Below are 72,089 nucleotides of genomic sequence, written 5' to 3'. Positions count from 1 at the left end.
TACTGTTATTCTTTTCTAGGCTGATGAAGGTTCAAATGGTTCAAATGGCTCTGAGCACTATGGGACTTAACATCTGAGGTCATCAGTCCCCTAGAACTTAGAACTACTTAAACCTAACTAACCTAAGGACATCACATACATCCATGCCCGAGGCAGGATTCGAACCTGCGACGTAGCAGTCGCGCGGTTCCGGACTGCAGCGCCTAGAACCACGTGGCCACCGCGGTCGGCGGCTGATGAAGGACAAATGCCTGAACACATCTGATGGAGAGCAAAGAATGTGTCCGGGGTAGTATTTCTGTCGAAAACCTCCATTGTGGAATTGGGTGCCAAGTTCTGAGTGTTGCTGCTTCATGACAACACACGTCCCCATATTGCAAATGTTGTACTGCGGAAGTTATGTCAACTCTAGTGGAAGACACTCTAGTACCCGCCCTATAGTTTTGACCTCTCCTCATGTGATTATCACGTCTTCGGTCCCTTTAAAAAGGCCTTGAAAAGTTAATGATTATTGTTGGACAAGGATGTGCAGCAGGCAGTTGTGGACTTCTTCACACAGACGGACACCATGTTTTACCAAATGGGTATCTTCAGCCTGGTGTGTCAGTGGATGATTGCCTCAATGCCGGCCGAAGTGGCCGTGCGGTTAAAGGCGCTGCAGTCTGGAACCGCAAGACCACTATGGTCGCAGGTTCGAATCCTGCATCGGGCATGGATGTTTGTGATGTCCTTAGGTCAGTTAGGTTTAATTAGTTCTAAGTTCTAGGGGACTAATGCCCTCAGAAGTTGAGTCCCATAGTTCTCAGAGCCATTTTTTTGATTGCCTCAATGCTCATGGTAATTTTGCCTGATTGGCGTACCGATTCTGGACTGTGCAGCCTCTGAACAGAAACTTTAGGACTGGCCCTTGTAGAACTTGATAAATAAAGATAATGGATTCCATTTCAGCAAAACTTGGGACGCAGCACTCGACACTGAAGTTGCAGTATGAAGTGGGGCATGCACCCAGTGACAGTGCAACAGCAACAGAGCTGCTAAAGCACCACTCCACTCCCTCCTATGCTATGGCAGCTGCTGCTGGGAGTATGCGGTACCCATAACAGACACCTTGCTGAACCAATCAGTCATCAGTAGTCACTTGTCCTGGCAGCAAGTTCCACTGCGAAACATTTGTGCAGTATGATTCAATATACCCAGCTGAACACCTGGAGGAACCGAAATAGTATATTAGGTTAATGCAACAATAGAACTGGCCTGGTTATTAATGCAAGACCACAACAAAGAAGAAAGAAGCAGCTCACTGCAGTTGCTGTATTGGAGGCAATCACAAAACAACCTTTCTTTCCTGCATCTAACCACCTTGAATACATGTCTTAAGCACACTATGCCTTGCCCAACAGGTACGTGAGTCTCGGCATAGATTTTCAGCAAAAGCCATGATGAATACTCGTGAGTGACAGTGAAGTCTAGCCATGTCAGCCACTAGGGAAAGCATTTTCCTCTGCTGCACAAATCAACAACATATTTAGAAGCACTGAGAATACTAACTCCTCAACCAATGTGTCTGTTGCACCTGGGAGTGCAATTGTGGTGGGCACACCACACCACTCCACTCACAGCACACCAGACTTTACGAGCAGAGACAGTTTTAGCCTATGGGTCACTCCGGTGATGAGTTTGTTGGGGAGTGAACACTACATTAACAGTCCCAGATGGTGTTGAAGTTTACTTGACTAGCTAACCCATCCCAAGTATTTGAAAGTCCTCACTGAAACTGGTGTTAATGACGATGAGGCATCTGTGAGAATAGTGATTACTATGCAAATGGCAATTAAAACAAGTAGAAAGCTGTACATAATAAGTACACTGGATAAAGAGGCAGAAGTGTCATATCTCAAGAACATTGAAACATTTAGCTCTGAACAGGAACATGTAGAGGTACTTAGATTTAGAAGAATAGTTCACTAGGCACTGAATATATTCAGTCTCTCCTAAGAGTCATGAAGCTCATTTTCTCTGTTATTTTGACAGGTATTTGCAATTTTGTTTTTGCAATCTGTAACTGGAGTCTGCCCAAACAAATACTGCACATCACATCTTTCAAGCAACCTCAGTATTGACAGGAATCATCAGTTCATTTCTCACGGCAAACAAAATGATTTTTAAAGCAACATTTTATGAGCAGTCCTAAATTAGTGTAATGTGATATTTAAGTTATTGATGTGCATGAACAACAAAAGTGAAACATGAAGAACAAACCAGTACATAAGTGATGACTGAGCAACACTGCCGCATGCCGGAAGCAGTCTGTTGAGTAAAGGGTGTTGCTGTTGTTGCTGGAGCACTGCTTATTCTTCTTGGTTCCCTGTTGCTGTTAATACACATGAATAAGACAAATTTTGCTTGAGACTAATTTGGAACTGATCTATTGAAAATGCATGGAAAATTACACTTCAAAAATGATTTTGTATGTAGCAGGGTCCAACGGCCTCGCCACAGTGGTAACATCGCTTTCTGTCAGATCACTGAAGTTAAGCACTGTCAGGATGGGCTAGCACTTGAATGTGTGAACATCTGGCCTGCCGAGTGCTGTTGGCAAGTGGGGTGCACTGAGCCCTTGTGAGACAAACTGAGGAGCTACTTGACTGAGTAGTAGCTGCTCCGGTATCATAAATTGGCATATGGCCAGGAGAGCAGTGTGCTGGCCAGATGCCCCTCCATATCCACATCCAATGATTCCTGTGGCCAGAGGATGACACACGGCTCGTTGGTATCATTGGGTCTTCATGGCCTGTTTGGGTGGAAATTTTTTTTATGTAGCTGGAAACAAGCCATTGCTTTCCATCGACACTGAATGTCACATGAAAGACATGTTGAGCAGTATTTGTTTATACAGACTTCAGTTACACACTGCAATAACAACATTAAAAATATCTTAAATTAAATGATCATGAGTGTAGTACACGTAACAGTACAAGTCATGAATCAACTGAATGAAAAAATTAAAGATCAATAGGTAGAAACTAGGTAGTTTTACCTACCAAATTTATAAAGATAAAATGCCATTAAGATACGTTCACATTTTGGGTGAACCGGACTGTCAAGTAGTGATTTTAAAAGTATCGCGGAAACAGAGACTTATTCAGGATTCCTCTGTCAGTGAATATATATGTATCTTAATGTGCGACCATCTGAGTTATTGTATGATCCAGACCAGTGTCAAAAATTCCAAAAAATGGTCTAATTGACCAGGAATATGCAACAGGAAGGTACTAATGGTACCAATACCTAATGTGAATTGTTATGGGTTATAATGTGAATACGAATACGTTGTCTATTTCGTCATTTAAGTAAAATGTTATAGTTTTCATGAATGATTTAATGTGCCATAAGAGACCGTGAGGTACAGTGACTGTGTGTGCACAGACCCAAATGAATGTTGTGTCAATAAACTGGATTCAGTGTGAGCAAAAGTAACGTCATTTATGGGAACTATCGTATAATAAATAGTGTTCATGAAACGTTATAAACAGTACATCGCCAGAGACGTTGGTTTTATTATAGTGTCTTAAGGTTAAAGGTAATTTCCAAGAATGATTGCCTATCGAAGTCGCGGTGTCCAAACGATACATATCAAATGCGCGATCATTAATCGATCATGCGACTTGGTGGCAGGCGTTGTGATCAGTTATTTGTGATCGTCATTTTTATCTGTTTTTCGTTGTTCCCTTAGTTGCTCTACATTACATACCTCCGCAAATTATTTGTGAGTTTCTAGGGAATCCCAGACAATTTATGTCTTTAGTGAGTGGGATGTCTGGTGTTCTTGACGTTTCTTCAGTGGATTCTCTCATACATGGAAAAATGTAATTTCATGTTTATCCAGCATAGAAAATTGTTCGACATTTTGTCACAAATATGGAGTACCACCAGACGAGGAAAGAAGGAATATGTAGACTGTGGTGGTGTGAAGTGTGTAAAACTTCGTAAGAACAATTTCGATGCTGAAATACCATTTACAACTTCATTGCAGACAGTGCGGAAAATGAACGAGTATCAGGAAGAATACATGGTTCGACTCTTCCAAATTATCCATCCTGACCATCGTAATGAACTTTCGCATGATGACAACACTGACGACGAGTAATCTCCTTTGCAATTACAAGTATTTTTGTAACGCTTTTCTTTTGTCATTGCTGTAGCGACCACAGTAAACATACTCACAACGCCCGCCACTAGAGTCGCTTGATCGATTTACGATCACACGTTCGATATGTATCGTTTGGACACCGCGACTTCGATAGGCAATTCTTAGAAATTACCAGGTTAAATGTAGTAGATTAATTACAGACCATGGCAAACTGATAAGTGTGTTTTTGACAATGACGTTACTTAACCCAGTCGAAGCACAGCTGATGTCAACGGACATCAGAAAATAAATATCTGGCCAATGACTGGAGTGGACTAAGTCAACAATGGGAATCTGCCTGCGCAAGCGAAAAGAAGAGCTGATATGTGCAAGCGTGTCTGGAGAAACCTATTCATGACGTTATAGACAGTGTGGTGTGTAACAGAAGTAGTGAGACTGCCTACTCTGGGGCACAGCTACTGTATCATGAAATTTGGCTGTGTAGCGGTGGCGGAGAACGCTGCCAGGAGGGTAGCAGACAACGTACCTCCAGTACGCAGTTGTGTGCAGCTTGTTGCTGTCGCGTGTCAGCTGATCGCTTGCCTCAGCGACGTCACGACCTTCATTCAGTACGTGCTGAGGGGGCCCAATCCGGCACTCACTCCCTCATCACTTCACTAACTTACCATGAAAGAAAAATAACAATGAACATTCTATTTTATGTAAAAACCTTAACGACACACCAAATTGAAGGTAACTATGTTTGTATTTATGTATTTAAATGTTTCATAAAAGTACAGTCTTTATAGCTCGGCCCTGGTTTTCCCTCGGTTTCCCAATGGTTTTTACCCAAATGGGGGAGCATAAAACAAATCATTCCGAGGAGAAATAGTAAAAAAGGCTGCACTCAACTTTTGAGTAAAATAATCCATGTGCAAAAATTGTAAGAAAGCACATGTATTATCGTAACTATTAAAATCACATGTGTCTGCAGTCACCTGTTTGGACACAGGCAAACTTAATACTTGTCAGGTTCAGCTAAACTGGTGGCTGTCCGACCTTTGCTTAACGTGATTCAGAAGAATAAAGACCTTCAGTTCAGCAACAATAACTTTATTGCGAGCGCGTATCTGACGACGCCCGGCATGCATGGACCGATCGGAGTTACAAAATTTGCTTCCGGCCTCTACAGAAGGATCCTTAATCCTGGGCAAACTTGCGTAGTTATTAGAGAGAAAACAGTACTTGTCCACACAAGCCAGGAGGCACTGAACTACTAATTAACTCAAAAAACAAGGAATAATAATAATAATAAACAGAATTATATAAAAGCTAGAAAACACAGCGCCTCTAGAGGCTGGGCGCGGAAGTACACAAATGTCGTGTACAGTAATTACGGCCACACAGCACTGCACTGACACACGCCACACACACACACACACACACAAGCTTGAAATAGCTCGCGGCTGCGTCGCTACAGACTTATTAATATAATAATTAAAAATAAAAACATGTATCTGTCATCACCTGCTTGGACGCAGACAATTTTAGTCAATAATCATAATAATAAAATAAATCACATCAATCTGTAGACACCTGTTCGGACGCAGATAAACGTAAAAATTAAATAATAAAGATTAAATCAAACACGTCTGTCGTCGCCTGTTTGGACGTAGACAAATGATAAAAGGAAATATGGTATCGTGGAATGCCATTTACAAGACTGTATGTGACTATGCAAATTGCATTCCAGAGGGAGTTTATAACATTGCCTCCAGTAAAAAATAGTAGAAATAAATTGCAGAGACTTAACAATGGAGAAGAGTTATCTGTCCTCACTGATGGCCATTAAATTTTCACGGTCTGTAACTGATACAATTATTTGCAGTAGGAATATAATTTTGTTGAGTAGATATGAGATTAATAATTGTAGTGTGTATTTTTGTGAGTTGCTAGTACCTATCCTGTATATGATTCAGTATATAATAATTAAATGTTGCCCTGGCTACTTCTGTGTAGGCTCATTGTTGTAGCGACGCCATTAATGACAAAAACTCTATAAGTTCATCCAACAGTCATATATTACTAAAAGTATAAAAAGAATAATTTTAATAATCTGAAAACGGCGTCCTGCAATATTTTTCAGTTCATATTAGGCCAGTGGTACAGTTTTTATTAATAACAATATCAATAAATGCTTACGCTGCCATTGCACATAGGCAGCGATCCTGAAATATCCAGCCCCTCAGAAAAAGTAATTAAGAATTGTTTAAATATATTATCGCATAATATTTAGAAAGGATTTTAATCCATGGTGAACAGGATGGATGTCTGCATGTTGGGATATATATGCTGTTGTTGGTGGTAGCACCATGAGAAAAATCAGCCGTGGCTTTTAACATACATAAAAGAAAAAAGATTCATTATTTCTATTTTCAAAATTATTTCATTCAATAAGAATAACGGTACAGTTATCGTTGCAGGAATTATTCAATCAATCATTTGTTATCATTTAAAATTACGTGATACTTTGATGTCCCCCTGTAGCTCGCACCCGAGTGCGATGCACCTCCTTGTACAAGTGCCTCTGCTTCTACGCCATCACGATCCTGAGGGAACTCTTGCCCTGCATGTGTTCTGCATCATCACATCCAGGGCCATTAACCACTATACATAATGGCACCTGCAAACATTTAATGGACATTAAGGTGCCACTTGTAACTGGTCACCATTATACCATTGGGGTTACTTGTGCAGATCCAAACACCCTCAATGATGTAAGCCAGATGGATTCACCAGAAGACGCCACTGAGTAGAAGACATCCTATGATGGACCAGTCACACAAGACAATCAATCACTACCTCATACAAGGCATTAATCAAGGTATTTCTGGCCATAAGCGTCTCTTTCAGGTATCTTGGATGCAATATTTTGGGATGTCATTTTAGGATTAATGTTCCATAGCTACAATTTACTTCTCTGTTTATTTATTCTCCCATTACCAGTTTCAAGAGTAAAGCCGTGTTACAAAATATTCTGAATAAAAAATAAATGGATTTCTGGATATTGGTGAAGAAAAACTAAACAGATTTCTGGATACAGATTATTATAATGCAAATCTGATAGTAACTACCCAACTTAACAGGACACAACTATACCATATTCAGTGTCGATGTATCACTAAACTATTCTCTGTATGACAATATCACTTTAGTCAGCGATTAGTTATTATTGTGTAAACTTGGTTGAACAATACTTGTGTTAAATAAACATTGGCATCAAAAAATGACTGATGATGTACTGTTCTCTTCCACTGAGTCTGTCCCAAATGGAATGCTATTAAACTGACATTAAGAGAACACGTTTCTTGAAAAAATTGTAGACCTTCCTGCAAACAAAATGTGAAATTGATGTTATATTTCCTGATGCGAAAAATTTTAAAAAGGAAGGAATCTTAACAAAATTGTGAATCCTATAGCATATGGAACAGACGATCATGCACTCGTGGAAACCTATTTCAAATGTGCCAAATTATTGAAGGAACGGAGATTTCATCCCAAGTACCTTATTAAATAATTAACACAGTGTCTCAAACCACCACTGTGCTCGAGTCTGTCAAATCAGCTCAGTACAAGTTAACAGACTATATACGAAACATCAACCCACATTACAGTGAAAGGGAATAAAAGGGACAGCCATTAAGAAAACAGTAAACTGTATGTGATGTTAAGAAATGTAATTGAATTTTGACTCATTTTAAGTTTGGTTTAGTTATTTCCATGTTCTACAGATCATCATTGTGACTTCTCATGATGATGTAAAATGAGTCATTTTTATAACTGTAATCTACTTTTTCAGCGAAAAAGATAGCAACACTCTTACCTTACATTATTATCTTAAGAATCTTCTTTTTTTCTTTCTTTCTTTCAAACAACACAAACTCTAGGTTGGAAAATCAACAGTATTAGGAAAAGGATAGACTGCTACTCACTGTAAAGACGACCTGCTGAGTTGCAGACAGGCACAACAAAAAGACTGTTTCACATTACAGATTTTGGTGAAAGTCCTCTTCAGCAAAGAAGAAGAAGGCTTTGGCCAAGAACTATAATGTGTAACAGTCTTTTCATTGTGCCTGTCTGTAAGTCAGTGGGTCATCTTTAGATATATGTCCTTTTGTGCTTACTTTTAAAGTTAATTTAACTTCTATTAAATTCTTTACATCAAATGGTAGGTAGTCAAAGCTTTTTGTGGCTGGATAGCTCACTCCTTCCTGTGACACCCTAGGATTGAATGATAGATAGTACAAGTCATTTCTCCTTCTGGTATCATATTTATGAATGATACTGTTGTGTGAACAGATTGAGTACTGGCAACTAACTTCAAACTTCATAAGGGAGTAAATAGTCTGCAAGGCTGTTCTCCGTATCCCAGCTGTTTACAAAGATGTCAGTAAGAGGCTGCAAAAGGTGGGCACCACATTTCTGTGCAATAATTTTTTTTTTTCACAATTACATGTTACCCCAGAATATGATGCATTATGCCATCACTGAATGAATACAAGAAAAGTAAGCCAACTTCCTGACTTTTTCATCTCCAAAATCTGATATTTGTGCACCATAAAAGCTGCAGATCTTAGACATTTGATTGTTAACATTTGACTTCCAGTTTAGGTTCATATCAGTATAAACACCTAAGAAATTAGAATATTCTGTTCCATTTACTCAGTTATCCTCATTCACTATTCCCAATGGTGTAATAAGGCTTTGTGCAGTACATATGTGTAAGTAAAATGTTTTGTCTAAGCTCGGTGACAGTCGATTTTTACAGAATCAGTTACTAATATTCAAGAGAAGTATTGTTTATATTTTCAGGTTTTGAAATTTTTCCATTACCCACGATTATAATACTTTGTCAGCAAAAAAACTCAGATTCTGATACAGTTAACTTTGTGCTTCTCCATGAGAATACTGTGAACAGTAACGTTCATAACGGGTGGCAAGGACAAAGAATCCAGCGAAACTTTTTTAAGTGCTTTATCTGAAAACTACCTTGAGCAGTTAAACAGAGAACCGACTCGTGGCGATAACATATTAGACCTTCTGGTGACAAGCAGGCCCGAACTATTTGAAACAATTAACGCAGAACAGGGAATCAGCGATCATAAAGCGGTTACTGCATCGATGATTTCAACCGTAAGTAGAAATATTTAAAAAGGTAGGAAGATTTTTCTGTTTAGCAAAAGTGACAAAAAGCAGATTACAGAGTACCTGACGGCTCAACACAAAAGTGTTGTCTCAAGTACAGATAGTGTTCAGGATCAGTGGACAAGGTTCAAAACATCGTACAACATGCATAAGATGAGTATGTGCCAAGCATGATGGTAAGAGGTGGAAAGGAGCCACCGTGGTACAACAACCGAGTTAGGAAACTGCTGCGGAAACAAAGGGAACTTCACAGCAAACATAAACATAGCCAAAGCCTTGCAGACAAACAAAAATTACGCGAAGCGAAATGTAGTGTGAGGAGGGCTATGCGAGAGGCGTTCAATGAATTCGAAAGTAAAGTTCTGTGTACTGACTTGGCAGAAAATCCTAAGAAATTTTGGTCTTATGTCAAAGCGATAGGTGGATCAAAGCAAAATGTCCAGACACTCTGTGACCAAAATGGTACTGAAACAGAGGATGACAGACTAAAGGCCGAAATACTAAATGTCTTCTTCAAAAGCTGTTTCATAGAGGAAGACTGCACTGTAGTTCCTTCTCTAGATTGTCGCACAGATGACAAAATGGTAGATATCGAAATAGACGACAGAGGGATAGAGAAACAATTAAAATCGCTCAAAAGAGGAAAGGCTGCTGGACCTGATGGGATACCAGTCGATTTTACACAGACTACGAGAAGGAACTTGCCCCCCTTCTTGCAGCGGTGTACCGTAGGTCTCTAGAAGAGCGTAGCGTTCCAAAGGATTGGAAAAGGGCACAGGTCATCCCCGTTTTCAAGAAGGGACGTCAAACCGATGTGCAGAACTATAGAACTATATCTCTAACGTGGATCAGTTGTAGAATTTTGGAACACGTATTATGTTCGAGTATAATGACTTTTCTGGAGACTAGAAATCTACTCTGTAGGAATAAGCATGGGTTTCGAAAAAGACGGTCGTGTGACACCCAGCTCGCGCTATTCGTCCACGAGACTCAGAGGGCCATAGACACGGGTTCACAGGTAGATGCCGTGTTTCTTGACTTCCGCAAGGCGTTCGATACAGTTCCCCACAGTCGTTTAATGAACAAAGTAAGAGCATATGGACTATCAGACCAATTGTGTGATTGGATTGAAGAGTTCCTAGATAACAGAATGCAGCATGTCATTCTCAATGGAGAGAAGTCTTCCGAAGTAAGAGTGATTTCAGGTGTGCCGCAGGGGAGTGTCATAGGACCGTTGCTATTCACAATATACATAAATGACCTTGTGGATGACATCGGAAGTTCACTGAGGCTTTTTGCAGATGATGCTGTGGTGTATCGAGAGGTTGTAACAATGGAAAATTGTACTGAAATGCAGGAGGATCTGCAGCGAATTGACGCATGGTGCAGGGAATGGCAATTGAATCTCAATGTAGACAAGTGTAATGTGCTGCGAATACATAGAAAGATAGTTCCCTTATCATTTAGCTACAAAATAGCAGGTCAGCAACTGGAAGCAGTTAAGTCCATAAATTATCTGGGAGTACGCATTAGGAGTGATTTAAAATGGAATGATAATATAAAGTTGATCGTCGGTAAAGCAGAGGCCAGACTAAGATTCATTGGAAGAATCCTAAGGAAATGCAATCCAAAAACAAAGGAAGTAGGTTACAGTACGCTTGTTCGCCCACAGCTTGAATACTACTCAGCAGTGTGGGATCCGAACCAGATAGGGTTGGCAGAAGAGATAGAGAAGATCCAACGGAGAGCAGCGCGCTTCGTTACAGGATCATTTAGTAATCGCGAAAGCGTTACGGAGATGATAGATGAACTCCAATGGAAGACTCTGCAGGAGAGACGCTCAGTAGCTCGGTACGGGCTTTTGTTAAAGTTTCGAGAACATACCTTCACCGAAGTCTCAAGCAGTATATTGCTCCCTCCTACGTATATCTCGCAAAGATACCATGAGGATAAAATCAGATAGATTAGAGCCCACACAGAAGCATACCGACAATCCTTTCCACGAACAATACGAGACTGGAATAGAAGGGAGAACCGATAGAGATACTCAGGATACCCTCTACCACACACCGTCAGGTGGCTTGCGGAGTATGGATGTAGATGTAGATGAACTGAACTATCAATGCTTTTGGAAAATCACAGATAATCCTAACTGGCAATATTTTGTCATTTAAATTTGTATAATCTGATTTGTGAATTTGCAGATAGCATTTTCGGTGGAAATATCCTTTTGAAATACAAACTGAGGCTGGCCATCTTATTTTGAGAAAGCGTGTTACAGTTCTTGCGTATGTAATCTTTTTCAGGTACCTTTGAGGAGGAGGTAAGCAGAGACACTTGTCGGTAGTTATTAATATCTTACCTTTACTACTTTGTAAGGGAGTCTGACTATGGAACTTACTCTGTCTGGAAATATCCCCCGTGACAGCATCATGTTGTATATGTGTATGAATGCAGTACATATATGTGCGGAACAAGATTTTAGTACTTAATTTAGAACCAGGTTGAGATATTTTCTATTATAGAGGAGGCAGTTAATTACATTCTTAATATCTTCGGCACAGCACAGAGTAATTGTGATTTGTCTTTGTTTGTGGGGCACTGAGATATAAAATACATACTGGTAACAGCAAGAAATGTGTTTCTGAAAACCAGAAATCTTTTAATATCTAATACAGGGCTGGCCAAACGCTGCACAGTGTGCAGACGTGCGGAAGTGCTGTACATGTGCGCACGTGTGCGACAGCGAGCGACAGCGACATCTGTTATTAGACATGTGTCCTAAATGAACGGCGCGGCTCCACTTCCTTGTTTATGTGGTACAAGCAAGAGGCAACGTACCCAGTCTCGTTTACCCCTGGTGACCGTAACCTTAACAGAGAAGTACTGAGAAATGGCAGGTACTGTGAAAAAGCAAAGGAAGGGAGTTTTCACCAACGGCTACAAAAAAGAATTGCAGTTCCCAGTCATGCAAATTGTTGTGCGTACTGTAAACTATCTGAAGACACGTGGGCTTACGCATCGCCAGTTTCGCTTGATTTCAAGAATACGTGTCAATAATTGTAAAAATTAAGGAACAATTTCGACCACGATTTGCAGATGTTACGAGTTTGTCTCCTGTCATTCGCCTCTTTGCTCGACCGTTCTCGTCGTCAGTTGAAGATGCTCCGAATGATCTACAAAATGGTTCAGATGGCTCTGAGCACTATGGGACTTAACATCTGAGGTCATCAGTCCCCTAGACTTAGAACTACTTAAACCTAAGGACATCACACACATCCATGCCCGAGGCAGGATTAGAACCTGCGACCGTAGCAGTAGCGCGGTTCCGGACTGAAGCGCCCAGAACCGCTAGGCCAGGTGGAACTGATCGCTCTACAGTGCAAATACAGAAGGACAAGTTCTTTGCAGTGCAAAGTACAAAAGAATTTTACGAAAGTTTTACACAACAAGAATTTCCACGCCTGCACCGAGAAGCCGCGAGTTATGTCCATGTTCGGGTCGGCATCTGTTTGTGAAAGATTTTTTCTCGGTGATGAAAATGAATAAATCAAGGTTTCCATCAAGCATAAGTGATGAAAATCTTCGCAACTGCTTGCGTTAGTCAATGAGCCGTGCTTTTGTGCCCGATATGAACTATATCATTTCTCATGACCAGCGATAAACGTGTTTGGATTTATTCCTTTTATAATTAAAAATTATTGTATACTAACTGCATTATTGCCTCATTATGCTCCATGTTACTTTATTATAATGAAAATTGGTCATTAAACCGATTGTTCCAACGTATACTTACATTCAGCTTTTTTTTATGTGTGAAGGGTTACGCTCAGCTGAAGTCGATAAAACATAACATTCATGTTGTCGGTTATTATGCATATTTCAGACGGAACTGATGAAAGATATAGCAATAATGGTATCGAAATAACAGGTGATCATCGAGAGGTCTGCGGTTATCATTCTGTTCAGAGGTCAGCGAGACAGAAATTATGTGGGTGTAACTAAGGAGGCCGAGAATTAGTTATAGAAAACCTTGCATTAGTTTAATGTTATTTGAAATCATTAATAAGGATCGATGGAAGTCGCTAAGTGCTCTCTTTCTTAAACACTAGATCAAAAACATTACGCGTATTTACGTGCCGTCAGTCAAGCTGCCTTAATAAAAACACACGATTGTTAACCGTATTACTTGTCTTACTGGGTTAAACTGTTAACATAAAAGTAGACGTCTCAATGAGTAGACTGTGACAATATTGTAAGTGTTTAATACGCGAAATACCTTCCCTTGGTTGGCTTGCAAGCTGTGGAAAGAGCACTAGAATGCGCCGGTACAGAGTATCCCAGCAAGTGGATAAAGCGACATCTGTGCGTAGAAACATGCGCTACATGAACGCAGACGGCTGCGGCTGCGGCGTGCACGCTGTGGCCCGGAAGTTGCACATGTGCAGGAGCATCGCACGCGTGCAGAATTTCTGGCCGGCCCTGATCTAATATGAATTTAAGTGACATAAAATATTTTCCAAAGGTGTTTGTCTTGAGTGTAGCCTTATATGGAAGTTAAACATGTACTATAAACAGCTCAGACTATAATACAATAGAAGCTTTTTGAAATGTGGTGCCATAGAACACTAGGCACATGGATTGGATAACTAATGAGGGTGACTTTATCGTGGCTTCTCAAGACTCCAGCATATCTTCTCATGCATTTTCAATTTTCTATATTGACACCACATGTCAATCTGTGTAATATAGTGTCAGCACCTTGTGATAGCTCTACATTACAATTATAGTGAAAACTTCAATGCCAGGAAACTATGTTGAAATGGTGGAACTAGTGGAAGAACTTGAAAATAAATTCACACTGCATCTGATTAGCACATCATGGCGCAGTGGTCAATGTTTGTTCACCAGAGATGCGGCTGGAAACAATTTTCTCAAAGCTAACAACCTCAAGTAGTATCACTAGGAGACTTTTCTCCCTAACTCAAGAAACAATCAACAATGGACATGAATTTTGTATGAGTTTTTATTCCAGGGAGAAACAACATCCCATTCCCAAGGACATAAAAACTACCCATATGTTGTCCATGTTGAACTGTGGTTAGGAAACTGCACCTGTTTATGATAATTAAAGTAAAATTAATCCACTTATCCCCCAGAAGATGAGGGTGTAAGCCCTCAAAACAAATCGTAGTTGTAAATAAAAAGTGACATACACAGTTAATTGTTTTAACTTTTCTTTTAAAGAAAAGTAGGCACATGGATTCTTGAGGCCTACAGCACTGTGCAAAGGATGAGTCAAATCCATCAATCAATCAATCTCTTTATTCATCTGTTAATTATATACATTGTATGGATGTAGTCAATTACAATATAGTTTCTTATCTTTAATTTGTTTCAAAAATTTGGATAACAAATACAAATATTTTATATCAATATATGTAAATAACATTACTTTTCCATATTCAGATATTCTTCAATGTTACAAAAACTGTGTGTTAGTAAAAACTGTTTAAGATCTATCTTCAATTTATGAAATTAATTTGGGCTGGTAGTTTACACTTATTTGGTGGAGTGTTCCTTTGTTGGTGTCTCTGTGAAAATCACCCCTGTTCCTTGTTTCATGGTTATGAACCTGATTATTTAATGTTGAAAATTCCTGGTGAATTTTCAGAAACCATACACATTCATAGATGTAAAAGCTAGGAAGAGTCATTATTTTAAATTCTTTAAATATTTCCCTGCATGACACTCTGCAGGAAACCCAGCATTGCAGCTGGCATGCGAACCTCGTTGACACTTGCGTTCCGTCAGCTGATCGCGGCTGCCAGCCTCACGACCACCTTTAGTTGCCACAACACTTTTAATGAAAATTCACTATTACAAACAAGAAAACTTAAATTGTGCATAAATTTTCCATGGGGGAAAAAAATATAATGATAACAGCATTCCAAGGAACGAGAGTTATTGATGAACATCCCTATGATTCAGAAGGATTCAGGATGTTTAAGGGCAAACTAGAAAAAGATTTGTGAAAAAGTACCTTAATCTGGAACAAGTTTCACTGTAAACAAAAACATATCAAACTCAATAATCCATTAATGGATGACTTTTCACATTAACCTTTCAATAATCAAAGTTTATACTATTGCAAACCGGCACATACACCAACAAAGAGGAAAACAGAACACAGAGCGAGCAAACAGAAAATGTTTGCTAAAATTTGTCAAAAACCCCAATTGCATTCGATCAAAAAACACAGTAATACTGCTTGAAGATTGTAATGTACAAATTCGCAAAGAATGTTGCCCGAGGCCCATAGTACATAAAAGAGCCAACACAAATGGAAAATTTATTTTAAGTCTCTGCAGGCAGTGAGTATTAAAATCTACATTCTTCAAAAAATGTCCTATAATATGAAATACAAGAGTATCATCAAATCTTTTGTTGTAAAACAATTTGACATTGCCGCTAATAGCAGATGCTGCAATGGAGAAGTGCTGGCTTGGATTAGAAAGGGTCTCAAAAAGATCAAGGTACAACATATAAAAGATCAATGTCAACTCTGTCAGATTTCACCCTCCCAACCTTGTAAAGAAGCAGATGTCCTGTGCCTTGTCTCTCCAGTCACTTACCATCCCAAACATTCCCATCTTCCAGCCACAAAGCACTACACTAGTTACTAAATACCACTCCAGACTGGAGCAATTAAATCACATTCTCTGCCAGGGTTTCGACTACCACTTGTCATGCCCTGAAATGAGGAGTATCTTACCCACTATCCTTCCCACCCCTCCCATAGTGGTGTTCCGCTGCCCATCAAACCTATACAATTTTCTTGTCCATCACTACTCCACTCTCCGCTCCCAACCTCTTGCCTCATGGCTCACATCCCTGCAATAGAACTAGTTGTAAGACCTGTCCCATAAATCCTCCCGTCACTATTATACTCCAGTCCGGCCACAGGGATCATCAGACCCATCAAAGGCAGGGCTAACAGGGAAAACAAGTCATGTGATCTACAAACAAAGCTGCAGCCACTGCACTGATTTTTATGTACGCATGACAACCAACAAGCTGTTTGTCTGTATGAAGGGCCAACAACAAACTGTGGCCGAGAGACAGCTGGACCATCCAGCTGCTGAATATGTTGCCCGATACAGCCGTTACATTTTGATAACTGCTTCACAAGCTGCACCATGTGGATCCTTTCTACCAACATCAGCTTTTTTTAATTGAGAAGTTGGGAATGCTCTCTGCACTATATCATACATCCCCACTGGCATCAACCTTCACTTGTTCCTGTCCTTCACCCACCTCCCTTCACTGCCTCCCCCCCCCCCCCCCCCCAGCACCACTGTCTTTTTGTTGTGCCTGTCTACGACTCAACATCTCCTCTATACAGAGAGTAGCTACCTATCCTTTTCATCATATTGTCATTATTCCAGCCTGGATTTTCAATTATTATTGACTCATAAAAAGTAAAGGGGATCAACGCTTACTAACTTGGTATCTGGACTAAGCTCTAACAAAATGTGCCTAACAATTTGTTGATTCAAAGCAGTGCTACAAGGTTTTTATATTTCAAAAGAATACTCTTAGATACCTCAATTCCTACAAATAATAGGGTTGGAAAACTGAAGCTATTTGCACAATATTTCAGTAGTAACTAATAAATATATTATCATCATATGGATATCCTGGTCTTTGTAATAAATATACATCAAACAGATGTGAAATTGTAAATGGTTGCATGAACGTACATAACCAAAATGTGTGCTGGAGTGGAGTAATATAAGCTTGAGACTAGCAGTACTTCTACTCACCATTTACACATGCAAATAACTGTCTATTCTTTACAAAAGTACTCACACAGTAATATATACAGAAGGTGTTCAGTTCATGACGTGTTGATTGTCAATCATGGTCAAGCTTTGTTTTAGCTATATAGGCCTTGAAGTACTTGTGTATTCTGCAGACTAACAATTACTTTGTGTACAATGGTATATAGAATTTTGACCACTGCGGCAATTTATAATAGTAGCACACCCATTGTAACACTGTTAACATTGTACCAAGTATTCTTATAGATGGATTACCTGCACTCCATGCAGCTTCAAATTATAAAACAGGGTCTCTTCTATCTTGTCCACCTTGTATTACTTCATGTAACAATGCTCAGTTAGCTTCAGATATCATGTACAAGTAACACTCTGTGTTCACTTACAGTACATCAAGTTATCAACCACATTATAAGTTGCAGAATCAGAGGAAAGCTAACCGACAGCAAAGAGACACATCCTATATAACATTAACTGTGCTCTCCATACTAATGTTTAATTACACAGCTGTGTTGTGTCTTCAGTTTGAAGACAGGTTTGGTGTATCTCTCTGAACTGCTCTACCCTGAAACTTTCACCCAGTTGGACCTCTCTACTGTATTCATCCCTCTGCAATTTTACCCCTACATTTACCTCCACAACCAAACTGATGATTCCTTGATGTCTCAGAAGAGGTCCTATCAATCAGTTCCCTCTTTTAGTCAAGTTGTTCCACAATTTCACTCCCTCGCCCAATCCACTTCAATGGCTCCTCATTAGTTATTCAATCTGCTTATCTATCTTCAGCATTCTTCCGTAGCATCACATTTCAGATGCTTCTATTCTCTTCTTGTCTGAACTGGTATTCATCTACATTTCACTATGCTTCTGTTCTCTTCTTGTCTGAACTGGTTATCGCCTACATTTCACTACAACTGCATGTTTGTTGCTGGTGTAAAAGTTGGCCACTATCTCTTTAAACGAAACCTAAACCCTTTTTTCCACAACATTCACTGTACTATCAGACAAATTGTCCTGCATTAAATTTCTGTTCTGCAGCTCCACAAAGATCCCTTCTTCAAGTTTCTCATGCGATACTTTTGTAAATCTTGTTGCCAAGTAGAGGAAGCAGTCACCGTTTGTCTTTGGCTCAGCTGTCCCACTCACAAATGAAGCACAGCATTTTTGTGTCGCTATATTGTTGATCAAGTAACTTGCCAACTACTTTCAAATCCCTACATATTATCCAACAATATTTTTCAACATTCACATATTTCAGCACAGTTTTGAGGTTTTCATATGTCTCATATTGACTCAATGGGCAACCGGTATTGAACCAAACAAATTTCCATTATGTAGAAATACACCTCTCAGGCTACATTTTGATGAGTCTATAAATAACCTCCACAGATTTTGATCATAAATTTCGTTAAAGAAAGTCAGTAAACACTCTCAATATCATAACAAATACCATATGGTCTTCTTCTTTAAATAATTCCATTAATCGCTTTTCACCATTCCAGCACTAAGATACTGAAAGCCCAGGTAGTAGAAAATGTTTTGCTTTTAGCCCTGGCCCAAGCAATACAACAGCATCTTCTGCCAGATTTAGCTCATGAGTTAAATCATTTATTTCATTTTGACTAAACAATTCTGGTGCAGAATCTTCTCCCCACTTGTGATCATCACTATCATCACATTCATTTTCTGAGCTGTTTTCCTGTTGCAAAGCTTTAAGAATGGTAGGTGGAGTTGGAATACGGAGAGATTCACTATGTGTAACTGGTCAGAAGACCAAAGAAATATTGGGATATTTTATATCCTCCTTAATTTTTGCATTATGACCTTCATTGTTAACCACACAAAAATAACAGCCGTATATGATTTGTGGCTCCCTCCAAAGCATGGGAATTGCAAAAGCCACTGATTTCCTCTTCCCTGTCTTCCATGGTCCCAATCCCTTAACACATGTACAGCCTACCTTGTATATTCAGTTGCTTAACAAATGTACAATGGCATGACTTTTATGGTGTCCAGTTTTTGTCTTGACCACCAGGTTTTTGGTATAAGACTTGGTGGTTAAGACAAAAGTTGGGCATACCAAAGTATCTTTCAGGAAACTATTAATGTCCTGTCTTTGCTTAGCAATTATATAGCTCTCACAAACATAAAAGAATACTTTTGGATTATTCAAACTCTTGTGGAAACTCATTTCTAAGAAACTGCAAATCTATATTTAATAGCACAAATATAACCTCACAAGACTACATCATGTCAACAATGAACTAAAATTTCCTGCCTAACAGCCAGGTGGGCATGAAAAGTGAAACCAACTGCTCCACCTTACTGAAATAAAAATCCCTAACGTGCGGAAAATTTTCTATCTGTGGTTTAAGTGAAAAATGAGTTTACTAAACTTGTGAAAATATGATAGAAAGAAATCAATAACAGATATGAGATTAGCACAAAAAAGTACTCCATGAAAGAAAAAATTACGCAAAAATCAAAACTCGTGTTGCTTGGTATTATCAAAAGCTGTAGCAGCAGACAGATGGACCACATTGCAGTGTATCACTTCACAGTTCAATGATGGACAATAACAACCACAACAATAATTCATGAGCTACCAACCAGGACTACCTCCACACTATTGGGTACAGAAGCCACCACCCCACACATATACCTCTGCTCACTACCCACCACAGGCCTCAAAGATTGGCACAGGGAAAGAAACACATCAATTGGATTCTCAAGGTACGGAAAAAAATCAGTTGGACTGTTGAGTCAGTGTACAGACTGGTACATGCTGAAGTGAGGTATCATCATGTGATGAGCACTGGTTTAGCAGACAGAGGTGGTATTCTCGCGTAAGAAATGAAACGGATGCATTTACTATTATCTCTCAACAACAAATAATACAGCACTCTGTTGTTTAATCAAATGCACCTGAGAGTTTGGTTACAGCAGCTCACAGATGATCCATACCTCCAGAAAAACAACACACCATACCTATCATTCCTAAACTGTGCCAGAATGATTAGAGGATATGAGAGTGATTATGTGGCTGCTCACAACACTGGTCCTTCATGCTACTGAGCACAACAGAGATGTCACTGAGCAAGATATGCAACTCTTGGAAGCATTTCTAATCACCTACCCTCAGTTGCAAGTGGTGTGTGTGGAGTCACAAATTAGGATGAATTATCAATATGTTTGTGTCTCGTGAACTCCGTGGCATGACACATCACCACTGTCATCACAGTGAAAATGGGTACTACACACTACAAGGTAGATGTGTCTACTTTAGTTGTACATGGGTGTAAACAAGAGTTATTTTCGAGTCAACAATGACCTGAACTATTAATGACGAAGACATTCCCTGAGACAGAAATCAATAAGAAATAAATCAATTCAATAAGATATGTAGAGGTCATCATCACAGGATATAAATGATATTTTATTGAAAAACAACAGTTAAATATGTTTTTACAACTTTGCTTTCCAAGCAGTTTCATGGAAAGTTACAGGTACTTTCATTGTATCTTCTACAGGCGTCTAGAAAGATATATTACTTCACATGATAGCCAACATAATTAAACTATACATAATTAAAAGTTCAAACGACACAAAAATATGCTTTCAACACACTAAGGTACTTTGTACACATAATTTGTACTAAAAAACCACAGAAACTGCTTCCCACTGGCCCAACAGCATGACTACTCAGTTGAGTAGTGTCAATATATGGTTTTCAATCACCTGCTGTGCTGTGGACAATGAAAATAAATTAAAAAAACAATTTAGTATACACTACCTCAGGCTCCAAATACAGCCAATGAATATACACTGAAGAGCCAAAGCAACAGGTACATCTGCCTAATATCATGTAGGGCCCCCACAAGCACACAGGAGCACTACAACAATACATGGCATGGACTCAACTAATGTCTGAAGTAGTGCTGGAGGGAACTGACACATGAATCCTGCAGGGCTGTCCATAAATCCATATGAGTACAAGGGGGTGTAGATCTCTTCCGAACAGCAAGTTGCAAGGCATCCCAGATATGCTCAATAAAGTTCATGTCTGGGGAGTTTGGCAGCCAGCAAAAGTGTTTAAACTCAGAAGAGTGTTCCTGGAGTCACTCTGTAGCAATTCTGAATGTGTGGGGTGTCACATTGTCCTGCTGAAATTGCCCAAGTCCGTTGGAAATCACAATGGACATGAATGGATGTAGGGCTTTAGTCAGAATGCTTCCATACGTGTCACCTGTCAGAGTCATATCTAGATGTATCAGGAGTCCCAAATCACCCCAATTGCACACGCCCCACACCATTACAGAGCCTCCACCAGCTTTAAAACTCCCTTGCTAACAAGCAGGGTCCATGGATTCATGAGGTTGTCTTCATACCCGTACACGTCCATCTGCTCGATGCAATTTGAAATGAGACTCGTCCGACCAGACAGCATGTTTCTAGTCATCAACAGCCCAATGTCGCTGTTGGCTCGCCCAGACAAGGTGTAAAGCTTTGTGTTGTGAGTCATCAAGGGTACACAAGTGGGCCTTCAACTCTGAAAGCCCATATTGTTGATATTTTGTTGAATGGTTCGCACACTGACACTTGTTGATGGCCCAGCACTGAAATCTGCAGCAATTTGTGGAAGGGTTGCACTTCTGTCAAACTGAACGATTCTCTTCAGTCGTCATTGGTCCCGTTCCTGCAGGATCTTTTTCTGGCTGCAGCGATGCTAGAGATCTGATGTTTTGCCGGGTTCCTGATATTCACAGTACACTCGTAAAATGGTTGTACGGAAAATTCCCCACTTCACTGCTACCTCAAGACGCTGTGTCCCATCACTCACTGCTGACTATAACCCCACATACAAGCTCACTTAAATCTTGATAACCTGCCATTGTAGCAGCAGTAACTGTGCCCTACACTTGTTGTCTTATACAGGTGTTGTTGACTGCAGTGCCCTATTCTGTCTGTTTACATATCCCTATAATTGAATACGCATGCCTATACCAGTTTCTTTGGAACTTCAGTGTATAATTATACACTATATAATTATGGTATATATATTTATATTATATATATAAATGAGAAATTACTGTTAGACCAAAAGGAACATATCATTTCCAAAGTTTTCTCAGCCTTACTGATTAATGGTGTACTTTGAAGTATACAGCCAAGTTGTTATTTCCATTTTTGCAAAATATTTTGACAATCATCCCAGTCATCGTCTTCAGATGCTGTTATGTATAGTCTCTGCCTAGAATCAACATAGACTGTCTGACTTGTGGAACTCCTGGGTCACGTCTTAATTACTCCACAATATTTTAGCAAACAGACTTATTGCCATTTCAGGTGGTCCCTAATGACTGCTCCTATGCTACTGTTGGCATCCTATATATGTCAGCTGTTAGTCTTTCCATCACTCTGCTCCTGTTGCTATCTCTGCGGCTGCTGTTGTAGGTTATGGTTGTGGTGGGGGGATAATGGTGCCAGGCTCTGGACACTGGTCTCCAGTGTCGCACTATCGCTGTCAGGTGTGGACCTTACTGCACGGAAACACTTTTCTTTCTGTAGGCTCAGTGCAGGGTTCCACATATGACTCATTTGTAGGCCACTGTTGTTGTTGTTGTGGTCTTCAGTCCTGAGACTGGTTCCATGCAGCTCTCCATGCTACTCTATCCTGTGCAAGCTTCTTCATCTCCCAGTTACTACTGCAACCTACATCCATCTGAATCTGCTTAGTGTATTCATCTCTTGGTCTCCCTCTACAATTTTTACCCTCCACACTGCCCTCCAATACTAAATTGGTGATCCCTTGATGCCTCAGAACATGTCCTACCGACCGATCCATTCTTCTAGTCAAGTTGTGCCACAAACTCCTCTTCTCCCCAATTCTATTCAATACCTCCTCATTAGTTATGTGATCTACCCATCTAATCTTCAGCATTCTTCTGTAACACCACATTTCAAAAGCTTCTATTCTCTTCTAGTACAAACTATTAATCATCCAGGTTTCACTTCCATACACGGCTACACTCCATACAAATACTTTCAGAAACAACTTCCTGACACTTAAATCTATACTCGATGTTAACAAATTTCTCTTCTTCAGAAATGCTTTCCTTGCCATTGCCAGTCTACATTTTATATCCTCTCTACTTCGACCATCGTCAGATATTTTGCTCCCCAAATAGCAAAACTCCTTTACTACTTTAAGTGTCTCATTTCCTAATCTAATTCCCTCAGCATTTGACTACATTCAATTATCCTCGTTTTGCTTTTGTTGATGTTCATCTTATATCCTCCTTTCAAGACACTATCCATTCCATTCAACTGCTCTTCCAAGTCCTTTGCTGTCTCTGACAGAATTACAACGTCATCGGCGAACCTCGAAGTTTTTATTTCTTCTCCATGAATTTTAATACCTACTCCGAAATGTTCTTTTGTTTCCTTCACCGCTTGCTCAATATACAGATTGAATAACATTGGGGAGAGGCTATAAGCCTGTCTCACTCCCTTCCCAACCACTGCTTCCCTTTCATGTCCCTCGACTCTCATAACTGCCATCTGCTTTCTGCACAACTTGTGTAAATAGCCTTCTGCTCCCTGTATTTGACCCCTGCCACCTTCAGAATTTGAAAAGGAGTATTCCAGTCAACATTGTCAAAAGCTTTCTCTAAATCTACAAATGCTAGAAACGCAGGTTTGCCTTTCCTTAATCTATTTTCTAAGATAAGTTGTAGGGTCAATATTGCCTCACATGTTCCAACATTTCTAAGGAATCCGAACTGATCTTTCCCAAGGTCGGCTTCTACCAGTTTTTCCATTCGTCTGTAAAGAATTCGCGTTAGTATTTGCAGCTGTGACTTATTAAACTGACAGTTCGGTAATTTTCGCATCTGTCAACACCTGCTTTCTTTGGGATTGGAATTATTATATTCTTCTTGAAGTCTGTGAGTATTTCGCCTGTCTTATATATCTTGCTCACCAGATGGTAGAGTTTTGTCAGGACTGGCTCTCCCAAGGCTGTTAATAAATCTAATGGAATGTTGTCTACTCCCGGGGCCTTGTTTCGACTTAAGTCTTTCAGTGCTCTGTCAAACTGTTCACGCAGATCATATCTCCCATTTCATATTCATCTACATCCTCTTCCATTTCCATAATATTGTCCTCAAGTACATCGCCCTTGTGTAGACCTTCTATATACTCCTTCCACCTTTCTGCTTTCCCTTCTTTGCTTAGAACTGGGTTTCCATCTGAGCTCTTGATATTCATACAAGTGGTTCTCTTTTCTCCAAAGGTCTCTCTAATTTTCCTGTAGGCAGTATCTATCTTACCCCTGGTGAGACAAGCCTCTACATCCTTACATTTGTCCTCTAGCCATCCCTGCTTAGCCATTTTGCACTTCCTGTCGATATCATTTTTGAGACGTTTGTATTCCTTTTTGCCTGCTTCATTTACTGCATTTTTATATTTTCTCCTTTCATCAATTAAGTTCAATATTTCTTCTGTTACCTAAGGACTTCTAGCAGCCCTCGTCTTTTTACCTACTTTATCCTCTGCTGCCTTCACTACTACATCCCTCAAAGCTACCCATTCTTCTTCTACTGTATTTCTTTCCCCCATTCCTCTCAATCGTTCCCTTATGCTCTCCTTGAAACTCTGTACAACCTCTGGTTCTTTCAGTTTATCCAGGTCCCATCTCCTTAAATTCCCACCTTTTTGCAGTTTCTTCAGTTTTAATCTACAGGTCATAACCAATAGATTGTGGTCAGAGTCCACATCTGCCCCTGGAAATGTCTTACAATTTAAAACCTGGTTCCTAAATCTCTGTCTTACCATTATATAATCTATCTGAAAGCTGTCAGTATCTCCAGGCTTCTTCCATGTATACAACCTTCTTTTATGATTGTTGAACCAAGTGTTAGCTATGATTAAGTTATGCTCTGTGCAAAATTCTACCAGGCGGCTTCCTCTTTCATTTCTTCCCCCCAATCCATATTCACCTACTACGTTTCCTTCTCTTCCTTTTCCTACTACCAAATTCCAGTCACCCATGAGTATTAAATTTTCATCTCCCTTCACTATCTGAATAATTTCATCATACATTTCTTCAATTTCTTCATCATCTGCAGAGCTAGTTGGCATATAAACTTGTATTACTGTGGTAGGCGTGGGCTTCGTGTCTATCTTGGCCAAAATAATGCGTTCACTATGCTGTTTGTAGTAGCTTACCCGCACTCCTATTTTTTTATTCATTATTAAACCTACTCCTGCATTACCCCTATTTGATTTTGTATTTATAACCCTGTATTCACCTGACCAAAAGTCTTGTTCCTCCAGCCACCAAACTTCACTAATTCCCACTATATCTAACTTCAACCTATCCATTTCCCTTTTTAAATTTTCTAACCTACCTGTTAGATTAAGGGATCTGACATTCCACGCTCCGATCCGTAGAACACCAGTTTTCTTTCTCCTGATAACGACGTTCTCCTCAGTAGCCCCTGCCTGGAGATCCGAATGGGGGACTATTTCACCTCCGGAATATTTTACCCAAGAGGACGCCATCATCATTTAACCATACAGTCAAGCTGCATGCCCTCGGGAAAAATTACGGCCGTAGTTTCCCCTTGCTTTCAGCCGTTCGCAGTACCAGCACAGCAAGGCCGTTTTGGTTAGTGTTAGAAGGCCACATCAGTCAATCATCCAGACTGTTGCCCCTGCAACTACTGAAAAGGCTGCTGCCCCTCTTCAGGAACCACACGTTTGTCTGGCCTCTCAACAGATACCCCTGCATTGTGGTTGCACCTACGGTACGGCTATCTGTATCGCTGAGGCACGCAAGCCTCCCCACCAACGGCAAGGTCCATGGTTCATGGGGGGGTGTAGGCCACTATCTATATTAATTAGACCATCTCAGACTCAATTTCTGTAGCCTCTCTAGTAACGCAATCCCAGAAAGAGGATAACTGCCCATGTATTTTGATTTTGCCATAATCAATGGAATGACCAGTTTTTATACTATGATTGGTGTTGTGGACTGGCAAGACAGCCAATCCACTAGGAGGAAGCCGAAAGGCACGCGTTTAAGCTGACGCAGGCTGGCGTGAGGTCTGGAACAGGACAAGGTAATGAGACTAGAAAAATGGTACGAAGCTGCTGGAATACTTAACTTTAATCCATAATTGGTGAACATCGCTCTTGACGGTACATGTTTTACAGCATCAATAGTAACTGGTAATGGCGCCTTGCTAGGTCGTAGCAAATGACGTAGCTGAAGGCTATGCTAACTATCGTCTCGGCAAATGAGAGCGTAATTTGTCAGTGGACCATCGCTAGCAAAGTCGGCTGTACAACTGGGGCGAGTGCTAGGAAGTCTCTCTAGACCTGCCGTGTGGCGGCGCTCGGTCTGCAATCACTGATAGTGGCGACACGCGGGTCCGACATATTCTAACGGACCGCGGCCGATTTAAAGGCTACCACCTAGCAAGTGTGATGTCTGGCGGTGACACCACATTTGGCCACGACTGATTTGGTGGACAGGTGTAATTTGGTATAGCATCTATATTCACAGCATGCGTACAGTTTTCCCATTGTATGCTTTGACACAGTGGCAGGGAATTTGGTAGACGCCTGGTTTGTGAAGGCCTCAATCGCCCTTCACTAAGCCTAATAGCATCCAGGTTTTAGGTGGTGGGCAACAAACACGTTTAATATTATGCCGCTCCAAGATCCTGCTGACATAATGTTAACTGTGTATTTCATCCACACCTTAAAACACTGACACTACTATGCTCAGTGAAGGATGATCTAAACCTTTGCAAACCAGGGGTCCGCCAAATCCCCTGCCAGTGCAGCAAATAATCCATTGGAGAAAATGTATGCACAATAAAAGGGAAATGCTGTGAACAAACAGGTCACACCAAATTACACCATATCACCAAATGAGCTGTGGCTGACCATGGTATGAAAACTGGCCATTCTATGGATTACAGCAACACCAAATCACTTTGGCAGTCTCCATCTTTTCTGGGATTGTGTGATTAAACAGGCCATTTAAATTAGGGTTCATGATGGTCTCATTAATAAAGATAGCGATCTGCGACTGAGTCATGTGTGGAACCCTACACAGAGCTTACAGAAAAAAAAAACATTCCTGTACAGTGACATCCACACCCAACAGTGATAGTGCAGATCATGGAGATCAGAGTTGGGAGCCGGGCACTGCTACCCCCATCACTGCCACCAGCCACACATATAGCAGTTGGCCTGGGTGATGGAGGAAGTAATGGCCATCATATATAAGACACCGACAGGAGCAGAGCAGCAGTCACTAGGTATCACCTAAGTTGGCCACAAGTCTGTTCGCCAAAATAATATGATATGACTGGGCCAGACACCCGAAAAACATCAGATGGGACTGCACAGTTGGAGTCCAGGCAGTGAGTACACATAACAGGACAACTTGAGGCATCTGAAGACATCATCTCTGCCGGTCATTGAAATAATGTGCAGAAATGGAAACAACAACTTAGCTCTACATGCTAAAATACACCATTAAAAGGAAAATATTTGCATCCTTGGACAATTAATTTTTATTAAAATGAAAACTTTCAAATGAAATACCATAATGGTTTAAAGTACAATCCATTAATCACCTGTGTGTGTGTGTGTGTGTGTGTGTGTGTGTGTGTGTGTGTGTCGGTGATCTGTCATCTCAAACACAGTTACAACACAGGAACATATTTCCATTCACATACAGCTGATCAACATGTGGCCCATAGGCACAAACATCTCACAGCACAGACACTAGATCAGCTTTTGAGCTACTATTCTTTTTATCATGTAAATCCTCAATCTCACAAACATAACCCCACAAACATCCGACAATGGGTGTGGCGCCAATGTTACCATGGTCACAAAGTGGGAATGTTTGGGTGTCCATATAGTTGTTTGTGTGTTTGCTTGCACCAGAAAAAGAGCAGTAGCTTGAAGCTGGTTAAGCCTCTGTGCTGTTATTTGTGTCTAGGCACCATACACGAATGATTACTTTTTCTCATTATTATTTATTTTTTCTATCCCTGAATTTCGGTTATTTTAGAGTTCAATATATTTCATCATTTAAGAACTGCCAATCACTATGCATATAACAATAAGCCCACAGATTCTTCTCTTAACAACACTGTAATTGATCTACTAGTTTAAGAGTGATGTCATATCCACAGTTCTCACATCATAGACATTGCAGGATATCTAGCAATGTGGTTCCACAAGGATGTGTTTATCAATGGAAATATGCAACATCCTTCCTAATTCAATTTTTTTACTAGCTGATTACAGAAAATATAATTTCAGCACACTTAAAAATGGACGAAATGTTTCCTCAGTTTTAGTGATCAACAGTGTTGTGAACGATTGAGATATATGGGAAACAGAGCAATAACGACAGATATAGGAATTTGCAACAACAGTGGAGATAGATTTGACACACAGATTAAGATTGCATTCAGCACAGTACAAGGCAAATGCCACCATTATGCTGCAACATTAATATACCTTAGAATTGTCTTATCAAAAACACAATACACAGCCTTAACACTTAAGAGCCAGTACATGTAAAAATACAAGGTTTGGCAACCTGCCTCAAAGTATCCTCTTGTTATCTCACCGGCTATATTCATGGGTCAAGGTCATTATGTGCTGTACAGAGTGATACAACCGCCAATGCAAGGTCTCATGAGTAAATGACAATAGCAGATTTACAGCCTGCCGTGGATCATCTCAGCTCACTTGTCCCAATTCACTGATGTGTAGTACATGCCCTCCAGTGGACTTATTCATGATGACCTTGCGATACTTAGTTACTTTTTGGATACTGATTACAGACAGGTCTATTTTCCTTCACTCTTCACTTTTTCATCTGACTGCATGTTGAGCTTACTGTCAGTGCCCTGATGGCGTAAGCATACACCAAGAGGGTGGTTCATATTAAACTGCTTCCCAGCATAACCAAGGTTTTGAGTTATTCAGTGAATCTCCAGAGTACTTTAATAGTCTGAGTACCAATTCTGAACACAATTAACTTTGCAGGCATGCTGCAAATACTCCATTTTTTAATATATTATTATTAATTAGTTAGTTAAAAATATTATTTATTTATTTATTTATTATTATAAACAAATATTCTTTATGTGTGTTTTTATTTTAATTACTGGTTTAGTTATTCATTTTCGTTGGTTTAGGTTAGTTCCTTATCTCCTTTTATCTTTACTCTCCTGAAAACCTGGAAAATATAAATATTTTGTTTTAATAACAACAGGAGCAAGAGATGTATTCCACCACAGGGGCAATCTCTCAGAAATTCCTCATCGTTATCTGCTCCACCTGAAATCTCTAAAACCTTTACTTGCTACGCATATCATTTGGCACAACTATGCTATGTTGTTTGATGAGTCTGGATGATAGGTCCAACAATTTAGCAAATTATTAATTCAGAGATAATCTCTCGACCAATTCTGACTGTGGAAAATGCAGGTCCACACTATCATTCCAAATTTCACCTCCGAGCGCATGTTGTAATATCTGTACCGTGATAGTTAACTAATTTCAGTATGGAGATATACAGACCTTGAATACTTTATGTTAATTACTGGATTTTTTTGTGCAAAAAACTATTTGAAGATTTACTACGAGGGTAATCCCAAAAGTAAGGTCTCCTATTTTTTTTATGTACGCAGACTTGTTTATTTCTACAACGGTTTACATCAGTTTACAGCTTGAATGTTTAGCTATTTTTTGACATAATCACCATTTCTGTCGGTGCATTTTTGTAGATGCTGTGGCAGTTTTTGTATGCCCATGTCATACCAGCTCGCTGCCAAGCTGTTCACAAAGTTATGAACATCTTCTTTCACCTCATCGTCGGAGCTGAGTTGCTGTGACCACAATTAATGCTGACAGGTACTGAGAGACTGAAAAAACTCAAACGGGCAATTCAGAACCAAAGAAGAGGAATGTTGAGTAAGGGCTTACACATTCTCCATGACAACACTCGCCCACACATTGCTCGGCCTACCGTTGCTCTCCTTCAGCAGTTCCAATGGAACATAATCACCCACCCACCCTATAATCCTGACTTGGCACCCAGTGACTGTTACCTGTTCCCTAGGTTAAAAGAACATTTGGCCAGAAAGCAATTCAGCTCTGACAACGAGGTGAAAGAAGAGGTTCATAACTTTCTGAACAGCATGGCGGTGAACTGGTATGACATGGGCATACAAAAACTGCCACGACATCTACAAAAATCCATTGACAGAAATGGTGATTATGTCGAAAAATAGCTAAATGTTCAAGCTGCGAACTGATGTAAACCATTGTAGAAATAAACAGGTCTATCTACTTATAAAAAAATAGGAGACCTTACTTTTGGGAGCAAGTTATTAATTCAGAGATAATCTCTCGACCAATTCTGACTGTGGAAAATGCAGGTTCACACTATCATTCCAAATTTCACCTCCGAGCGATCTACATTGATCTTAAAATAAAACCCGTGTGCTAAATTTTTAATAAATGTGCTACATTCTGTAATTAAATTAAAGAAGAAATGCATCCATATTTCTACATAACATTATAAGAATGAAATGGTAAGTACTTAAAGATTTGCCAAAAATGCCCGGGATTCTGTGTCACGCACGTTACAAAGGGCACCAGACTGGAAACTGTTAATTGCCAAGAGATATCCACCTCCAGAAGTCTTTTATTCTATTTGGTTCAAAAAGTGACAGGATTTATTATTTTCCATGATTTATATTTACTTAATTAGTGTCCAGTACAAACAGTGTTGTTGAACAAGCAGTTATGCAACATATACTGACTGTAATTTGACAGGTGTATTTTCTCAACATTCTCCTTAACTTGTTTACATATTGTTTTCTGACAGGAATCCTACAGTAGGAGGAAGAATAGATAAGAGAGTTACAGTAGATCGTGGGCTTAGTAGTGGAAATGAGACAGAAAAACAGACTAAATTCCACAATAAATTCCACCTAGTAACAGCCAAAACACTGTTAAAAAATCACAAGAGGTGGAAGTATACGCGGACAATGCCTGGAGTCAAGGGAAGATTCCAGATGGTCAGACATATTCTATATCAGGTATTGCATTGCAAGGTGTACCGGCAAGCACATTAGTACTGAATTTACAAATGATGGGAGTACACTGAAGCTTAAAAGAATCACTCAGAAGAATCAGTGTGGAAAGAAGTTGGATACTGAAGTACTGATGAATTATGAGTGAGTGAAATTCTCTAAAGCAGTAAATACTCAGATAATGAATACCACAAAAAGAAGAATGGACACCTCTAAATAAGGTAGTCACAGAAATCAGACAGCCAAATATAGGTGTAAGAAAGGTAACTGCCAAGAAACTTTGGGTAACAGAAGAAATCCTTCAACTGATTAATGAAAGGAGGACATACAAAAATGTTCAGAAAAAGACAGGAGTACAGCAGAATGAGACACTAACACTAAGCAATGAAATAAAAAAAGAGAGGGCAGGCAGGGAAACCAAGATGAAGAGTCTGCAAAAAAAAGTGAAGAGGGTGAAACAGAAATGATTTTTGGAAGGACTTATTAGCATGTTGAAACGTCACAATACCTTCAATGGAATCAAAATAAAAGATGTCAACATTATAAAACTGCAAGAGGAATTAATTGTTAAATGTAGGGGAGAGAGCAGATAGGTGGGAAGACTATGTTGAAGCCTCTACAAGGGGGAGGAACTGCCTGATAATGTGATAGAAGAAATGGAAGTCAATATGAAAGATGTAAGGGATCCACTATCGGAGTCAGAATTTTAACAGATGTTTGGAACACTTGCGATTAGATAAAGTAAAAGGCGCAGACAAATTTCTTTTGGAATTTCTAAATTCACTGGGTAAAATGGTAGCTAAATGCTATTTGGGTTGGTCTGTAGAATCTATGAGAATGCAGACAGATTTTCAGAAAAATATAATCCCACAGATAGAAAGAGCAAATAAATACAAGAGCTGTCACACAATCAGTTTAATGCCTCATGTATCAAGGTTGCTGACAAGAATAACATGCATAAGAATGGAAAATAATTGAGGACCTGTTAGGGGCAAACAGTATGGCTTAAAGAAAGGTAAACACAACAGAGAGACAGTTCTGACGTGCTTGATAATGAAAGCAAGACTTATGAAAAATCAAGACATGTTAATTGGATTTGTCAATCAGAAAAAACATTCAACAACGTGAAATGGTATAAGATGTTTGATATTCTCGTGAAAATAGATCGCAGAAATAGGGAAGCTGGACAGCATACAATATGTTCAAAAACTGGGACGGAAGAATATGAATGGAAGATCAAGAATGATGTGCTGATATTAGAACAGGTACAAAATAGGGCTGCACTGTTTTGTCTCTACTGTTCAATCTATATATCAAGAGAGCAATGATGGTAACAAAAAAAGTTCCAGAAATTGAATTAAAATTCAGGGTGAAAATAGTAAGATGAAATTGCTATCGCCAGTGAAAGTAAGAAAGAATTTAAGAGCTATTAAATGGGATGAATAGTCTAATGAGAACATGCTACTGATTGAAAGTAAACCAAAGAATGGGGAGTAATAGAAATCAGGTTAGCGATAAACTTAACATCAAAGTTGGGCACCATGAAGTATTTTAAGTGAAAGAAATCTCCTAACTTGGACACAAAAGAAAACTTGACAGACCAAGCAAAACATACACAGAAAGCAAACTAGCTCAAGAAAGAGAATTTTCCTGGCCAAAAGATGACAACTAATATCAAACTTCAGCCTTAACTTGAGGAAGAAATTTCTGAGACTGTACATTTGGAGCACAGGATTGTATGGAAGCGAATCATGGACTGTGGGAAAACCAAAAAATAAGAGAATCGAAGTGTTTGACATGTGGTGGTATGGAAAGATGCGGATCATTGGGTGGACCTTTAAGGTAAGAAATGAAGACTTTCCAGGAAAATCAGTGAGGAGAGGAACATGTGGAAACTCTGATGAGAAGACAGAACAGAATGATAGGATAACAAGAGTAACTTCTGGTACCAGAGTAAACTGCAAAGGGTTAAAACTATAGGGGAAAGATAGAGATTGGAGTATACAAATTGCTGCGAATGTTGGTGGAAGTGCTAAATGAAGACCAAAGAAAATCATTCCCCTTATATGTGTTACTCAAAGGAGAATGCTTTTGGCACTGTGGGTATGCTTCTTTGGTGGCCTCTGCAGCAGTAAATTTTTGATAGCTCATGACACTTTCCATGATAACGTTATACACACCAAGGAGTCAACAAATTAAAATAAAATTCTTAGGCATGAAGCATTTTCTGTAATTTCTCACCTCATATTAATGAAGTTAAAAATATCATGCTTTGAGAGGGACACAACATTGCATGCTGGTGAAAGTCAGTGAACTTGTAGAAGATATGTTGCTAGAAAAATGGAGAGTATATAGAATAGGTGGAAAATATTGTCTAGTAAAAGACATAAAGTAAAGTTACTGTTGGTGAGGCAAGATGGTGTACAAACATAACAGGGGTAATGTGAGAATAGTATTACGACATAAGGGTGCAATAATTAAATCAAATTATCCACCAGGGTTTTTATTATTTCTTTCTGTATCCCAAAATGGAAAAATTCTCCTGTCTCAATATGACATTTTCTGATTTTTAATCAACCTACCAATATCATTGTTCATCTTCACACCCCTCACGCTCACAAACCAGTGTGAGCTTACTGTTGTCCTACATTGCTGAATATTTGAACATTTAACTAGAACGCTGGCACTAGTAGTCTGGACTGGGACACTGTCACTGGAGACGGGCTGTGCTGATAGCAATGGTGTGAGGCATGCAGTATGTGTTGGACCTGTGTTCATGGCAAGATAGTGAAGCATCAGAATCTAAATTGTGTTACATGGAATGTCATAATAATTCTGTTGACATCATAAGGTTTGGTGTAACGTGGCTTGAATGTTGTGAAGAACTGGGTGGAAATATCTTATAGAAGTGTGCTGTATGCACTAGTAAGCAAAAAGTGCTTTCGCTGGTAGTGTTTATGTATGCATGGTTATTTGTTACAGAAGTATTTGTGGCTATATCATTGAGAAACTTCAGTAGCAATAGCAAACTGAACTGAGCCTCCTGTGTGGGAATGTGTTAGCTACAATATCAGTAGTTATAAACTTTACTGCAGTACTAGGTCAGAAAATAGTCTCTATTTACTTGTCCAATAATAAATAATCAAGAATTAGATTTGGCTAGACATATGTGATTAATGGTTTTCAAACGTTCACTGCAACTGGTTACGATATTAAAAGATTTTCAGAACACACTCAAGTGGATTTCTGCACTTGCAGTATGTTTTTCAAAACTCGCCTTACCACCTACATACTTAACAATTTCAACTGAGACCTGCTGTAATGTGGCCAACATCCAATTAAAAGGTGAGTGATTGAAATAAACCGTCATACTCTGGTTAGACATTAACAAACATACAATGAAACCATACACAGTTCATTTCATAATGCATCTTTTTCAAGCGGTGGAATATTCTAACAAAATGGGGCCAATACACTTCACACTGTGTACTGTGTAGTTAGAGAACTGGTAGAAGGTATGTTGATAGAAAAAGGGAGGATGGAAAACTGAGCATAAAAAAGTGATAGAGGAAGGTTGTCATGGGTGTGATAAGATGGATTAGAAATGTAACAAGGAGTCAGGCGATAGTATGGGGACCCAAGTGTATAACTAAATCACCTTCTCCACTATGACTCTGATTGTGTCTTTCTGTATCCCAAAATTAGGAACATTCTCTCTTTCCAAAGCAACATTTTCTGATAATCAGTTTACACAATATCATTGTCCTTCTTTGTGCCCCTTGTGGTCTCAAATCCTCGACCCATGTTTTAAACACCTGTGAAATTTAACTAGGGATTTTAACAAATAACTTACCGTTTTCCTTGATTTACTTTGCCCTGCCTGGAGGTCTATGTCAAATTTCTTCAGATATTGTGACTGCTAGCAAGCAGCAATATCTTCATTTCATGAATCACAATCCTTCCACATTAGCATTCTCCATCTTACAGTTTTGAACTTTGTGGAACACACACAACAGTTATGAAGTAAACTCCCCAAATAAGTATACTATCCACCTTTTATATGCTACTGCATCCCAAAGTTATCCTACCCTAGACCATTACTGTTTACGCCATACGAGGGTCCATAAAATTATATGTGATTTTGAATTAGGACCTATGAACTAGCCTTTTTTCAATGATATGACTTTAGAATAATGCTCTTAAAAAGATCAAGATTTTTTTTTTTTAGACCCAGTGCCATATGAGGGTCCATAAAATTATATGTCATTTTGAATTAGGACCTATGAACTAGCCTTTATTTCAATGATATGACTTTAGAATAATGCTCTTAAAAAGATCAAGATTTTTTTTTAAATTTTTTTTTTACATCCCCAATGGACTTGGAACCGAGTAATTATCTGTTGGCCACCAAACCATGTTAAAAAACTTTCCAGATCAACAAATCTCTAATCATGTCACTTTAACTGATGATTCTTTAGACCCAGTGTGTAACTTACTCCAGTCCTGTCATTTGCGGAACATACATTACTAATGGCACGGTAATTCTGCACGATCCCATGTGAGCTATAACAAATTAACTGAAAGTTTTGTGAAATTTTTGAACTGGTGACACTATGACTGAAGCATCAGTCGAATGAATTACCACAGACACACTGTCTACAGTAGCAATAAATGACATCCTACAGCTAAGCACATAATGGAATACAACAGATAATATCCGAGTTCCCATCAGACCACATAGATCTTTTTTATTCTTCTGCCAACATCTGTGTTTCTAAACTATGATCAATTCGGTCACAATCTGGTTATTCTTGTTCCAGGAGCTGCAAGGTGGATCTTTTACTGGTACTTGCCCAAAGCCTGAACCAAAAAATTGTGTGCCTTGTAATAAATCAAGTGAGTGGTAGAATGTTTACGACACTTGACTCTCACTTGGAAAGATTGAAGTTCAAGTGTCTGTCTTAGCAAACACATTTAAGTTTTCCATGATTTCCCTACATTCCTTACAGCAATTTTTTTTATGGTTCCTTTGATAAGGACATGGCCAGTTTCCTTTCTCACCCTCCTCTGAATCTAGCTTTGCTCCACCTCTCTTGTCCTTACCATGTACACAATGTTAAATTCTAATGTTCCTTGATTCTCTTCCTGCCAGTGACGACAGTACTGTACCAAGTTGCACTTCAAAGAGTAACAGACAGAGTTATTCACATTTGTATACTACAATAAAGTCAAAAACTACATTAAATCTTTTAAAGTAAAGATAAGATAAAAAGGTCTGCCTCCTTAGCTGAGTGGTTAGCATAGACAGTTCCCATGTGGAGAACCCAAGTTTGATTCCCAGTACTGCCACAGATTTTTTCCTCGGTGGGAGGACTGGTAGGGTGACACTCAGCCACGTGATGCCAGCTGAGGAGCTTCTTGACTGACTAGTAGTGGCTCCACAGTTTGGAAAGTCTGTGAAACAGCTGGGAGAGTGGTGTACTGATCACATGCCTCTCCATTCAGCATCCACATGACACCGCAAGGCAGAGGATGACAAGGCACCAGTAGACATCCTTGGGCCTTCATAGCCTGGCAAGGAGCTTGCTTATAAGATAAAAAGAACATGTTGCAATGTTTAGAATTGCACACACTTGGATTGGTCAACTACAGAAATAAAAAAAAATAAAAAAACAAGAAAATGAAGCAGGTCAGAGCATACACAAATGATAGCTACGGTTCTGGAACTTGTACAAAATCCAGCGGCTAATGCCAGTGGCTAATACCAGTATCTTTGCTGATTTATATATTATGTCCTCAAACAATGGCCAGAGCACAAGACAAAAACCCAGTGGTGGTTAAGCACCTACCACATCACCAAAGGTACAATGAAATTCACCAAGAATCTACATGCACCACATAAACCATCACAAGATTAAAAATGTGATATAGAGTCAAAGAAATGACAGTAACCTGTTGTGAACTTCAAGATTTGTGTTGTATGTGTTAGTGCAGCATAAGATAGCAATCTAAATAAATGTTGTATCAAAAGGGGCTTTACAATTGTGAAAATTCATGAAACTTCTTGGCAGATTAAAACTGTGTGCCGGACCGAGACATGAACTTGGGACCTGAAAACTCATATTGATTTATTCACTTAACTTACAGACATGGTTTTGGAATCAGTTTATAGCAAAATACAAGTTTTTTACCTTACACCATAACTTCCAGTGGTTATGTGGCACACACCCCATCGGAAGTTAATTTCCTGGCAAACTCACAGTAGTATGTCAGGTGTGACTTGTACAACTGCAAGGTAGAGCTTAGCTCTGAGCTCTGGTACGCACTGATAAGGGTAGAACAAACATGGTATCCTTAATGAATCCCCAAAAGAAAAAATCAAGGGGTGTAAAGTCATCAATGAATGTGTGGGCCACACAATTGGCACATCTTGGTCCATCCACTTACCTGGAAAGCAGACATTTAGGAAATTCCAGATGTCAGAGAGGTAGTGTTGCGGTGCAATATCTGCATGCTTGATCATCGATATCAATCTGGGACATTAAAAATTTTTCCAGCATATCTCAGTAAACTTTGACTCTTCAAAACAAAACACACAGTGAGCATAATTGGGACCAGTAAATGCAGCCATCTTCCCTGCAACTACTGCTAGCATTTGAGGTGGCATAACTCCGTACTAGGATACCACATGACTCAAAACTTGATCTATTTTCCTCCAAGATGACACCAAGAGCAAGTCTAAATCATATGAATATGTCTGTACAAATTTTCAAAGTTGCAAAGTCCTTCTTGGGACCCGTAGTGTTTGAGGATTTGGAAATTTGTTGAATTTCTGCTTCTGCTGGATGTTCTGATAAGCTCCCCCATTTTTTCAGCCGTTTTATAACTATTATATACTTATAGAGTATTGACTTTGGGATTATCTTATTTGTAATATTCTACTGTAACAGTAACAAACCTGAGTAGCTTTTGCCAAAGGCTAATTCAAGAATTTCATAGTATAGTGCGTATTTGAATCAATATATAAAATAGAAACCTTTTATGAGCTTCAGTGTACAATGTCACTAGTGCAACACATGAAGAGTAAAGAGCCGTAAACTGAAAGGTGAGTAAGGAAAAATCAAAGTGTGACACTGTTGGCATGGAAAGTTTGGATAGAAGGAGCATGACTAAATTTTCTTGTTATTACTTCAGATTGGGAACTCTTGTTTGATCAGCAAGTTATTGCTTAGCTTATATAAAACAGTGAAAGTTAATCACATAATCTTGTATCAGTTTAAAATCACAGGCTAAAAGATTAAAATATGACTGAAATACGTCAAGTACACTAAATTGATAAAATTCGTCACTAAGTGAGAAGAAACAATGCTTATAAACAGTATGGAACTTGTAAATTATCTACATCAGAAAGGCAGTCAAGCAAACCAAATGAAAGTGGAAATGAAGTATAACAGCTGAGGCTAGCAAAGCAGAATACTTTAACTATATGCAAACTTGTTTAACAAATATGAAGATATTTGCACTGAATACAATCTTTATAGAGACCTGTACAAGCAACTTTGTTGCAAAATTGTTAATGTACTTCCTTGTCACAATTCATTTTCTGTATTGCCCACATCAACAGAAAAGAAATTAGGCAAAAAGTTAAGCATTTAACTTATGAAAGTTGTGGAAATGTATCTTAAACATATGCAAGAAATAATTTGGTATATTGCGTTGGCTTTCAATTATACTCTGTTCCTTTTGTTAAAGATGACAAAAAGTAAAAAATCAGGACCCTTTTTCCATTCTTTGGTTGTGTATTCCAGAGGGAAGCATCGACTTGAGATCCCTTGTGTGACGAAACATATCTAACATTAACATAACCTTGCTATGGTGAAGATTACACACCTTCACACCCAGCCGTCATTACATTAATACCTTTCTGAAAATTTAGAAAGTCTGAGAGTTCCTTTTTGTACAACGGGGAGTCAGCAACATACTGCAACCAAGAAGTGCATTTCTTCTTGGCCATCCAAAAGTGCATCAAAATTTGAATCCTGCAAAGGACTTACGCTCCACACCTGCAACAGCACATCCACATGTGCATTGAAGTGTAGGAGCTACTGACAGAAATATCAACAACCAGTTTAAAGAACAAAGAGCAACTGTCACAGAGACAACAAAGACGAATTATGACAGATCTTATACTGGGAATAGGGGGCCAGCAATTTTGATTCTTGATTGTTACAACAGGATGTAAAGAGAAGCGACAGAAATCCAAAACACAGTAACAACTTTAATAGACAAGCAGGAGGGCAGGAATGAGACAAGTTGTGGTCCTTAGTGCTAAAAGATGATAACTCTTTTGCCATAAAAGTTCCATAACACGTTCCAGTGTGAGACTTTGATCTCTGGCAACATTCGGATGATTTATGACACAACTGTTATATGGTTACAAATAAACAGTTGGGCAGTTTGGATATCTGAGCGAGCTTGCAGTGGAAAATCAATATATCTCCATACCTTCTGTAGAAAGAAATTAAATGTCAGACATGAAAATATACTTCAGACTACCATCCAACCTGTGAAAGTTGATGTTGCAAAGGACATACGTACCAGATGTGAACATCATGACTGTGAGACTAGCACCAGTTTTTGTGTTGTTATGTGCCCACTCAAAACAGTAATAAACTGTGTGAAGCAGCTCAAATTTTATACCTACCAAGCTTGCTGCCTTCAGAAACTGCAACTCCATATGCTGTATCGTCATTCAGATTCATGATAGTGAGATCAGCACCCCTTATAAGAAGTTCATTTGTGCAATGAGGATGATCGCCATGAGCTGCATATATCAGGGCAGTATTTCCAACCTGCTCAAACATAATTAAATAACAATATATCAAGTATTGATTACTCACCTTACATGAATACCAAATAAAAACAAAAATTGAGTAATACATACATAAGTATATCACTGACAATAAATATGAGTCATATCAATAATTTTCCCACAGTTTACAAACAAAACAGAAATTTGCAGTCAAATATACAGTTGTGGCTGTACTGTCACTCTTTTCCTATACCTGAAAAAGAAACTGTCAGCCTGCTTCCCCCGAACACCTTGTCAACAGCAACAACAATGAAACACAAATCCAACACCATATTCTACGAAGCCATCAATACTAAATACAGTTCCAACTGATCAACAAGACACAGAAGTTACTGAAATGGCGTCAACTAGAAATTATTGCAACACAAAAAATTTGGCTGTGAGGTGACATGCTAAAATGATGAGCTAAAATGATATGCACTGGTAGTATGCAATGATGTGAGAATGATAAAGCATTGTTGACATCTCAATATTTGGATGATGCATTATACTCAGTCTCCCTCTTCAGCTAATTCTCAATGGCAGTGTGGTACATTTCAATAATATAAACACAAGAGACAAAATATTAGCCATTCCCAGCACACACCACGCCAATACCGGATAATGTTAAGTTCCAGCCTTGACAATGGCCTCAGTTCCATGAGAAAGAGTGTCCACACATTTATTTAGGTATACCATATCCAGATGAACCCATTTATTGATGAACGGATCCTTTAGAGTTTAGAGCTACCAAATCTTGGTTGCCTTGACTGCTTTTTTCCATGCACTGTTCCAAATAGTCGCAAGCATTTCGGTTAATCAAAGTGTAATATGAAGACCGAGCATTTGTGAAGTCAGGAGAGAATGCTTGTAACAGTGTGAATATGGCTGTTGTCAGCTTGAAAAACAAGTGTGTCCCCAACACACTCACCATACAGATATAGAAGAAAGGGCAACATTTGGTCATCAAGAATGCTGAAATAAACATCCAGACTCATCTTCACAGTAACCTGAATGAGTTGGCTCGAGTCATGGTATGAAAAACACCCTCAGAATATCAGAGCACCAGCTCCAGCCTGAACTAAACTGCCACACAATGCAGATTTCATGGCTCAATGAATCATCAGTGCACACTATACCTCACTTAATTTGTATAGAGCCAAAATTGCAACTTATCAGACCACAATAAAACCCTCCACTCAACTACTGTCAAGTTTCTCTGTCACTCAGCTCATTGAAGAAGTGCAGATTTAAATATCACTGTGGTTAAGTGCCACAGCATACACATTGCATGCAGTTCCCTTCCAAATGTTCACTCCAAAACTGGTTGAGATTGATCTGCATTCACTGACAACAAAAATTCCTGTGTTGGGTTTGAAACTGATTGTCATTGATAAGGTGTGACAGTTGTCTCTGTTCCCCATCAATTATGATCTTTTTATGACCACTTCCTTATGCTCTCTTACATGACTAAGTTTGAAACTACCATTCCTCGCAGAAACATTGGACAGTCCATGCTGCTACACGAACAAATTGAGCACCTTTACTCATAGTGTGGTCAAGGGTATGTCCAAACATGATACCTCCTTCTGCCATTCTGCCACATCAACCCATCTTACTGCGCTAATTCTGTACAACTGACTGGCACATACACACTTCTTCACTACCACGACTTAACATCAGTAGAGGCTGGTTCAGCTAACCATCTCGTACCCTTCCTGCTCCATCCACAGCAGTCCTAAGCAATCAGTGTGCTCTTTTATGTGGTGACTAATATTTTATCTATTCTTTTTCCATCAATGTCACAACAAGAAACTCATAATGCAAATATGTAATACTCACGCATCCTTGTCATTTCAATGTTCAATAACACAAATAACATAATTTGCAACAGTCAAGGGTGGAAAAGTAAACAACATCTACCTCCATTTTAACCAGCACAACAATGGAGATTATCTGCATTGCTATCCAATATTTATATTTTTTTAAATTTAGTTGTATCCATCCTGTTCAAATTACTTTGAATAAGAGGAAACAATGTGCAACACCTGTTAGAAAAATATGTGGGCTTTGGTGTCTGCTTTTGTGATAAGCAGTGAACTTTGTAGTTGCAGAATATACCAACTTTCACTTATATGAATGCGAATAATCTCTAGCAATAAGACATACTCTGGAAAATGCCTAAAGATAGTCTCACAGTAAGATTTGCCATAAGTTTGCTAGATGGCATATTTGATGGTCATCTAGCAGAGAGTGAGAACAGCTAGCTCACATGCTGAAGCAGTCACAGGGTGTAAGATCTGCTGCAAGGTGTACCGTGGCTAAAGGTCTGATTCACGAATGAGGTTTTTTACTGTAACTGGGAGTTTTCTCCAATTATATGAATGAATGATTCCTATATGCACCAATAAAAGTAATAACACATTCTTTTCTCTACTGTGCAGACATCCACAACAACTAAAACACACTCTGAGGCTATGTTATACATGAAAACCTCCCTGGCATGGCTGTGCCTTCAGTACCTGCATCCATAACATTCCTGTGCCTTCAGTCAAGTGCTCTTTCCAGGTTGTGACATCAGATGCCAACAGGCCTCCTGACTGGTCGATGTACATAGCAATCAGTTTGCCCTATAAGGGAAATAACGTAGGACTGCCACACTAAAACATGTGAAGCTACCTGCTTGGGAGACATCACATGAACCTGTAAGTACACTTTCAATGGATCTTACTTCACATGAGGTGGTTTTAGCATATACAAAATAAGAACAAGAAGTGGATGATAACAGCAAACTCAGGTATCACTTTCCATTCAACCACAACCTCAGAACATTGAGAATTTTAGTAAACTGCGTTTTCATTTTCAGTTTGTTAACACTGTTTGGAAAAAGAAAGAAAGAAAGAAAACATGAAAACTGTATGTGTGACAGAGATTGGGATTAGTGGATGACATGATGTATAGACAATGACACTATCAACATGGTAGACAAATGGGTCTGAAGAATCATCCATCTAATGGATGAATGATGACACACACACACACACACACACACACACACACACACACACCTGAAAAATTATTTAGCACAAATCAACAAATAATTTTATATGTTTCACCATACTAAACATACAATATGAGCCAAGCCACCACCATTCCCTCTTCCAGTCACCAACTGCTCACTATCTCCCATAATTCTTTACAGGTCCAGTAAACAATATGATCCAAGTAACCCCCTCACTGTGTCACCATTTCCATTAACCCCCATTTAATGTATTGCCATATCCACTAGACCTACATGCTTCCAATAAACAGCCTTATCGCACAAACCTTTCCCTCAAAATATCACCATCTTCAATAGATAATAAATAATACAATGCAAATCACAAATGCGCTCCACTAATGAATACCATCCCTAAAACTATAAAACAATTAACAACACTCACACTTTTCTGAGATATAATACATAGAAAAAGAGGCTCCAAAAACCAAAAAAATATGTGGTGTATCTGGAAAATCTGTCCCATTTTCCACAGTAATGCCCTGCCGTGTGGCAAAAATGCAACTGCAACACTAACTTCCTGCTCTTCCATTGTCTTGGAGAATAGTGCTGTAATTGTAGATCATAGTGAATGTTAAACCTGCGAATCTGCCCTTAGTGTAACCGATTTTCTTTAAGACTGTTTTCAGATATTTTAGCTCATGGCTGAAAGTCTTGAGGTCAGAGAGGGCAGCTCACCATCCACTTTGATCTCCATCATCAATTCAATGTTCAGGTGAAAAGAGCTGAGGACTGCGTAGAACTATACAGCTCAACTCTTTGAACAGATTGGGCTCCTCAATGCCAAAGAGCACGGTTTTTGAAAACATCGATCTTGTGAAACCCAACCCGCCCTTTTCTCACATGACATACTGAAAGCTGTGGGTCACGGTCAAACAGTCAGATGCAGCATTTGAGTCAGTACCACACCTATGCTTATTGACAAAAGTATGATCATATGGAAATCAAATGAAATGGATTGAGGACCTTTTGATAAGGAGGATGTACCATGCTATCTTGGATGGAGAGTCATCATCAGATGGAGAAGGAACTTTGGGTGTGCCCCAGGGAAGTGTGTTGGGACCCTTGCTGTTCATGTTGTATATTAATGACTTTGCAGACTATAGTAATAGTAAAATCAGGCTTTTTGCAGATGATGCAGTTATCTATAATAACGTACTATCTGACAGATGCTGCATAAATATACAGTCAGATCTTGATAAGATTTCAACATGGTGCAGAGACTGGCAACTTGCTTTAAATGTTCAGAAATGAAAAATTCTATATGTCACAAAATGAAAATTATATCAATGATTCACCGTTGGACATGGCTAACTCATACAAGTACTTAGGTGTAACATTCTGTAAAAATATGATATGGAATGATCACATAGGTTCAGTCGTGGGTAAAGCAGGTGGTAGACTTCAGTTTATTGGCAGAATACTGGGGAAGTGCGGTCAGTCTACAAAATTTGGCACTATCTTCAATTCTCAGAATATAGAGCCAAGTTTGTACAGAGCCCTCGGCACGACTCCTACTCACATCTGGCCAGTCCCCCCCGCCCCCCTCCCCCCCCCCCCGCCCCACCCCGTTTGTCTCATCTTCACTTGACTGCTGCTTACATAAAATATTCTACCAAGAACCAACAGAAGAGTCAAGCAACACAAATGAGGTATAATGGTACTCCTCCTTTGTGAACTTTGAGGAGCTCACAATTTCTTGGTGGACAAAATGAGTTGAGTACATAACTTTCCTATAAACGTATTAGACAGGTCTGAGCTTTAATGAAGAGCCACCATGTTCTTGGTGAAATCAGCTACAGTGTTGCAGCATGCCTTGTCCTCAAGCACGCTCCACATCTTCTCAGTGCAGTCCTTGCAGAAAACGATGAGTCTAGAGTTGCCTCTGGTTCCCAGTACCACCAAAATATCCAGATCTTTATCCCCAGGTCCAAGATTTCTGCACATGTTTCTCAGCGAACTTCTTCTGCCACCTCAGGGGGGGGGGGGGGGGGAAAAAAAAGAAAAAAGAAAAAAAACCCACACACAAACACACACACACACACACACACACACATTTAACCTTCTTCGGTACATCTGTCTGATGAGAGATATTGACTGGATACTTTCCTCTGTCTGGTTTGCACCTCTTCCTTAACTTCAACCATGGAAAATCCAGGATGGAATGTAACTATACCAGAGAAGGAAAGTTGCTACTCACCATATAGCGGAGATGCTGAGTCGTCATAGGCACAACAAAAAAGATTCACACAATTATAGCTTTCGGCCATTAAGGTCTTTGTCAGCAGTAGACACACATACACACACACTCCTGCAAATGCAACTAGCACACACATCTGCAGTCTTAGAGAGCTGAAATCACACTGCAGACATGTGACGTTTACCCGCATGAAACTTTTTGTGTATCATCATATCCCATTCCTTGGACAAAAAGACAGGCAGTACGAGGAGAAATCAATCGAATGATTAAGTCGGGCATCATTCAGCCTACCTTTTCACCTTACTGTAGCCCCATTTTTACTGTAAGTAAACCAAACAGATCAGTAAGGTTGGTTCTGGATGCTCGAGACTTTAATAAGATCCTAGAACCGGTTCGAATCAGGTCTGACAACCTGGATGAACAACTTTTGAAGTTCCATAATACCTGGTATTTTACCATATTGGACCTGAGACATCCTATTGGCAAATCAAACTCCATCCAGAAAGAAGAAAGTACACAGCTTATGTACATTGTGGTAGAAGCTTTGAATTCTACATCCTGATATTTGGTCTGAATGTAAGTACAGATGTATTCATTGCAGCATTAGATAAAGTAATAGGACCAGAGCTACTTAGCAAGGTTACGGTCTATGTTGGCGACTTGTTAATCACCACCCCCGCTTGTTCAGAGCACATTCATTTGATTGAGAAAGTTTTACAATGGTTTTTGTTTTTTTTTTCAGATTACAGGGTGACAGCAAATTTTAAAAAGTCTGATTTTGGAAGGGAGAAGGTAACATTTCTTGATCACATCATCCCCGAACAAGGTATCCTGCCTGATCCTAAGAAACTTTATGCCACACACAATTGTCCTGCACCTAGGAACAAGAAACAACTTAAAGCTTATTTAGGATTAGCATCATTCTTCCGTAAATGCATACCCAAATAACTGACAAACAGTGATGCCCTGTTTAATTTATTATGCAAAAACACACCTTGGCTTTGGGTTGACAAATGCCAATTGGATTACAATAATATTAAAAGAGACATTAGTGAGTGCAAATATACTTAGTCGCACCGATATGGAGGGTTTCTGTCTGTGCACAAGTGCCTCCCCACAGGATCTGGGGGCATGTCTGCTCCAGATGAGAGAGGAAGATGGTAAGATATTGACAAAGGTCATTCATTTTGCTAGCCGCACATTACCTGATGCAGAAACATAATACTATGTATCAGCATTAGAAAGTTTGGCAGTAGTCTGGGCAGTCAAAAAAATTTGAGTGGTTTTTATGGGGTAAGAGAACAAAAATATATTGTGATCACCAATCCCTTTCATTTTGTAACGTGTTATTTTGTAGGGCGAGCAATCACAGCCAAACTTCGACGTTTTTTTCAAAGTAAGTTCAGCACTGGCTGTATGAATGATTTTTATTAAATCTGCGACCAGTTTCGCACCAATTATCGGTGCATCCTCAGGCAATCTGAACAAAAAATAATATAATAAGAGCTCATATAAACCATTCGATCCCCCAATTCTGAGGTGTAAATTAAACTTTTAAATAACCAGTTTTTTGAATGAAACAAGAAAGTACTCACATACGCTATTTATAACATAGTAATGTTGAACAAAACATTTTAATGACAAATTTCATTAAGGAATAAATATATTGGGAAGCAGTAGTTAGTTACCTAAACAGGCTTCTGCAGGACGTTCTTGAGTTCACACCACATATAACTCTTAATGCACGTTTTTGTGCCCAGAAAACTTTAGCTTGGCTTGATGAATTACCCCAAAAAATAATCCCATATGACATTATGGAATGAAAGTAAGCATAGTATGCCAGCTTTTTCATTTTTATATCCCCTACGTCTGACACAATTCGCATTGCAAACAGAGATTTGTTAAGACGCTTCAGCAGTTCTGTGGTGTGCTCCTCCCAGTTGAATTTATTTTCAAGCTGTAATCCCAAGAACTTAACACTGTCTACTTCTTCTATCTGCTTGTCATTGTATGTTAGGCATATACTCGTGGGACACCCCTAAGAAGTTCTGAACTGCATGTAGCGTGTTTTTTCAAAGTTTATTGGCAAAGAATTGGCTAGGAACCAGTGATTAATGTCCACAAATATTTTATTAGCGGATCTTTCTAAGACTACACTTGATTTGCTATTTATTGGAATGTTTGTATCATTGGTAAACAAAACGAACTAGGCATCTGATAATATTACTCATGAAAGGTCATTGATATACACAAGAAAAAGTAAGGACCCTAAAATGGAACCTTGTGGGACCCCACATGTAATTAGTTGCCAGATGGATGATGCCTGATAGCTTAATACATGTCTCTTTCCTATACCGCCCTTTTTTCCTGCCAGAGATACAAGATTTGAACCATTTTGCAGCATTTCCTGTTACACCATAATATTCTAATTTACTTAAAAGGATATTGTGATTTACGTAGTCAAATGTCTTTTACAGATTGAAAAATATACCAGTTGCCTGCTATTTTTTTTCTAATGAATTAAGCACATTTTCACTGTAGGTGTCGGTAGCCTTCTCATTATCAGAACCCTTTAGAAATCCCAACTGCGACTTTGACAGTATGTTATTTGAGATAAGGTGGTTATAAAGCCAATTGTACATTACTTCTAAAATTTTTGACAGTGCTGGCAAAAGTGAAATTGGACAGAAATTCGATGCTATTTCTTTATCTCCCTTCTTAAACAGTGGCTTAACTTCAGCATATTTCAACTATTCAGCAAATATTCCATTGATAAGCAATTGGTACACAGATAGCTTAATATGTTTCTTAACACAGAATCACATTCTTTAACTAACTTTGTTGATATTTCATCACATCCACTAGATGTTTTTGATTTTAAAGATTTTATAATGGACATTATTTCTGCTGGGGTAGTGAGGGTCAAATTCATATTATGGAAGTTACTTGAAATGTCTGGCCTGAGGTATTCCATGGCAGCATCTACAGAACCTGACAACCCCATCTTTTCAGTGACAGTTATAAAATGTTTGTTGAAAAGTTCTGCAGCACAATACACATCTGTCACCAACGTATCATTTAGTCTTAATGCTATTTGTCCCTCTTCATGTATGGTTCTACTGGTCTCCTCCTTCACTATATCCCATATTGTCTTTATTTTGCTATCTGATATGACTATCTTTTCCTTTTAATATATTTGCTTTGATGTTCGTGTTACAGTCTTTAATATTTTGCAGTATTTCTTGTAATGTGCTATAGCATCAACATCAGAACTGTTTCGGATTGACAGATACATTTTTCTTTTTGTTTTACAAGATACCCCTATTCCTTGAGTAATCCAAGACTTCTTTGTATACTTTGCTCTAACCTTGGTTAGTTTTGGGGGAAAACAGTGTTCAAATAAGGTAAGCACTTTATTAGCAAAAGTGTTATATTTTTCTTTCATGCCATGAACACTGTAAACATCAGTCCAGTGAATGTCTCTGAGGAGTGTCCTAAAATAATCAATTTTTGGCTTATTGATTACCCTCTTGAGCTCAGATTTAACAGATTTTATGTCCTGTTCAGTATTAACATTTAACAGAAGGAACTGCACATCATGGTCTGAGAGGCCATTGACTATTGGTTTTGTAATATAATTTTGTTCATTGGACTTTTCTATAAAGATATTATCAATAGCTGTTTGTGAGCAATTGGCTACCCTAGTGGGGAACTTTACAGTGGGAATTAAGTTGAATGACAGTGTTACTAACTCAAATAAGTTCTTATTGGGAGAGTCTTTAAGGAAATCTACATTGAAATCACCAGCAACCACTATTTCTTTGTTTTTAGTTGTTAAATGGGACAGTACAGCTTCAAGGTGGTTTATGAACAGATTAAAGTTACCTGCAGGTGCTCCAATACACTTAATATTATGAAGGATTTTTTGTGAAATTCTACTTCTGTTGCACATGCTTCCATATGCTGTTCTAAGCAAAATTTATTAACGTCCATGTTCTTAAGTTTATGACTGTTCCTGATGAATGTGGCAACTCCTCCTTTCTCCACTTCTGCTCTACAAAAGTGAGATGCTAACCTAAGCCCTGTAACACTTAAAAGTTCTATACCATTGGTCACATGATGTTCAGAGAGGTAGATTATGTCAGCTCGGTTTGAGGACTTTAATTCATCTCTGTAGATAATTAATTCATTAATTTTATTTCTCAGTTCTTGAATATTTTAATGCAATCAAGATAGCTGACATTTCACACTGACTGAGTTAAAATTGGGTACAGCTGAAAAAAATCTGCTGATTGTTGAAAATTCTTAACCAATAGCTGTTTATGCTGATGTAATAAGCTAGAGTTATGTTTTATGGTTTCTTTCTCAAACTGAAGGTTTGTCTCAGTCATAACCTCTCTTAAAATTTGGTTTCTTTCTGTCCTCCCTACTCTAAAAAAGGGTCTTTTCTGAACCCTATAACCACTCGTATTTTATCACTCGTGACATTGCCTGCCCCCTTTAACTTTCCTGCTATTTTCCCAGCCAGTTTACCCTCCCCTTTCCTGTTGAGGTGATATAATCCCACCTATTGAGAGCACCAACAGGAACCACACCAATTCGTAACCCTGCACCCGACATAAGCAGCCGTTCCAATTCCAAATTAACTCTCTTGACAGCATAGGTGGGGGTGGTGGGATCACTCATGGGAAAATTCCGGTAGTTGTGGGTGTTAGAGCTGTACCTTTTTTAGATTGAAGTCAGCTGATAGGTATTCCTGCTTAAGGGAAGTCTCTCTAAGAAAGAAGCCACTTTCTACAAAGCTTGGGTATCCGATTAATGAGGGAATTAGTATATTTCATCAAAATATACAAGGTATTAGAGATAAAGTTAGTGAACTGCTTATAGATGTTGACTCTGAAATTATTGGTATATCTGAACACTTCTTAAATAAGGAGATAATTCAGAGGCTTCCTTTACCAGGATACAGGTTGGCTGGCAGCTTTTCTAGGAGCTCTTTGCGGTGTGGGGAGTAGCCATGTATGTGAAAAACGGTATCCCATTTGAGTCAATTGATGTTTCAAAGTACTGCACTGAAAAGGTGTTTGAATGTTGTGCAGGTGTGGTTAAATTTAGTGGAGCTAAACTTCTTACTGTTGTTAGTTATAGATCCCCAGACTCCGATTTCACAACATTTTTGCTAAAGCTAGAGGAGGTTCTTGGTTCACTTTATAGGAAATACAAAAAGTTAGTTATATGTGGTGACTTCAATATTAATTGTATAAGTGATTGTGCAAGGAAAAGGATACTGGTAGACCTCCTTAATTCATATAATCTTATGCAAACCGTATTCTTTCCAACGAGAGTGCAAGAGAACAGTAGAACAACCATAGACAATATTTTTGTTCATTCGTCATTATTAGAAGGGCATTCTGTTAGCAAAAAGGTGAATGGCCTTTCAGATCATGATGCACAAATTTTAAGTCTAAAAGATTTTTGTGCTGCAACACATGTTAAATATAGTTACCAACTTTTTAGGAAAGCTGATTCAGTTGCTGTACAGACTTTTGTAAACCTTATCAAGGAACAAGAGTGGCAAGATGTTTATAGTGCTGATACAGTAGACGATAAATATAATGCTTTCCTCAAGACTTTTCTCGTGCTCTTTGAAAGTTGTTTTCCGTTAGAACGTTCAAAACAGGGTACTAGCACAAACAGGCAGCCTGGGTGGGTGACTAAAGGGATAAGAATATCTTGTAGAACAAAGTGGCAATTATATCAAAACGTTAGAAACAGTCAAAATCTAAATACAGCAGCCCATTACAAACAGTATTGTAAGGTGCTTAAAAAAATTATTAGGAAGGCAAAAAGTATGTGGTATGCAGATAGAATAGCTAAGTCTCAGGATAAAATTAAAACCACATGGTCAGTCGTAAAGGAAGTGGCTGGTCTGCAGAGACAGGTCGAGAATATAGAATCAGTGCGTAGTGGGGATGTCCGTGTTACTGATAAGTCACATATATGTACAGTACTTAATAATCACTTTCTGAATATAGCAGGTGAACTAAATAGAAACCTAGTCCCAACAGGGAATCATATAGCGCTCTTAGAAAAAAGTGTTCCGAGACTGTTACCTGAAATGCTCCTCCATGATACTGACAAGAGGGAGATTGAGTTAATAATTAAATCACTAAAGACCAAGAACTCTCATGGATATGACGGGGTATCTAGCAGAATACTGAAGTATTGTTCCACGTATGTTAGCTCAGTACTTAGCCATATCTGTAACTTCTCCTTTAGGAGTGGTCGGTTTCCTGACCGATTAAAGTACTCGGTAGTGAAGCCACTTTATAAAAAGGGAGACAGGGATAATGTTGACAATTATAGACCTATTTCTATGCCATCGGTGTTTGCTAAAGTTATCGAGAGGGTTGTATATACAAGGTTACTGCAGCATTTAAATTCACATAATTTGCTGTCAAATGTACAGTTTGGTTTTAGAAATGGCTTAACAACTGAAAATGCTATAGTCTCTTTTCTCTGTGAGGTTTTGGACGGATTAAATAAAAGGTTGCGAACGTTAGGTGTTTTCTTTGATTTAACAAAGGCTTTTGACTGTGTTGACCACAAAATATTACTGCAGAAGTTGGAACATTATGGAGTAAGGGGAGTAGCTTACAATTGGTTCGCCTCCTACTTTAAGAACAGAAAGCAGAAGGTAATCCTCCGCAATAATGAGAGTGGTAATGATGTTCAGTCCCAATGGGGCACTGTTAAATGGGGCGTTCCCCAAGGGTCGGTGCTGGGGCCACTGCTGTTTCTTATTTATGTAAATGATATGCCTTCTAGTATTACAGGTGATTCAAAAATATTTCTGTTTGCTGATGACACCACCTTGGTAGTGAAGGATCTTGTGTGTAATATTGAAACATTATCAAATAATGTAGTTCATGATATAAGTTCGTGGCTTGTGGAAAATAATTTGATCCTAAATCACAGTAAGACTCAGTTTTTACAGTTTCTAACCCACAATTCAACAAGAACTGACATTTTAATCAGACAGAATGGGCATGTTATAAGCGAGACGGAACAGTTCAAGTTCCTAGGCGTACGGATAGATAGTAAGCTGTTGTGGAAAGTCCATGTTCAGGATCTTGTTCAGAAACTAAATGCCGCTTTATTTACCATTAGAACAGTATCTGAAATAAGTGACATTTCAACACGAAAAGTAGTATACTTCGCATATTTTCATACGCTTATGTCATATGGTATTATTTTTTGGGGTAATTCTTCTGATTCAAAAAGGGTATTTTTGGCTCAAAAACGGGCTGTTCGAGCTATGTATGGTGTAAGTTCAAAAACCTCTTGTCGACCCCTATTCAATAGTCTGGGAATTTTGACATTGCCCTCACAGTATGTATTTTCTTTAATGTCGTTTGTTGTTAGCAATGTTAGCTTATTCCCAAGAGTTAGCAGCTTTCACTCAGTTAATACTAGGCAGAAATCAAATCTGCATGTGGAATGCACTTCCTTGACTCTTGTGCAGAAAGGAGTGCAGTATTCTGCTGCATCCATTTTCAATATGCTACCACAAGAACTCAAAAATCTTAGCAGTAGCCCAAACACTTTTAAGTCTAAACTGAAGAGTTTCCTCATGGCTCACTCCTTCTATTCTGTCGAGGAGCTCCTGGAAGAGCTAAAAAATTAAGCAAATTCCAGTGTTACATTCTTGATTTTCTTTATTTAAACTAACGACTTGTCGCCTGAATATGTTTCTTATATGTCATTTTATCTGTTTCTACAATCGTGTTATAATTTCATGTATTGACTCATTCCATGACCATGGAGACTTCTCCTAAATGTGGTCCCACGCAACAATAAATAAATAAATAAAAAATAAAAAAAGAGTTCAAATGAGGTCGGTCATGGCGATCAAGAACAGATACAAACTCACAAACAGCATGCTTCGATGCTGATGCAATCTTTGCCAGGTCACACTCTATACTGTACCCTGGAACTCTGTCAATACTATCACCTGGCCCACCAACTATAACGACGGTGTCTTCCGTAGTGAAATCTTTGCAAAGTTGTCCTTAGCGTAAGTTAGTTAAAGTTAGATTAAGTAGTATGTAAGCCTAGTGACCAAAAATTATTCATCATGTCGAAGAGAAGGAATAACTCCCGCAATTTCTACACGTCGAATGACAACAACCTTCATGCCAATTAAAAGCATGTCATGAATACTGAAGTTACATGTCGTCTGGAGTAAACAATGTCTATTTCATGTAGTACGAACATAACAAGCTTGTACCATGAACAATGCTGATTGAGAGTCTTCTTGTAACACAATATGTGAGTTATACATCCTTTCCTTAGTAATCAGATGGGCTTGTAGTCAAATAGATTCCTTCCTTCATTCCTAGAGGCGATGCTAAGCATAGTTAGACAAGCAGTGCATAGTGTATTTGAAGTAGATGCCGATGCTTTTCCACCTGCTTCATAAATAAATAACAAGCTCCCATGAATAATGTGAAAGGAATTATGTATTATGTTTTATATGTAAGGATTTGTGGTAAACATATGGATGTACTATATGTATATAAGGACGATAGATGTAACTGAGGTTACACATGTTTATTCTATAATATGAATGTAAATGAATCTATTATTTACAAACTAAACTGTTATGACTGTTTATGAAAATAATCAAATCTAATGTAGAGTTTTAACTATTCCCAAAATGAAACTCAATATCAAGTAAGTGTGAGTGAAATGTCAGTAATAATATGAAATACATGAATGTACTAAAATTGTAACTACATAAATAACAATTTGTTTAAACAGTAACAGCATACAAAAGCAGATACTTTAAGCAAAATAAGTGATTAATAGAGTTGGATGAAAACTAGGCAAGTAACCTGTGTAAAACTGATTTAAAAAAAAAAAAAAAAAAAAAAAAAAAATGAAGTGTTTTGATGCTTAGTACACTTGTGCAAACCTACAAAAATTTTTACTAAACTACATTCAACTCTGAATAAATGGAGAAGTGTTTTATAAGGAACTTACCTTATCGGTTGGTGCTGATTGATGAATTTCCTCTCTGCTGAATAAGCACGTTATGACGGGTAAAAAATGGGTCTCGGACCGTAAAATTGGAGGTCTTCTGTCATAGCATCGAAATTACCACAAGCACGCACACAATTTCCAAGAAACGAACAAATATTTGCGGTGGAATCCAAAGTGCAATACAAAACGACTTTGCTGTCTCACTCCACATGAAATGGACATGCATGAGTTAAAGGTATTCAGCAAGGACACAACCGTTAAAGACCCAGTGCCAGGCCGCCAACTACCTACTGCGCATGTGGGCACAATGATGAAAGAGACTTGACTGTATCAAGTGTTGTTGAATACGCGCAGTATTTGATATTTGTACCACATTTTTATAATCTGTTTTGCTTTCAATTATTTGTATACGTATATGTAGATATAATAGGGTAAAGCTGACATCTCCACTTAACATGACATAAGTCTATCCAAAAGACTGAGAAATAAAGGGCTTTGATCCTCCCACCACCCACAACAGTAATAGATAGCAACCAATTAATCATATGATGCTGCCTAACACTGTCCACCTCCACATAATGTCACAGTGTACAGTGGGGGCAGTTGTGTAACACCTAAACAACTAGCACCCAATATCCTATCTCTTTTTCATCTTTTCTCATTATTAGTTTGTATGAATGTCTTCTTTTACTCATTAGTAATAAGAAATTTGTACATTGCCACAGAAGATGGCAAAGATAGGCTTTTAATATTATCTTTGTAACAGGAGAGCAATGTCGGGAGAAAATAGAGGGAAACATTCCACGTGGGAAAAATATATCTAAAAACAGAGATGATGTAACTTACCAAGTGAAAGCGTTGGCATTTTGATAGACACACAAACACACACACAAAATTCAAGCTTTTGCAACCAACCGTTGCTTCATCAGGAAAGAGGGAAGGAGAGGGAAAGACGAAAGGATGTGGGTTTTAAGGGAGAGGGTAAGGAGTCATCCCAATCCCAGGAGTGGAAATACTTACCTTAGGGGGAAAAAAGGACAGGTATACACTCGCACGCGCGCACACACACACACACACACACACACACACACACACACACACACACACACACACACACATATCTCCACACATACACAGACACAAGCAGACATTTGTAAAGGCTATGTGTTTGTTTGTGTGTCTATCGTTTGGTAAGTCACATCATCTTTGTTTTAGATATATTTCTCCCACGTGGAATGTTTCCCTATATATATCATTTCAATCTCACTTGAGAGCACTTATATTTAAGATCTCACATAAAAATGGCATGTAATTTTTACTCATGCATCAACAATGTGTGTAGTAGATGCTATGTGTGCATAAAAATGCAAAAAAAATGTATATTAAAAATCATCATAACCACAAGAATATTTTTATTTATTATGCCAAAATATTCCAAGATCCCTTCATAAGCATGACTTTTGCCTGCAATCAGTAAGGTCCTAGTACCAGTTCGAATCAGGTTTGACGAAGTCCAAGTTCAGCACACAGTTTTAATCTGACAGGAAGTTTCAATGAATCACTTTTTTTGCACAACTAGACCTCACACTAATCAGTTTGATACTTCATTTGTGACCCCCAGAGTATTTCACAACGGCATGTTTGAATAAGCTCTTCTTCATTTACAAGCTGTGTCATGGGTATTTTGGCTGACAATCGTTCGGCCACCGTCAGGTGAGTGATTTGCACTGGAGAGGTTGCTAGTCGACATCACTGACTTTATTCCAAAAATAGGAACAAAAACATTTTCGCAAAGGCAGCTGCTACATGAGCGAACTCTGTCGAATCATGCTCTCTTCAAATACTGCTCCATCTATGGCACGCAGGCGATGCGTGATGTGGTACTATACTGCTCTCTATAGCGATGTGCAATCGCAGAGTTAAAATTTAGTATGTCAAAATTAATAAAATTAAATGTCACTAGGAATGCCATCAGTCATAAAATGTTTTCTTTTTGAAGAAATTAAATAAATCACTGGGTCTCACGCCTTGTCCAGCTGAAGGCCGCTGTCATGATTAATAAGATCTTGTGTTAAACATATTTCCCCTGATTTCTTAATAATCAAATTCCAGACGGACCTCCGTGAGGCCAATATTTCCATGGCAGAGTAATCTATGGAATGTGCTGAGGAGATACGGTGTTCCATTATGGCTAACTTACTGGCCTGTGAAAGGCGAGTGTGGCAATCATGTTCAATGTATCTTTCATGCGCTGTGTGCAACGTCTGATCAATGTACGCTTTGCCACACTGACAAGGTATTTTGTAGATTCCAGCCTTCTCCAATACCACACCGCCTTTGCTGAACCGAGGAGAGTGCAAGTCTTAGTAGGCGGGCAAAAGATTACTTTGAAATGATGTTTTCTAAAGATTATGCTCAATTCCAACAAAAGGCAGAAATGTCTCGGACTTGAACCATTCCTTCTCCTCTTGCTCTAGTGGGTGGTCATGTTTCTTCTTCCTTAAAGATGTGCTGATATGATCTGATTATCTTTGAACACTGATTGTAGATGTTCCAGCTCATTTGCAAGGCTGTCTCATCAGACACAACATATGCCCATGCACCAACATTCAGAGGACGTCCATAGTTTGTAACGGGTGGTGGCAGCTACACGCTCGCAAATACACATCTGCAAGTGTGCACTTATGGTAGACAGAATGTCCCAATGATCTAGCCACTTTCCAGACGACCAAAATGTCCTGAAATGGCAACAATCCTCCTGCACTTCCATCATAAATCCAATATTCTCGTGGATAGAATTCAGATGGTGCAAAAAGCATGACAGCTATTTTTCACCGTTCTTCCGCACTGGTCAGATGACATGCAGGAAGATGCATAGAACGTGATCGCCACATTCACCTTTCTCAGCCCAGTAAGTCAGCCATAGAGGAGCATTGTATCTCCATAGGACATTCCATGAATTACTCTACCATGGAACTCTTGGCCTCTACGGAAATCTTCTGGGATTTGATTATTAACAAATCGGTGGAAATACATTTAGAGCAAGATCTTATCGATCATGATGGCAGCTTTCCACTGGATAAGGTGTGATACCCAGTGACTTCTTTAATTTCTTCACAAAAGAAAAAATTTTATGACTGATGACATGTACAGTGACATTTAATTTTCTTAATTTTGACATTTGAATTTCAACACCACAAGTGCGCATTCTGACAGAGACCGCTCATTTAGTATCACATTATGCATGCACCCATGCACCATAGATGGAGCAGTATTCAAAGAGAGCACAAAACTCCAACAGTGGTCACTCATATAGCAGCTACCATTGCACATGCATCTTTGTACCTATTTTTGGTATAAAGGTAGTGACAGTGAAAAATAATCACCTGAAGACGGCTTAATGGTTGTCAGTCAAAATATTGGGCAGGAAGTTGACTTTACACAGCTGCAATCCTGAAACTTAATGGAATAAAAATGTAAATGTTTTTTCGTTCAATATTGTGTACCTCCAAAAGTTCTCGGCCAATTGCTTTGAAATTTTGACACAATATTGGATTCTAATAAGGGCGTGTTTTTAGGTACCTAACCCTTTAAAATATATATGTGTGTGTGAGGGGGAGGAGGGAGGGGGCACATGCGTTACATGTAAAGGGAAAACAAAATTCTCAAAATCTATCTTTTTGATTTATTTCAAATTTTAACATTTTACAGTAAAACACATTTAAACACACACAGACTATATATTTTTATGTACACTGAAGAGCCAAAGAAACTGGTACACCTGCCTAATATTGTGTAGGGCCCCCGCGAGCATGTGGAAGTGTCACAACACATTGTGGCATGGACTCAACTTATGTCTCAAGTAGTGCTGGAGAGAACTGACACCTGAATCCTACAGGGCTGTCTATAAACCTGTAAGAGTACAAGGAGCTGGAGATCTCTCCTAAACAGCACGTTGCAAGGCATCCCAGATGTGATCAATAATGTTCATGTCTGGGGAGTTTGGTGGCCAATGGAAGTGTTTAAACTCAGAAGTGAGTTCCTGGAGCAACTCTGTAGCAATTCTGGACATGTGGAGTGTCGCATTGTCCTGCTGGAATTGCCCAAGTCCGTCGGAATGCGCAATGGATGTGAATGGATGCAGACGATCAGACAGGACACTTACGTACATGTCATCTGTCAAAGTTGTATCTAGACGTATCAGGGGGTCCCATATCACTCCAACTGCACACACCCCACATTACAGAGCCTCCACCAGCTTGAAATGTTCCCTGCTGACATGCAGGGTTCATGGATTCACGAGGTTGTCTCCATACCCATTAACGGCCATTTGCTCAATACAATCTGAAAGGAGACTCCTCCAACCAGGGTAACAGGTTTCTAGTCATCAACAGCCCAATGCCACTGTTGACACGCCCAGGCAAGGTGTAAAGCTTTATGTCGTACAGTCATAAAGGGTACATGAGTGGGCCTTCGGCTCCAAAAGCCGATATCAGTGATGTTTTATTGAATGGTTCACAGGCCAACACTTGATGGCCCAGCATTGAAATCTGCAGCAATTTGCAGAAGGGTTGCACTTCTGTCACACTGAACAATTCTCTCCAGTTATCATTTGCCCTCTTCTTCCAGGATCTTTTTCCGACTGCAGCGGTGTTGGAGATTTGATGTTTTACCGAATTCCTGATATTCACGGTACATTTGTGAAATGGTCATATGGGAACATCCGCACTTCATCACTACCTCAGAGAGGCTGTGTTTCATCGCTCATGTGCCAACTATCTAACAAATGCGCCACACACTTACCGTCTTATATAGGTGTTGCCGACCGCAGTGCCATATTCTGCCTGTTTACATACCTCTGCATTTGAATAGGCATGCCTATGCCAGTTTCTTTGGCACTTCTGTGTACAACACTACTACGGAATCTGAATTTGCAAGAACAACACACAAGGCTCAAGGTCATGGAGAGTGGGTAAGAGGAGATGGAGAGAGGGATGGGAGAAAATAGACATAGGAAATTGGAAGGAGGAGATGGACAGAGAGAGGGGGCAGGAGAAGATGGAGAGAAAGAGGGGGAGGGAAAGATGGACAGAAAATGGGGGGGGGGGGGGAGGAGGTAATGGACTGAAAAATTGGGGGTGGTGGATGTGAGCGGGGTAGGAGTAGATGGATAAAGAAAAGAGGAGGGAGAGATGGACAGAGGCAGGGCAGAGAGAAGGAGATTAGGACATATATCCGATTACCATACATATTAGAAACACATGCTTTCTCTTTTTTTTTCTTTCCTTTCCATTTAAGCAAACTGACCCACAGCAAAGCATGGCAGGGTACAGCTAGTTCAGAATAATACACTCAATCTTTCAACGGCTATCTCCACCATTGTCATCAGGAATAAAATACCTCATTTGTCCATTTCCCACTCTTCATCTGGCTATGCAGTTTCAAGCCAAAATTTTCTCTCAAGTCGCTAATTAATTTTTGTAATTACATGACTACTTTCAAGCAATTAAACTCTTTTTTGCAAAACTAGGTCTCATCATGGTAAATTTGATAGCCCATTTGTTCATTTGGCTATGAAAATTGGGACAAAAATCAATAGTATAATTTTGCCTAAAATCACCAGTTATGTTTTCCTTAATTGCCTGGATTACCTTCAAGAAAGCAAATACTTTTTCACAAAATTAGGCCTCACGCTGGTACATCTGATATCCCATCTGCTTATTTGCCTATGAAAATTTGGGCAAAAATCCATTGTGTAATTTACAGGTGTTCAAATCTAAAAAAAATATTACACAGTTGTTGGTTTTCGAAAACTGGGAAAGATGAAACACATTCTAAAAGCAAATAATCTTCACTTTCATTTCGACTCCAGTCCTCCTCATATATTGCCTTTCAATCTGTATACTAAACTGTCTTTAGTTTTTCTTCTCCTACAATTATGTCCCTTGCTTTTTCCAATACTTTGTCTGTTAGTTTCTCTGCATTAATAATGAAAAGTATTAGCATCAAACAACACCCTTGTCTAATACCTGTATTGTAAATTTCCTTATCATAAATCTTTACACTAACGTTACGTCTTGTATATGATTCCTTTACCAGTCTTCTGTCCTTCCAGTCTACACTAACGTATTTCATGTGTTTCTGGAGGATAATCCAGTCAAGTCTGACTAACAAAAAAATGACAATAATTTAGATCCTCCAACCCATCCACAAGTGGCTGAGTAGCATACCTTTTCTGTCTAAGCAAACAGTACCAAAGACCCAAACACAGACCAAAAGCTTTCCTACATGATATTAAATTCCCCCAAAGCAAGAATCTTCAACTGCTACCATTACCCTTCTGAGCTTCAATCCAATTTTGTTCCTTCTACTAATCATGGCACTACAAACCCTCCTACAAAAAGAAACCCAGACAAGCATGAAAAACAATTAACACAATTAATTACCACATTTTACACATCTCATCTTTTCCCCAATAAGTCTGTCGTTTAAATAACCTACCCATTCTTTTTTGTCGCTGCATAGCCTCTCCAGAAAAACAGCATTCATTAAAATGTTTCTCTGGAAGGAATGTGAACCAGCATGGGAAACACCACAATATTGCTAAGAAAGGACTCTACAACAACTCTTCTAAACAAATTTTGTAGATCAGCAGCCTTCATACAAAAGTAATATGCATAACTAATCGAATACAAAAAATAAATAAACCAAATGACAGCTATGGCACATACACAAAGCAGACATGCAAACAAAACATGCCCATGGCATCCACAACTGAAATATAAAACCACATCATCATTTCACACCGGAAATAATATATTAGTACTTTTCATCCTTTGAGATTCCGAAATGCTCCCCATAACATCATCCGATATGTTGCCTCTAGTTTCACAGGATGACATGTTGGTGTTACAGAAGTGTGTGATTCCACCCAGCTGCTTTGATCCATGACGCCATCAAGATGGTGGGCACACCTACTTCCAGCATACACAATATGGCAACCATAATGTCACTACATATATACGTGAACAAAATTAAAAACAGCACGAGAATATTTCACTCCAGCAATAAAATGAAACTAATGGGACAACCACTGGCAGTAAGGGGTTTAAGACAGGGACAAGCTAAATATACAACAATAAGAAAAACAAGACCACCCCAAAACAAGTATTATACAACTAAACACGAAAAATTCCCAACATTCAGCCTAATGCTACAAACATAAAAACTACAGGAATCATACATTTCACTTTACTAACATAGCTCAAAAATAGCTCTAAGTACCAAAAAACCAATATACACAACTCTAAAACATTGATTAGCAAATTTCTCTTGACCTATATAGCTCAAACAAAGCCACGGATGCCTAGAACCCAAACACAACTCAAAAATTCCAATGTCACAATTTTCACATAACCTACATAGCTCTAATGAAGCTAACAATACCAAAACCCCACACACAAATTGAACCCCCCCCCCCCCCCCCCGCACACACACACACACACACACACACACACACACACAAAAATCCACTTGACCAACTGAAATGCAAACAAAAAACTTTGACACTGAAACAACTATAAATAATGCACTAACATCCAAACAAAACAAAAATTACTTGTCAAATAAGCCACCAGTGACTACACCTACATTGTCCCTCGCTACACACATCCTACACTTCGCACAACCAGTATACACTTCCCTACAGAAAGAAAACCAATGCAACCCATCTCAAACACTCATTCCTGTCTTATGTGCACAAAAATGTAAACACTAACAAAAGTAATATGTAAGTAAAGCAATCTCTCTGTTGGCCAACTTAGATTTCTCGAAACAGGTCCCTCGTAGTATAGCTTGCCAAACATTGTCACAGTGACAACGCCACATGTACAGGACACTGATGTGAGAAGCCGGAGCCATAGTCAACTTCATAATCTCATTACCCACATGACACCTCATGAAGTCTGCAATCAAGCCAAACCCTTGCAAAAACCTTACGGTCATCGTCATACCATTGACCAGTGTGGAGTGGACACTAAATTTTTCCATCTTCCCCATGGCTAACAATAAACAAAACTCCTTTACATTTTGGATAGGAAAAAATCCACACTAATCATATCTAATGCAAAAATGAATGCATAAACCCACCAAACAATAAATTAACTCACTGGTGATACAGCACACTCTTCCAAAACGTCACGCAGCACAGCATACTCACGTCGCGGGTCAAAGCAGATAAGTGGCATCGAGCACTTCCCTTGACCTGACATGTTGCCAATATTTGATAAGTACCACTGTACTTGTGTCCCTTGTAAAGTTTAGGGCAGCTACCTACTAATAAGTAGGCCTTTAAGCTATTAAAAATCTCGGCAATAGTTATAAAATGGTCCTTCCTTAGATTTTTATCAAATTAAGTATGATATATGTACCTAATATGCACCAGGATACCCACTGGAGGCTTGTCTATTGTGTAATATATGTTCTCTGAATGTTTTTCAACTGCCTGGGACTTGTGTGCTGAAGATCAATACAAAAACTTTTACAATGAGATGAAAACCCAACAGATTTCACAGCAGTTAATGTGGACAAAACACGCAAGTTCATTTCAAATACCAGTAGCAACAGTATGCCTAACAAGGGACATTTCAAATCTGAGTACAGAAACTTTTAGCAAAACTTAATATGAAAACTGATATGTCTGAGCAGCAAGCTTTGAGTGCAGAGCATGTGTATGTTTTTGCTCCAGGTTATGAAAACATTTGATTAGCCGACAGTGCTGTGTCAAAACATATGATGTCACACAAAGAGTGATTCAACACATTTAAGCCAATTTCATCGGATGACTCGTTTCATCAAATTCGAGACAACTTGATCATCAAAGCAGAAGGCATTGGATCAACTGAAGTATTGTCATTAGTTGAACACAAACTGCAACCTCACACTTTGGAAAACATTTTATAGATTCCTAAGCTAAAGAAAAATTTATTTTCAGTGGGATCAGTCACAAAAAGAGGAATGAAAGTTATTTTCGATGACAACAGACTACCAGTTCGCAGTTCAGGTCTAATTGCAGCACGAATTAAGATGGACAATCAGTGTTATCACATGTTGTTTAAATGTCCAGGTGTATTACAGGCAAATCTTGCTTCCCTGAATTCCACCATGATCTGGAATGACAGACTTGGGCACATTCATTTTAGTGGTCTCAAGAATATGGCTGGTCTGAACTTAATACCTGGTTTCAATATGAAGAAAGTTGAAAATCTTCATTGTGAACCATGTCAGTATGGCAAGATGAAAAAAAATCTTTTAATTCAAACTTGGAATTAAGATCAAGTTCCTGGTGAATTTATTCGTGTAGATTTGAGTGGATGGATGAGAAAACGATTTCTTGGAGGTGCACAATTGAACACAGTTTTCAAGGATAATTGCACTTCATACAGGTTCATGTATTTCCTTAAAAGTGAGCACGATACTTTCCCTGTATTTTTGGAATTTCAGAGACTGATTGAAAGACAAACTGAAAACAAAATCAAAGTTCCAAGAAGTGACAATGGAACTGAATTCATAAATAAGCAATTTGAAGATTATTTCAAGCAAAATGGTATAATATATGAGAAAACAAGGCCCTATACACCACAGCAGAATGGCCAAATTGAACAAGAAAACAGGTCAATTTCTGTGTGCACGCACTATGTTATTAAGTGCTGACTTGTCTCACGAACTGTGGGCAGACGCAGTAAACTGTGCAGCATATATCTTAAATTGCCGACCATGTAAAGCAAACGACAATGTTACGACTCCTTCTTTAGGACACATGTGGAAGTTTGGATCAGCAGCATACATACACATTTCTGATAAATTGAGATCAAAATGGGATAGTAAATCAAAGAAATTGATCATGGTTGGCTATAATGGGTATAGTATCAATTATCGCCTCTACAATTCTAATTAAAAAGAAAAATTACAATCTCCTGCAATTTCTCTTTCAATGAAGAACAAACCTATAGCTTAAACATAGAACAGAGATATACTGGGAGACCATGCTGCAGAAGATGTGCAGGAGAAATCTGAAGAGGATGATAATGGTGAAAAAATGAAAGAAAATTAAAAAGATATTCGGGAGGAATCTGAAGAGGATGATACTGGTGAACAAATTAAAGAAAATCAAAGGATGAATCTGAGAGACCGCTCTAATCTGCGAGCACCTGCTCGTTTTCAGGACCAAGATACAGCTTGTTCTGCACTTATCTTTGAACCTCAAACTTTCAAAGAAGCAATGGCATTGAAAGAGTCATCAAAGAGAAAACAAGCAATGGAAGAGTAAACGACATCCTCGAAGAAGATCAGAACTTGGGATCTAGTCCCATTACCACACAACTGCAAGGCAGTTGGATGTAAGTGGGTCTATCGTATGAAGCAGAATTTTGAGGGAAAAACTGACCGCTTTAAAGCTAGATTATGGCAAAAGGTAATTCACAATGAAAAGGCATTGATTATGAAGATACATTCTCTCCTGTGGTCCGATATGATTCAATCAGGGTTTTATTAGCCATAGCAGCTTCACAAGATATGGAAATTAGGCAGTTTGATGTTAAGACTGCATTCAGCAACCAAAAGGTTTTGTAGTAGAAGGCTCAAATAATGTTCACATTGTAGGAATCAAAAATTTGTAGTTTCTGACAATGGTTGGATTTGTGCAACTGAATGTAGAAAAATGTGTTTTCCATGCTTTAACAGATGACACTGATGTTTACCTGGCACTATATATGGATGATAGCTTGCTTATTTGTAAGTCTCCAAAAATACTGGAAAATGTTTTGACAGCACAGTGATCAATGTTTGAAATTACTGTGGGCAATAGAAAATACTTCTGTGGATTTGAAATTGAACAAAACCCTTCTACAAAAGAAATCTATAGAGGTCAGCAAAGATACATCTTGTTTACTTCAGTAGATCAACATGGATGATTCAAAACCAAACTCCACTTCTTTTGATGTTGGAACCATGTTGCGCAGTGGGCAGTCTCCTGCAGACCAACATGAGGTAAAGGAGATGGGAAGCAAACCTTATTAGCAGGCAGTCGGCAGCTTAATGTTTGCAGCAACTGTCTCATGGCCAGACATCATGTTTGCTGCGAGCATGGTGAGTGGATTTTTACATAATCCAGGTCTTGATCATTGGCATGCTGTTAAAAGGATTATGAAGTATCTATAGGGGACCAGGCACCTGACCGTAAGGTACAAAGTTGGCTCTACTGGACTGGTGGTCTACTCAGATGTCAACTTTGCTGATGACTGTGACACTCGTCTGCAACAACAGGCTATGTGAGCTTGTTAGCAGGTGCGCCTGTGACATGGTGTTCATGTTGGCAGAAATGTGTCAGAAAATCAACAACAGATGCCGAATACATAGCAGCTTCAGTTTCTGCTCCTAAAGTTGTTTGATTGTGTGGTTTTCTCAGTGAACTTAGTTTTCAGTTAGACATAATTAAAGTTAGACATAATTAAAGACCCATCTCAAAAATGAGTTTCCTCCAGGCCTGAAAAATAGTTGTCAACTCCGGCTGTCAATTCCATGTTGACAATCAAAGTGCTGTTCACCTGACTAAAGGTACAGAACATCACAAACACACCAAGCGCATTGACATTAAAGCCATTATATACATGAACATATTGAAAATAATGAGATTGTAGTCTATTATGTTTATTCTGATAAACAATTGGCAGATTTCTTCACAAAATCTTTAACTATAGACAAATTGATACAAAACAGGAAAGCTCCGTCAATGAGGTCAAAACAAACTCAATAAAACAAGAGTGGGAGTTGGGAGTGTTGGCAAGAGTGGGCCTCTTGTATTGAGTTTTGTTTTATTGTTACAGTTACAGTGTTAACTTTTGGTTGCAATAAAGAAAGGAGCAATAAGTTACTCTTACTCCAATATACCGTATTTCGCTCTGAGACATAATTAAAGACCCATCTCAAAAATGAGTTTCCTCCAGGCCTGAAAAATAGTTGTCAACTCCGGCTGTCAATTCTTTGTTTGAAGTGAATCTTCATTCACAAATAAAAATTTACAGTTTTGGCAAGAGATGGAAGTCTGACGGAGCCATATCAGGTGAATAAGGTAGGTGTGGCCAAACCTTAGTTCATGTAATTTTGCCATGGCGACAGCACGTTTTTGATCCAGCATCAAGAGTCCTGGCACCCACCTTGCAGATAATTTTTTCATTTCTACTTCCTCAGTTAAAATGTAATACACCCTTTCAGATGACATCTGGCAAGCATGAGCAATTTCACACACTTTGAATCAGCAATCCTCATGACCATTTTGTGCACTTTTGCAATGATTTCTGGAGTAATGACACATCTTACCCGACCACTCTGCAGATCATCATCTGAGCTCTACTGACCAAATTCATTTGTCCACTCGACAACATCTGAATACGAAGGAGCAGAGGCCCCCAGTGTACTCTGGAAATTGGCATGAATGTCCTTTGCTTTCATACCTATCTTTACAAAGTACCTAATCACTGCTTGAATCTTGATTTTTTCCACCTTCGCAAATCACTATGCGGGAACAACAACACAGCCACGTCACCGTCACTGCTCTGTTCCAAGAACTCTGACGTGGCATGTGTCTACAGGCAACAGTCCAATGGATATCACTTGAACAACTGGTTGCGCTAGCACTGACCTCACGTGGTGATTCCGAGAACTTTTCAAACGACCCTCATACATTAAGTATGAGATATGTACCTAATATACACCATGATACCCATTGGAGACTATTCTATTGTGTAATATATGTTTTCTGAATTTATCTTCGTTTTAGTTTTTACCATCAAAAGTGTGTTAAATATGACAAAGCATATTAAATACGGCACAGACAGACATGTGATTACACTACAGGAAAATATGTACCAACAATCTTTGTTTCACATTCACTTTGAGTGGCTTCATCAAATCAGAACCAAACCATCACCTTCCAACCTAACTTTGATCTCTGGTTACACAACAGATCGGACTGCTACCACAACCTAGATTTTAGGGAGGTGGGGTGGGGGAGCACTATAAAATTTGATCTCCACATAACTGTTATATGCAGAAATATAGCCACAGCTGTCTCAGTTTACTCTGCTTAATGAACAAAATAAGATACTGTACATGAAATGAAATTTTGTATATGAGCTGCTGAAAGGAGAATGTGCTCCTCTTGGAACAATCTTATATAATACGCAGTAAACTGATATAAATTTAAATGTATAATACATTAATGTACAGTTCAATTCACAATTAAGTTACTTCACAATCCTTAATTAGCAGAGTTAGTAATATAGTATCAGGATGATATTGCAAATACACAGGAATGTTTTAATTGATAGTCACTGAAACATGAATACTGATGAACGCAGCAGTTATCCCAATGCTGCAATCAGTACCATTAAGTAACAGAAACGCACAAAGATTTCAAATAAAGTCAACCATCAAACTCACATCATCAGCATGATTAACAGATGCTCCTTCTGTCAGCAGGATTCGCACAACATCATGATGTCCACCAGCTGCTGCCAACAGCAGTGCTGTCTCACCCTCAGGCCCTTGCTTATTGACACTTGCTCCATGCTGCAGTAGTAACTGCACAGTTGGCACTTGGCCATAAGAACTTGCCCACATCAGGGCTGTTAGACCATTAGTATCTGCAGCATCCACATCTGCTTCTGTCAATAATATTGTGCGTTAGCATAATACAGAGAGTGCATTGAGCTTACTATGTTACCAGTCACAGATAATTATTTCATAACATGAATTTATCACAAAGCAAGTATCCTTTTCTACATGTGACTATGAAAAGGTTATATTCAAAGTAAATTACTAATACTTGTTCACAAACAGCATCACACTTTGGCAAAATCACAGTTGAGTACCACTTAGCGTCTTCCAATGGATATGTAAGTAATTTTCAAGACATGCAATAGACAAAGAACACATATTTTGAAAATTCTGCTCCCAAAAGATCTGGCAATGAGAAATGCCTGTTACTACTTTCTACGCTCTACTCTTTGAAATTTTTTCATTCACGACCGTTTACTAATTTTCAACACAACTACCATTAATATTTTTGTCATGATATGCATTTCTATAAAAACTATGGGTGCAGTTATACCTTGTCGTACATCGGCTTCATTTATTTCTCCAAGTCCTGCTCTGTGATGAAAACCGAGATCAACTTGTTCCGTCACTGGCGTTTCAGTCGGGATGTTCCCTCGTTGCAAGTTTGTCAGCACTGTAGTGGGCTAATTAGACCAATATCTATATCTTATACTGAACAATAATGGAACATATTTCATTATAATTAAAACATACCTTGTACGGCTGGAAAGCACTTTTACGAGTACCATCTTGCCAAGATCTTGGAGACCATCTCATTTTTGTTGAACCATGGTTAACTGAGCTATCTCCGCTGTCTACTGATTTCGTTGTTACTTCACAGCCTACATTCTGTTTTTTGTGGCTGAGATTTTCTGAAAATTCTTGGCTCACATCCATATCCCTAATACTCCTGTTATTTCTGTACTTATGTCATTCAGTGATAATAATGTCTCCCAATAAGCACTGACATGCTGTACAAAGTAGCAATACGACCTAATTCTGCTGATATGTCACAACCTCTTCATGAATTATCTTATCTTCGCAAATCCTATTCTTGAGAGTTGCTCGCATTTTGTACCACACTATTTTCTTTGTATTCACAAGCATCACAGTATTATTCTAGCACTAAACGTGGTTACATCGCAAACAGCAGCGTACAATAACAGACTGCTGTTGCGATACAGAATCCAAACTCTAGGGATGCTGTCACACGTCAACATCCCATGTTTACATTATACCAATAACACTTGCAAAGATTGTATGCTAAGTTACAGCGAATAATTGAATACTTTCGCAGTGTACTACGGAAAAAAGGAAACTCTTTGGGAGTTGTCTTCTTAATTTGACTGTAACGTGATTAATTCATCAAAATATTTATTATAAAGCAGTGACTTCCTTTGGAAAGTGGCGGTTGCTTGTTGGCTAACTCATTCATTCATTTGTAAATGCGGTACCTGGTATTCCACTTTTATTTTTCATTGGTATTTCATCACCCTCGTCTAATATGGGCTGGGATGGACTGACAGAGGGGCAACATACCGCTCTCCTGTAAAAAAGCTAAAAATTCTACATTAAGACATGATTAAAGGATGCAAAACTACAATCGTTTCTAAAATAAGACCTTGGATGTTTGGTCCCATTTACACGAAATTACACTGCTGGTTTTCTTTGCTTTTTATTAGACAGATTAAAATGTGAAAATAAAAATAATTATTTAAAAACAGTGAAAAGTAGTACTGCTCTTTCACTAAAAAGCTGAAGGACCTTCGTTGGAGAAAAATGGTTGTGACGAGTTGGGTATAAACATAAGGGTCGTTGAATAGTATCTATACAAATGATGGTAGGTGTTTGAATGGATGGTGAAAGGATGGAAAGCGAAGTGGTATGTGGGCAAGACCTAGTATAAATATGAGAAGCGATGTGGAAAGATAGAGAGAAACTGGGAAAGGGATAGGGTGATACGGAGTTGGATAGGCGAGAAGATATTATAGTTGATAGAATGGATAAATATAGCGATGGATTTCATCGTGTGAGAGGGGCAGTCGGTTGAAATTGCATGGGGATATGGTGTGGAGTGTGCATAGGTGTAGGGTCAGTGGGATGGATTATTAATGTGTGGCTACATTCCAGAATTTATGATAAAAGGGAAACCAGTGGAGTTGTCACAAACGAGTTTGCAGGTATGTGAAGATGTGCAGTGTTTGAGAGGAAAAGTAGGAACTAAATGAGATTGTAGAAGATACATAAGGGAGAAGGTAAACAGATGGGGAAAGTAGGATGGAGTGCATGCCATTCAAGGAGTTTGAGGTTAGAGCCTAATATCCAGGCAACACAGATGCAGGAGAGAATAGGGTGGATCTACAGTTTGTAGGTGTGAAGTACAGTGGAGGGCCACAATCCCCATGTGCAGCCAGTTAGTACTTTTAGTATATTGTGGGTTTTCTGTTGTATGGTTAGTGGGTAAGACACACATGTTAGTTACTGGTCGAGGATTGGTCCAAGATGTTTTAGTGTAATAGTTAACAGGACAGGACAGCTGTAAATGATTAGATAAAAGTCATGGATATGTAAGCTATGAATGATTTGTCCCATAATTATTGCCGGTCTTTTGGGGAGATTGATCTTCAAGAGCCACTGTTTTACACCAGCAGGAAAACTAGTTAAGATGGAGTTGAAGGGATTGCAAACTTTCTAGAGTGTTGGGTACACAGCTAGGAAAGCAGTATCATCAGCATCTTGGAGGAGGCGCACTTTAAGGGGTGGTTTCAGCGTATGAGCTGTGTAGAGGATACAAAGAAGAGGAGAGAGAACAGAGGAGTTCACAGGAGATTGGAAGACTGTGGTTACCTGCCCTATACATAAGAAAGGTGACAAAATTGTCTGCTATAAAATCTTGTCCAACTATATACTGCATAAAATCCAGCCATTTGAAGATGAAGTGACTGGTGAATATAATGGAGGTTTCGAATAGGGGCGTTCGACAGTGGACAACATCTATGTATTCCAACAGCTCACCAAGAAGATGTGGAAATATGGCGAAATAAGGAAGAAAGATTAGAGTTTAATGTCCCATGGATGATGAATTCATTAGAGATAGAAACCAAGAATGTATTAGGAGAGGATCATGAAGGAAATTAGTCGTGTCCTTATCAAAGGAACCATCCTGCCATTTGCCTTTAGCGATTTAGAAAATCATGGTAAAACCTAAATCTAGATTGCTGGGTGGGGATTTGTACCATGATCCTCATTCAAAGCGCTGTACCAGCTCATTTGGTGGGAATACAGTGAAGATCTTCATGTGTTCTTGATAAATTTTAGGAAGGTATACAACTGCATTCACTGGGAGAACCTAATGACTTGCCTAACTGAGTTTGAAATACCCAAGAAACCCACCAGCCCGCTTCGAGTTCGTTTTGCTGATTCAAAACGCAAATTGAAGCTCGAGAAGCAAGCCACAGATAGTTTTTACACAAACATAGAGCTGAGAAAAAGAAAAGGTGTGTCACCAATGTCATTCAGGATGAGTGAAGCTTTCCAGAAGAATTTCTAAAGGAAGCTTTCCAGAAAAATATCCAAGGGAAGCTTTCCAGAAGAATTCCAGAGGAATATAGGTTGAAGATGAGAAAATCACACATCTTGCATTTACAGACAACATGGCCGTGTGGCAGGGCGACAGGGTGGATATGGCAGCGAGAAAGATCAGTCTCCTTCTGGAATAATCGAAGACCAAGTGTCTAGCTGTCTGGCGATGAGCAGGATTCATCCTATTCAAGGAACTACAGCACCTACTGGTAGTCAGAACCCAATCCTTCAAAGGAGCTCTTAATTTCAAACACCAGGGTGGGGGAGGAGGGTGGCAAACTTTACAGAGGGCACATTGTGGAAGGCAGAAATCAAGGCAAGGTTGAAACTCTAGCTGCATGAAACACTGATCCAACCTGTAGGCTATATAGTGCTTGGAGT

General features: G+C 38.9%; 1 protein-coding gene across 2 annotated transcripts; it reads right to left on the bottom strand.

Moving 5' to 3' along the window:
• Positions 1–20,587: 20,587 nt before the first annotated feature.
• LOC126484064 (ankyrin repeat family A protein 2-like) lies at positions 20,588–69,381 on the bottom strand. Of its 2 annotated transcripts, none has more exons than XM_050107426.1 (5): positions 68,841–69,381; positions 68,641–68,770; positions 67,971–68,194; positions 40,024–40,171; positions 20,588–20,916 (listed from the first exon to the last, which is right to left on the bottom strand). In XM_050107426.1, the coding sequence occupies exons 1-5, from the start codon at positions 69,021–69,023 to the stop codon at positions 20,906–20,908; spliced, it is 696 nt and encodes a 231-aa protein (XP_049963383.1). In that variant the 5' UTR covers positions 69,024–69,381; the 3' UTR covers positions 20,588–20,905. The 2 variants fall into 2 exon arrangements, with proteins under 2 accessions (XP_049963383.1, XP_049963382.1); XM_050107425.1 differs by having other exon boundaries at positions 20,588–20,921; positions 68,841–69,380.
• Positions 69,382–72,089: the final 2,708 nt, after the last annotated feature.

Source organism: Schistocerca serialis, chromosome 6 (assembly GCF_023864345.2).
Source record: "Schistocerca serialis cubense isolate TAMUIC-IGC-003099 chromosome 6, iqSchSeri2.2, whole genome shotgun sequence".
In the NCBI taxonomy this organism is placed as follows: Eukaryota; Metazoa; Arthropoda; class Insecta; order Orthoptera; family Acrididae; genus Schistocerca; species Schistocerca serialis.
This window is presented reverse-complemented; position numbering and strand designations above follow the sequence as displayed.

Coding starts and splice junctions, on each gene's coding strand:
- LOC126484064 (XM_050107425.1), bottom strand. CDS start 69,023: ATGGATGTGAGCCAAGAATTTTCAGAAAATCTCAGCCACAAAAAACAG. Junction 40,172..67,970: donor CTGTTAATCATGCTGATGAT/GTGAGTTTGATG, acceptor ATGTTTGAGCAG/GTTGGAAATACTGCCCTGAT. Junction 20,922..40,023: donor TTCTGAAGGCAGCAAGCTTG/GTAGGTATAAAA, acceptor CATTGTCCACAG/CACAGCAGGTGATTGAAAAC.